Consider the following 55,189-nt stretch of genomic DNA (forward strand, 5'->3'; position numbering starts at 1 on the left):
CTACCTGGGGGAAATGATTGGTACTTTCTATTAATCCACCTGCCGTGTGACCACTGACCCTTCTTCTGTGGGGTAAGATTACTGTAAACCTTTGCGGCTGTATGTCAGAAATGGCCACTTGCCATATTACCTGTGCCCCCCCTTCCCACCTGGGGTATTTGTTGCAATAACACAATGATAAATCTTGAATCATGTGTTGTGAATTGTTTCTATAGACCAACAGGCCTGTATGCTTCTTTTTTGAAAAGGCAAGGGCACCAGAGCATTTTCTCCTGGTAAAATGCACCCTATGAGGAAATTGTAAATCTGTACTGGATCATTTCAAGGGCACCAAGGCAATGACCAGGGGCATCGAGGCTATCGCCTTCGTTGCCTCCGTGAAGTATCAGGCCTGGATTTATTCATGATTGTGCATATGACTGCATCTGTGATCCAACTTCACAAAAAGAAGAAGACAAATCATTACGTGAAACATTTCGCTTATCATTCTTTGTGTTGGCCACACACGCAAAATAAATTACTGTCAAAGCTATTCTTAATTTTGGCTTTAAACTTAATTTTGGGACAAGAAATACGACAATGCGAAAAGATTTGTGGTCACAACTGCAAAATATTTGTGTATTTTACATAAATTATCTTTATTGAGACATTCCCACGAAATGAGTTCACATTACTTTATATACAAAATGCGTACATTTTTCATATAGAATGCACAACTTTACTTCCCAAAATACAAAATTCTAAATTCTTATTTTTTTTTTTTACTCTCTTGGCAAATTTTTTTCCCGCTACTACTTTTAAAATTTTGCTCACTTTAAAAACTCTTCTGTTCTAGATTTTTCCCAGAGTTGGAATATCTTAGCAAATTTTACAGAAATTTTTGTTTTCTGTAAAATTTGCCAGCGACTCAAATTGTGGGAGTGTCTCTGGTCCTATATTGATACTTTGATGATTGTGAAGCCAAGTACAACTTGCACTCAATACAATTAATGCAAGCGGAACACATCCTAAAGTTGTATTCTTGGGACCAATCTTCATGACATACAAGTACGCCATCATTTTAACTAAATTTATTCCTTTTCTGCACGACATGTTTGGATAAGTGTGATGCACACCTGTCCAAACTCAAAATGAAATACGAGTACGTCATCAATTTAACCAAATTTATTCATTTTAGGCATGACATGTTTGGACGAGTGTGATTTACACCTGTCCAAATTCAAAATTAAAAAGTACAATATTTTTTACGAAACAGTCACAAACTTCATTTGAAAATGTATTTTTTTCTTCTTTGCATTGCTGCGACAGTAATAGTTAACAGTTCTAAATTTTATTGAGTTTTTTTTTGCATCAGCTGATACAAAAAAAAATCTAATCTCAGAGATAACTTTATTTCAACTCAAGGATTGTAAATGTTGTACTTGGCTGTTTTTATAATTTGAAAAATTATGTAGTAAATTAATTGGTTACCATTCATTAAATGCTGTAGAAAGCACCACTGAACTGTAGAAGCAGCAGAGTTGTGCAAACGTGTGTGCCGGTCGGTGTGGCTAACTACTATCTGGAAAGTGTGACGACCTAATGATCCAAGAGTTAATGGTTGGGTAAGCATTTTATTAAGTGAAATCTTGTTAATGTGGCGCTGGTAGTCTGTCTTACCGGTGTCCAACCTTACATGATTGACAAACTATTTCAACTTTCTCGATCTCCGACAAAAAAACGAAACCTAAGAAAGAAAGGATTTGGTTGCCTGTTGAAGTCTTTGGGGGCCTGTATCAAAAGTGTCAAGGACTGAGGACCATTGCACTTTTTTGCACATTTTTTACCTGATCATTTTGTTATCCTAAGTTGGTACCCGTCTCTCTATACTGTTCCTGTGTAAACGGGTCTACTTTTTGAGCAACTTCTCTACACTGGACATCCTCTTCTGATCTGAGGGAGCCTCTGAACTTGATGGATGACGGAGACTTCTACCCAGATGTTGGTGCGAGGGTCGGAGAAACGAGATTCTGAACATGGCTATTCACATTTCAATCAGGTACTCAGGCTTTTACATTGGTTTCACTTGTGTTAAGAAGTTTTGACTGTATCAAAAGGAGATATCAAAGATGACATTGGGATTGTGTAGGAAGTTAACAGGGTCCTTTATAGAAGAAACATCATCGCTTAGATAGATGCCGTTATGCATTAGGTAATTGTAACCGGTTCAATTCTCAGCCACAGTAGATTGTATGTACACTCCTTCGTCAGTTAGAATAGTGTTTAGATTTTAGATTTAGTTAAAACCCCTGTTGAACTGGTTGACAATATTCAGTCTATGACGTTAACTATTGGTCTATTTCAGTGACCAATTAACTAGGTTGTCCATTGTAGGTTTTGAGTGGTCAGCTTTATGACAGATTCTACAGTAGGTATGTTAACAACAATCAGTTGAGGAAATGATTTACAAAATGATGTTGACCAATAGACATTGCTTTTTTAACAAATACTGCCACTGTGGTGTGCATGATTTGTATACATTTTTCATAAACATAGTAATTTAGCTGCACTAGGTGTTTTTAATCCTTCAGGGTATTAATTATTGATAATTGTAAACAGTTTTTACAACTGGTTAACCCTTTTCCAGCTGAATATGGTGACGACACTCAGGCGGTTTACAAACACTCATAAAATTTGTTCAGCCGCAATGTTTGAATCTTGTTTCTCTAGTTATTTAGGATGTTAAAGTGACAAAGACACTTGGTCCTTAATATTTTGACAGGTTCTAAAAAGAGTTGGCAAGTTTAAGATATGTAACCCGTAGAACTGTTGGGAACAAATGCAACCTACTAGTTTTTTGTCAGTACAACAATTGTATTTTATTTTATTTTTAAGATCTCTTTGAAACGAGACAAATTTTGTGCGATGTCCATCAATAATTTTAATTCTTTTATGGTTAACATGAGAACGTCTCAACATGTACAACAGCGAAGTGTACAATGGATCAAACTAGGTGTTTATTAGCGTATTAGTGTAGACTTATTCAGTTAAACCTCGGAACAAACATAGTAGTTTGTCACATGGCTAGGTAGTTATACGAAGCATAAACACTAGTCCAGTATTAGTGTAGAATTATTAAACAAATGACTAAATTAGTTATTTCTCAATTTGCTTGTTAGATTGATTTTGTTATGAATATTATGCCAAAAAGACACAGCAGGAATAGGTATTCTAAATAAGACGTCACTTTGTTACTTTAGTCATGCACTGTTTGCAGAATCACAGGTGTCTTTCTAGATGGAAAATACACCAAGTTATCAGCGATCTTATCGTCACTGATAAAACCTTAATTTTCCGACATCGACGTCAGACTCATTTTTATGCAAAAACATTGTAGTTTATGATTGGTACGAAATCATTAGTATGCAGTGGTTGGTTTGCAGATTTACATGAAGTTAATCAGTAGGAGTAGTTGTTGATCCTAGATGTTTAATACTTTATTGGGACTTCATCAGCAATTTGTAGTTCCGTAGGATTTGAAACTTTGTTGTACTTAAGAGTTTAGAATTTGTTTAGAGATAGGTTAGTTGTTTTTTTCTCAGTCCATAAACCCAATGTCATCTACAATATCTCCTGTAATGATACTCAATGCAATGAAGATGCAAATCTGATGTTTGTGTATAACCTCGAAGTTTGACTTCATTTGAACGTGTAATCACACACACTGTTAAAATGTTGCAATGTTTTAACAAATCCAAAACTTATGATTGATTTGAAACAAATTTATGAAAAATTGTAGTACTTCTAATGCAAGTGAAACCAATACATTCCTGAGTATGCTGTTCTGTTTTTTTGTGCTTGTCACAAAATCAAGTTCAGCCGCCATGTTGGAATCTTGTTTCTCTGATCAGCGCATCATCATCTGGGTTGAAGTCTTCATTATTCTGATGGTACAGGACTCAATCGGTGACGGAGTGGGAGCGTCCTTTTACACTTCAACCAAAATTCAAACTTGAAACTTGACTCCAAGAACTTAGCGACGTGTTTGCCCGAACAGGGGGAGACGTCCGATGGTACACTTGATACAGATTCATCAAACATTTTAACGGGCAACAGAATCCTTTCCGACTTGTGTTTTGGACTTTGAAAAAAAAAAATCTTAAGTTTGTTTTTGGCTTCAGACTTTTAAAAAACAATCATGTAAGGCAGGACATTGGTAAAACAGACTATCAATGAAACATTAACTTGATTTAACTTAATAAAATGCTTTCCTTCCATTAATACTTAGATCATTAAGTCGCTTCACTTTCTAGATAGTAGTTGGCCACACCGACCAGCACACACGTTTGTGCAACTCTGCTGCTTCTACACAGTTCAGTGGTGCTTAAAAAAATCAAAAAAATCCCTTAAAAATTGCCTTTTTTATATAGACTAAGTCAGCCAAAAAAATTTCTCGTGCCGTTGTACGGTTCGAAATTAACTGCGTAAAAAGTTTGGCCCTACCCCCCCTATTATTAAAATATTGATCAACCAAGTGCACCCCCTATAGGGGTGCAGAAGAGACTGTATCCCAAAGTAATGTACACCAACAATGTAATCAACTAGAAATTTGCACATGACACTTATACAAGACGTCAAATTCAAATTACCATTAGATTATATAGCTAGGTACATCAAAATGGAATACAGCCCCTTATTAAAGGTATCGTCTTATAGCTTGTTGTGACTTTAAATAACAATAAAATGGAGTCCCATTGTGGACTTAGTCATTTTTTGACCAAATCACTAGCCATTGTTTGTACTTAGTCTTTTTTTGGACTTAGTAATTTTTTGACAAATACACTTGGTAATTATTGACTTTCTGTGTCCTATTGTGGACTTAGTAATTTTTTCGACCAAAAAACTAGCCATTGTTTGTACTTAGACATTCTTTGAACAGAAACTCATATTCAATGTTTGTACTTAGTCTTTTTTGGACGTAGTCATTTTTTTTACAAAAACACTTGGTAATTATTGACTTTCTGTGTCCTATTGTGGACTTAGTCATTTTTTCGACCAAAAAACTAGCCAATGTTTGTACTTAGACATTCTTTGAACAGAAACTCATATTCAATGTTTGTACTTAGTCTTTTTTTGGACTTAGTAATTTTTTGACAAATACACTTAGTAATTTTCGACTCTCTGTGTCCCTTTGTGGACTTCAAAAACTTTCCAAGATTGAGATTATAAAGTCACAGAACAAGCTATAAGATGCGACCTTTACAGAAGATACAACATTGGTAGTTATGCTATTGTGAATGGAACTTATAAATTTATTGCGGGAATTTAGTGAACATGCATTACCTTCAATTTTGGTAAGCATGCAAGTAAACATTCATCTAAATGTCCACTTGATGTAAAAACTGTATTGAGTTAAACAATAAATAAAGAAATGTGTTATGAAAACGCTGCAAGTTTGAGATAACGTTTTTTGTGTCAAAATGTGTGCACTCTATATGCAGTATATGAATACCAATGTTGTACCTTCTTTATAAGTAAGAAATGCAACCTGTAAACCATAAAGGAGTCAAATTAGATTTGTTTGAAAAGAAACAAAAAACGCTTTGATTCTGTAAATATTCTGAGTTCTTGTAAGGTGAAGAAAAAGCACAAAAAAAATATTTTGCAAGTTTGCAGAAACCAAAAAGTTAATTCATGAAACTAGTTTTTTTTGTTAGCCATGTAGACTCCTTTTGGATAAAACAGATTACATTTCTTCCTTGGTTGATCATTTATATTTCTTAGCTATGGTTGTCATTTGCCAGCTGATATTTCTTCTCGGATATTTTGGGGTTTAAGTTGAATTTTGAAACTACACATTTTCAATAATTTTAATAAAAAATAGTATGAATTGAAAGCTGTATTTGATTTTACAAATACAATTTTTGAATTGTGGCACTTGACAAGTGCATTACAAAAAAAAAAAACATTTTGAAATAATTTCAATGAGGTTTTCAAACAGTAATAATACATCAACTGGCATAATTTCCAACCATCAATTTAAGCAACTATCAAAATGAATAGTAAGGAAGCAATAGGAGTGCCAAAGCACCCACAAAAACAAAATTTGTTTTAATTAAAACAATAAGGAAACATAACATACAACACAGTCATAATCAAGTTCTTGAGGTTGGGGTGGGTGGGGGTAATGTCTAACAGTGTGGATGCACTAATTGAGTGTTATTGTTTTCTTTCTTTGGAAGACATTTAAAGTTTGTTCAAATAAAGTCTTGAAAATTCAAATAAACAATCTAGTCTGGTTTGCTTATTATTTTCTGATGAATCCTAATATTTCGACAATTATTGGTTCTATGAATAGCTTATAACTCTGATGCCTTCTTGGTGTTGATTTAATTTTAATTAAAAATAACTTTTAGAAAATAATTAAGGTTTAGGATGATTTTGGTATTATCAAACAACAGTCTCCTCACTTGGTGTGCCTCAATAAATGCATGAATAACAAACCAATGGAAGTTTTGGCTAAAATGGTCATCAGAGTTGAAAACAAATTATGAAAGAAAACCCAATATTCCATGCATGAAATTGTGTGCTTTTAGATGCATGAGAAAAGCTTTATGCCTGAAGCCTTCCTCAGATTCAAACTTTTGGGTGTGAAAAAAAAATTACCACTTTCCCTAAAACTACATTTTAGTTTAAAGGGTGTTTTTCCAACAACATTTTTGTAATATGACCAGTGCTCTAACGTTTTCATGGTAATTAGTTTTTGGAGTAACTACCATGTATCAGATAAACTGTACTGCTATTTAATAGAATGCTTTATTATCAAACTAATTTTTTTCTCTCAAAATCCTTGGGGGCTGACCTAAATGAAAGTTTGTAATAGAAATTTAACTGATTCTTTGGAGGCCCCACAAAAAAAGAAGTCCTAAATAATTTGGGTCTTAGGAGAAAAAAAAGTATGAGAGAAAGTTTGGCAAATTATTCTGGCACTACAGCTAGTAATAGAAAATGATACATTTTGGTTGCCTTACAGAATGGTTGAGGCTTTGTACCTCATTGACTGCTGTTGTGGCTGTAAAGACTGCTAAGATGCAGGGAGAGGCAGCATACACTTGATGAAAGGGAAACATCAGATTCCACGAACTCTGAAAAAGAACAAAATTATATTTAGAGTATGGATGTAAATTAGTGTTCATACAAATGAGGGGATATAGAAAGCATAAGGCATTGGGAAAATTACTTCAGGACAGCATGTTCAGGGGCCTTTAAATTGTCTCCACATACACATGACATGTACATAGCCCAGATTGGACTCCTCCGATGCAGGCAACGCGACGGAGTCCAGGGTATAAAGGTCCCGTACCAATGCGAAAGATTTTACAGTGGCACTGACTGACGTCCTACCAGGGCTAGACATGTACAGTACTTCATGTCGTCAAATCTAATTCCCAACACACAAGAAAACAATTTGAAGAAAAATATGTGCACCCAGTGATTTTACTCTTTTAGTCTTAAAACTTGCATTGAAGGAGTTGAAGAAACAAAAAACGTATAGTGTAAAGCGTCAGAATTCATCAGCAAAATCGATGTGGGTCTATCCGTCCCTAACAATATTTTCCTCACTTGTATTGAGCGAGAATTCAGTGGTTTAATAAACATTTTAACAAATCTTAGTAATCTATGTTTCTTCGAATTTGTCTTGGGTATCATAAGCTGACAATGATTTGACTGTTACATATTGCGAAGACAATCTTGTCTTAGAAAACCCCTCAAATTTCCTCTTTTGCATTAACACATGAATCATTTACCTGATTAAGAAGATTCTATGAACATCCGTGCAGTTCTCATCGTGGAGGTTGTTGAGTTTTGATGTCGGTTTTCGATGTAAATAGTTGCAGAAAATGTGTTTTTCTCCACACACACGTGGAACACACGATGCCCGCGCTCAGAAAGAAAATGGCCGCGGGGAGTAAAGGGGTTCATCAACCTCGTTCCCAGGGGTGATCGATCTCGTCGCACCATTTTGTCCTTCTCTCGGCCCCATACCCAGCGGTCAGTCTTAAAGCAAGGCGCTGGGGACGAGGCAAAACCAATTCCCAGCATGCCTTGCCCGATGTGCATGCGCGTGATGTAGTACGAACTGCATTATTTTATTGGCTGAAATTTGAAAGAATCATAGGGGGTGAGGCCAGCACTTTTCTCAATTTTTGCCTATTTTTTTTCAGGTGCAATGTTGTGCTCTTTATGATGCAGTAAGGCTTTTCTTGAGCCTTTGTTATGAAACAGAAACCAATAATAATATTTGAAGCAATAATTAGGAAGTTGTTATTTTTTATTTTTACTTGAAAGTTGGGGTGAAACTTTAAAAACTATAAGGGGTAAAGTCCAGCATTTTTATCATTAAGCCTTATGATTTTTTTCAAGGGAAAAGTTCACCAGGCTATTTTTTTGAGCAAAAAGTTCACAAGGCCTTACGATTTTCTTTGAGCGAAAAGTTCACAAGGCTATTTTTTTTTTCGAGCATAAAGTTAAAAGGCTAAAATAACCTTATGATTTTTTTTGAGCGGAAAATTCACAAGCCTTGTGATTTTTTTTGAGCAAAAAGTTAAAAGGCTATATGATTTTTTTTGAGCTAAGTTTACAAGGCCTTAGGATTTTTTGGAGCAAAAAGTTCACAAGGTGGAAGTTGTTGAGTTTTGATGTCGGTTATCGGTTGTCAGTTTACATGTGATTTTTTTAGAGCGAAAAGTTCACAAGGCCTAATGATATTTGTTGAGCAAAAAGTTAAAAGGCGATAGATATAGCCTTATGAATTTTTTTTCGAGCAAAAAGTTCACAAGGCCTTGTGATTTTTTTCGAGCGAAAAGTTCACAAGGCCTTATGAATTTTGTCGAGTGCTAAGATCACAAGGCCTTATGATTTTGTTTCGAGCGAAAAGTTCACAATGATTTTTTTCGAGCGAAAAGTACACATTGGAGCGAAAAGGCCTTATGATTTAAAGGCACTGGACACTATTGGTAATTGTCAAAGACTAGCGTTCACAGTTGGTGTGTCTCAACGTATACATAAAATAACAAACAAAAACACCCTTGTCACGAAGTTGTGTGCATTTAGATGGTTGATTTCGAGACCTCCAGTTTTAAACTTGAGGTCTCAAAATCAAATTCGTGGAAAATAACTTCTTTCTCGAAAACTATGGCACTTCATAAGGAGCCGTTTCTCACAATGTTTTTTACCATCAACCTCTCCCCATTACTTATCACCAAGAAAGGTTTTATGCTAATAATTATTTTGAGTGATTACCAATAGTGTCCACTGCCTTTAAAGCAAAAAGTTTAAAGACTCATGATTTTTTCGAGCAAAAAGTTCACTAGGCCTTATGATTTTTTTCGCGCAAAAAATTCACAAGGCCTTTTGATTTTTTTAGAGCGAAAAGTTCACAAGGCTATAGCTTATGATTTTTTAAGAACAAAAATATTAAAGGGCTATAATAGCCTTATGATTTTTTTCGAGCAAAAAGTTCACAAGGCCTTATGATTTTTTTTTTTCGAGCGAAAAGTTCACAAGGCCTTATGATTTCTTTCAAGCGAAAAGTTCACAAAGCCTTGTGATTTTTTTTCAAGCGAAAAGTTCACAAGGCCTTATGATTTTTTTAAAGCGAAAATTTCACAAGGCTACAATCGCTCACAATTCTTATGATTTTTTTCGAGCAAAAAGTTCACAAGCGAAAAGTTATGGATTTTTTGGAGCAAAAAGTTCACAAGGGTAAGTTTACAAGGCTTTAGCCTTGTGATTTTTTTAGAGCGAAAAGTTCACAAGGCCTTATGATTTTTTTTTCGAGCAAAAAGTTCACAAGGCCTGGTGATTTTTTTCGAGCGAAAAGCTCACAAGGCCTGGTGATTTTTTTTAGAGCGAAAAGTTCACAAGCGAAAAGTTCACAAGGCTATAGATTTATGATTTTGTTTCGAGCAAAAAGTTCACAATGATTTTTTTCGAGCGAAAAGTACACATTGGAGCGAAAAGGCCTTATGATTTTTTTAAAGGCACTGGACACTATTGGTAATTGTCAAAGACTAGCGTTCACAGTTGGTGTGTCTCAACGTATACATAAAATAACAAACAAAAACACCCTTGTCACGAAGTTGTGTGCATTTAGATGGTTGATTTCGAGACCTCCAGTTTTAAACTTGAGGTCTCAAAATCAAATTCGTGGAAAATAACTTCTTTCTCGAAAACTATGGCACTTCATAAGGAGCCGTTTCTCACAATGTTTTTTACCATCAACCTCTCCCCATTACTTATCACCAAGAAAGGTTTTATGCTAATAATTATTTTGAGTGATTACCAATAGTGTCCACTGTCTTTAAAGCAAAAAGTTTAAAGACTCATGATTTTTTCGAGCAAAAAGTTCACTAGGCCTTATGATTTTTTTCGCGCAAAAAATTCACAAGGCCTTATGATTTTTTTAGAGCGAAAAGTTCACAAGGCTATAGCTTATGATTTTTTAAGAGCAAAAATATTAAAGGGCTATAATAGCCTTATGATTTTTTTCGAGCAAAAAGTTCACAAGGCCTTATGATTTTTTTTTTTCGAGCGAAAAGTTCACAAGGCCTTATGATTTCTTTCAAGCGAAAAGTTCACAAGGCCTGGTGATTTTTTTTTCAAGCGAAAAGTTCACAAGGCCTTATGATTTTTTTAAAGCGAAAATTTCACAAGGCTACAATCGCTCACAATTCTTATGATTTTTTTCGAGCAAAAAGTTCACAAGCGAAAAGTTATGGATTTTTTGGAGCAAAAAGTTCACAAGGGTAAGTTTACAAGGCTTTAGCCTTGTGATTTTTTTAGAGCAAAAAGTTCACAAGGCCTTATGATTTTTTTTTCGAGCAAAAAGTTCACAAGGCCTTAAGATTTTTTTCGAGCGAAAAGCTCACAAGGCCTGGTGATTTTTTTTAGAGCGAAAAGTTCACAAGCGAAAAGTTCACAAGGCTATAGATTTATGATTTTTGTCCAGCGAAAAGTTTACAAGGCTATATATAACCTTATGATTTTATTTTGAGCGAAAAGTTCACAATGTTAATAATAGCCTGGTGATTTTGTTTAGAGCGAAAGGTTCACAAGCGAAAAGTTATGGATTTTTTGGAGCAAAAAGTTCACAAGGGTTAGTTTGTGACTTTTTTTAGAGCGAAAAGTTCACAAGGCCTTATGTTTTTTTTTCGAGCAAAAAGTTCACAAGGCCTGGTGATTTTTTTCGAGCGAAAAGCTCACAAGGCCTGGTGATTTTTTTTTCAAGCGAAGAGTTCACAAGGCCTTATGATTTTTTTAGAGCGAAAAGTTCACAAGGCCTTATGATTTAACAAGGTTAAAGTTAACAAGGTTAATAATAGCCCGGTGATTTCGTTTGGAGCGAAAGGTTCACAAGCGAAAAGTTATGGATTTTTTGGAGCAAAAAGTTCACAAGGGTAAGGTTACAAGGCTTTAGCCTTGTGATTTTTAAAGAGCGAAAAGTTCACAAGGCCTTATGATTTTTTTGTTTGCATAAAGTTTAAAGGCTATATATAGCCTTATGATATTTTTCGAGCAAAAAGTTCACAAGGCCTTATGATTTTTTTCAAACGAAAAGTTAACAAAGCTATAGCCTTATGATTTTTTTAGAGTCCCGTTGGACTGGTCGACACGAGAGCTAAGAATTATACCACAACGACGAAGACTGGTGGGCAACGGACTGCCGCATGGCCAGGCCGCAGGATGCTGCCCAGCCACCGGTCACGCCCGACTGGTTTATTGCGTAACAATAATAGACAAATAACAACAATCACAACATTCTTCCACGTTATGTTTTTTTTACTTATTTTTTTTAGTTGGCCGAATTATAGTAATTTAGCCTTCGAGAAAGACTCTTCTTCCACGTTATGTTTTTTTTACTTATTTTTTTTAGTTGGTCGAATTATAGTAATTAGCCTTCGAGAAATACTCTGCTCTTTTTTGCAAGGCTATATATATATAGCTTTGTTATTTTTTTTTGAGCGAAAAGATTACAAGGCCTTAGGCCTATGATTTTTTTCGAGCAAAAAGTTTACAAGGCTAAGTTATCAAGATAAAACAACAGGACTTTACCCCTTGTCGTTTTTTTAATGTTGGGCTAAAATTTGATAAAACAACTGGACTTATGACCCCTTGTGATTTGTTTTCCTTCAATTTTTAGCCCAAAAATGATAAATATGCTTGAGATTTTGTCAATTTTTGCCCTCAATAAACATAGACTTACACTTTGGAAAAGAATCTGCCATGGGGGAACCCTTTGTAAATTTCTGAGGTTTTAATAATACCTGAAAATTCAGTGCTACTTTTCGACAAGTGTTTTCCTTTATCAAATATTGTCAAATTGTGGCCTCTATTGAGTCCTACTTCTTTGCCTTACTACGGAAGAAAAACAAAGCTTGTGCTATAGAGTCCGCACTAACTACCTTAGCTCCGATCCCTCCATGGTAGACTGGGCCCCTGTCTTTATCCGCAAGGATAAAGACAGGTCGCTGCCGCTAGATCCAGTGATTCCCATTGGATACAATTCACATGCAGTGACATAATGTCCAAATAGTCACTGCTCTCAAGTCCGCAATGTAATTTGACTGTGTATCTATATGTGAAACGACAGAGGTCAGAGGTCAACTACACGCCGGTTTTTGGCCGCTCTCTGGTGTTATTCACGAGCCTTGAAGAATGACATCAGATGATCAGGCTACCTCCATGGCAGAAATCTTCTCCAGTTCTTTGCGGTTCTTGGTTCAATTCCCCAGCCTGCTGCCTTGATCCTGAGATTTCTTGTCCTCTAACGAAGTACTTGCAGACAAACCCTGTCTCATGTTCCACTTTGCAGAATTACTAGGAGGAGCGAACTCCTGCGGCTGTTTTGACGTGTTAAGCGTGTCGTCGCAACTTTTTGTGGACGCAAACTTGCTCTTCTTCTTTGGAGTTTGTCTCATCGATGGCATCATCCAGTTGTACTGCTGTGGAGGAGCAAACTCTTGAGGGCGCTCTTCATGTACTTGCTTCTTCACCCTGTCCCATTGCGACTCTTCTGTTTATAAATAAGAATTGTAAACAAATTGTTAGTTTTAAATGACAGCTACCTGATTATAAAAGTTAAACAAAGTCTTCAATATCTTCAGTTGACATCAGGGGTGCGTTTTGGCGATTGCAACTGATACCTGATTTGTCGTGCCAGTACTTATGAAGCCACTTTGCTAAAAACAAAAACATGTGCGCACACACGGTGCCAGATTGAACTGAGAAGTCTCCTGATCAATCTACTCCACGGAAGTAGAATTAAGCAAGACAGTTCTCTAAGAACAAACTCTAACCGGCAAGCAGATACACACATGGTGTTACCGCAAACCTATATGTACTAGTAATTTGCAGCCATTTTAAAGACACTGGACACTATTGATAACTGTCAAAGACTAGTCTTCACAGTTGGTGTATCTCAACATTATAATGCATAAAATAACAAACCTGTGAAAATTTCAGCTCAATCTATCGTCAAAGTTGCGAGATATTAATGAGAGAAAAACACACCCTTGTCGCACCATGGTCACACGAAGTTGTGTGCTTTCAGATGCTTGATTTCGAGACCGCAAATTCTAAATCTGAGGTCCCGAAATCAAATTCGCGGAAAATTACTTCTTTTTCAAAAACTACGTCACTTCAGAGGGAGCTGTTTCTCACAATGTTTTATACTATCAACCTCTCCCCATTACTCGTAATCAAGTAAGGTTTTATGATAGTAATTATTTTGAGTAATTGTCAATAGTGTCCACTGCCTTTAAAAACAAAAACATGTGCGCACACGCGGTGCCAGATTGAACTGCGCATTGATATGTGCTACATTTGGACTAACAATTTGGTTCAGCATGCAACGTGACCAAGAAGACGAGACGTCCCTCCATGCAACGTTCTCAAAACACAGCCCTGGTACAATATTGTTATTGCGGTGTAAAGTCCTTCTGAATCGTTTATTTCAGCAAAGAGGATAGAGAAGGTTTTAGGAAGGTTAGGTTCCAAGGGGCTGTGTTATACTCAACAGGCCTGTAGCTTTAAACGGATTCATGAATTACTGTACATATATGTGACCTGTCACAACGAAATGAGCTATAAGTCGCATTGTGCCATTTCCCATTACAGACGGTCAAAGTCAAATCTTTCTCATTAGATAAGTGAGAACTCTCATGTTTCCACAAGCTCTGTCGACTTGGAGGATTATTGTCACCCCAAGTGTTGTATACCATTGGAAAGCTCTTGATCTGCAGAATTCAGAAATGTGAATAGCTAATTTATTTTAAATTCCGACTTTTAGCTCATTTTGGTTGTGACAGGTCACACATGTGCCCTCCCTCGGTATCATATCTAAGGCGAGTACACACAAACATGCAGGTGAGAGTTCATGATACTATGTACAGCCACAGATCTGCTTTGATCATGAAAAAACCCCTTTAATCACAACAAGACTCTGAAATCCTAACTCTCCACAAGGTTTAGTGCATGTTCTTCTTTTACCATGTTTACTAGGTTTATTAACATACAATACATAATAATAATATCGAAGTCTTATATAGCGCACGTATCTACCTAACGAGGTACTCAAGGCGCTGAGTATATACAAACTTTCAGAAAGATAGGCTATTGCAGTGATGAATGTTGAGACCCAATTAGTTAGCACCTTATAAGGGTTTACAAGGTGCTACGGCGCATTAAGCATCCACAGCCAGGAACATCGGGGCGAACCCCTTCTCTTTTTGATAAGTGCACTAGGTTCTTTTACATGCGTTACACAACACATGGGACCAACGGCTTTACGTCCCATCCGAAGGACGAAGCAATGGTTAAGTGTCTTGCTTAAGGACACAAGTGTCACGGCTGGGGATTCGAACCCACACTCTGCTGATCAGAAACACCAGATTTTGAATTCATTGAATTCGATGACATGGTTTCATCGGAAGAGAGGGGACAGTAGAACAAAGGAACTCAAAACGAGCAATGCTGTCCTCGCACTGGACTCCTTTGTATTTTTACATCTTCACATTTTCTCATGCTCTTATGGAGAGTGTTTAGTTAGAGGGACAAAGGAAAGTCCTCACAAAGATAGCGAAAAATTGATGTATGTTTACAAAAACGTGTTCCCAAATGGACTGTTTTTGGTTTAAGTACCGCAACTTCTCTGTAGAATGACAATACAATCCTGGACGCATGGTAAACTGACCCTGTCAATTTACCGTGTTTTGTTGAAAGAAATCTTTTAAAAATTAAAATTTTTGCATTTATTTTACTTTTTGACAAAAAAGTGATGATGTTTTTGACCGAAAAGGTATTTATGAATGGGAATCAAAGTGTGTTGAATAGTTTTCAACTAGTGGTTTAAACCCGCCGAGGCCTGGTTCTCTATAATTTACCTCGACTTCGTCTCGGTAAAATTATCAAGAACCAAGCCTCGTTGGGATTAAACCACTAGTTGGAAACCTCTTCACCACACATTGATTCCCTTATTTAAACATGGTGCTATCGCAAAACTAACCATGGTACTGGACACTATTGGTAATTGTCAAAGACCCGTCTTCTCACTTGGTGTATCCCAACATAACAAGTCTGTGAATGTTTGGACTTAATTACTCATCGAAGTTGCAAGAGAAGGGTTGTGGGTTCTGAGGTGTTGGTAGTGAGTTGTACTTTGGTATTTTGTTGCTGTAGGTTGTTGGGTTGTCGAGGTGGGTTATGGGTTGTGATATACATGTATGGGTGTCATGGCCGAGCGGATAAGAGCTCTGATGCTTCTGTTCAGCAGAGTGTGGGTCGAATCCCGGTCGTGACACTTGTGTTCCTGAGCAAGACACTTAACTAAAATTTCTTCTCTCCACCCAAGGGTAAATGGGTACCTGTGGGGGCAGAGATGGTTCTTGTGATTGATTTACCGAGTAGCGCATATTGATGTTGCACCAGCTGCATACTCCCCACCAGGGAGCTGAGATGGTTTAAGGAGTGATTTAAGGCCCAGTGACCATGGTAATAATGTGAAGCGCTTTTGGACGCCCTCCGGGTGTGAGAAGCGATATATAAAAACGGGTTATTATTATTAATTTTTATTATTATTATGCGGGTTGTGGGTTGAGGGCTGGTTGTGATGCCTATCCTAGACTGGGGGTCTGTCTTTCAGGTCCATGCCGCTAGATCCAGTGATTCCATTGGATACAATGATATTGGATAAACGTGCACCCATTATGCCCAAACAGTACACTACTGTCAAGTCCGCAATGGAATTTGACTGCGTATCTCTATGTGAAATTAATGAGTACAAAAGTCAAAACACACGCCAGTTTTTGATGCCGGTCTCTGGTGTTATTTGCGAGCCACGAAGTGTGGCGTCAGATGTTCAGGCTATGCTTATCCAAGTGCTAAACTACAAGTACCGTAAAAACTAGTAAGGTTGCAGAGAAAACATCTCCTTAACTGTTTTCCCATAGTTTTCCTCTGAAGTAACGTAGTTTTTGAGAAAGAGGTTATGCAACTGAAAGCACACAAAGTTGTGCAACAAGAGTGTTTTTTCTTTCATTATTTTCTTGTAACTTCGAAGACCAATTTTCACAGGTTTGTTATTGTATGCAAATGTTGGGATACACCAAGTGAGAATGCTGGTCTTTAAAGGCAACTGTGAAGGCTAGTCTTTGACAATTACCAATAGTGTCCACTGCCCTTAATCAACACAAAACTCATGTTATCTTCTTACCTCGTCTCTAAGATGACTCAACATCTCCATCTGACTCTGTCTCTCTCCCTCATCTTTTGAGAAGTCAAAGCAGCCGACACCCATCTCTCTCACCTCTGAACAGAAACAAAACTGGCATTAAAGACTCTGGACACTTTTGGTGTTTGTCAAAGACCAGTCTTCTCACTGAGTGTATCTCAACATATGCATGAAATAACAAACATGTTAAAATTTGAGCTCAATTGGTCATCGAAGTTGCAAGATAATAATGACAGAAAACACCCTTGTCACACAATATTGGGTGCTTTCAGATGCTTGATTTTGAGACCTCAAAATCTAATATGAGGTCTCGAAATCAAACTCATGGAAAACAAAATTCTCAAAAACTACGTTACTTCAGAGGGAGCCGTTTCTCATAATGTTTTATACAATCAACAATTCCAACAGTGTCCACTGCCTTTAAAGGGAAGGTACACATTTGGTAATTGTCAAAGAACAGTCTTCTCACTTGGTGTATCCCAACAAAAGCATAAAATAACAAGCTTGTGAAAATTTGGGCTCAATCGGTCAACGAAGTTGCGAGAAAATGATGAAAGAAACAACACCCTTGTTGGACGAATTTGTGTGCTTTCAGATGGGAATAATTTCCATTGTTGCATATTTCTTGTTACTGGTATTCAGCTGTTGTTTGCTTATCCGGAAAATCATGTGGAAATTTGGTTGGTAATCCTGTTTTTATAAAGGAAGAAATTTCATGCTAAGCAAATTTTTGTGCTTAGCAGCTCTATGAAATTAGGCCCCGTACACCACAGCACCAAGAGTCCCCATAAAGTAATGTAAGTGCTGAATTGAATTGTCCTCTCTAACAGATAAGAGTCGCTATGTGGCACTCATTATACACACATTCTGGTGATGGTTAAAGGCAGTGGACACTATTGGTAATTGTCAAAGACTAGCCTTCACAGATTGTGAACCTCAACATATGATGGTTGAGACCTCAAGTTCTAAACCTAAGGTCTCAAAATCAAATTCGTGGAAAATTACTTCTTTCTCGAAAACTATGGCTCTTCAGAGGGAGACGTTTCTCACAATGATTTATACCATCAACCTCTCCCTATTACTCGTCACCAAGAAAGGTTTGATGCCAATAATTATTTTGAGTAATTACCAATAGTGTACACTGCCTTTGAAGCCATTGGACCCTTTTGGTAAACAGTATTGTCCAAGGCCCACACTTCCTGTATCACAACTTCGATATCAAATAACAAACCCTGTGAAAATTTAGGCTCAATAGGTCATCGGAGTCGGGAGAAAATAACGAGAAAACCCACCCTTGTATCCGCCTGTTTCGCCGTGTCACGACATGTGTTTAAAATAAATCAGTAATTCTCGTTATCGAGAATTGATACTGTTTTACTGTTTTCTCAAGTGAAAAAGTAAAGCATTTCATGGAATAATATTTCAAGAGTAGTCTTTCACCACTACCTTCTGTAAACCCTGTCAGTTATTTGAAAATCTGTGAACTTTAATTTTTTTATCTGTACCGAAAGGGTCCAATGGCTTTAACCTACTGCCTCATCCAGGAGTGAGTCCTAAAAATATAAATGAGAGAGGGAGTGCATGCAGTGAGTACACAGGTGTGAGTGGAGTCAGAGAAACCGCCTGGTGTTGCGTAACAAAAGGAAGGCATGAGGGCCGCCTGGGGCATTTAAAGGATAATTACTCAAAATAATTATTAGCATAAAACCTCACTTGGTAAAGAGAAATGGGTAAAGGTTGATAGTATACAACATTGTGAGAAACGGCTCCCTCTGAAGTTGAGTAGTTTTCGAGAAATTTCATTTCGAGACCTAAGATTTAGAATTTGAGGTCTCGAAATCAAGCATCTGAAAGGACACAACTTATGCGACAAAGGCGTTTTTTCTTTCATTCTTATCTGGCAACTTCGACGACCTATTGAGCTCCAATTTTGTTATTTTATGCATATGTTGAGATACAACAAGTGAGAAGACTGGTCTTTAACAATTACCAAAGGTGTCCAGTGCCTTTAAGAACCCTATCTTACACCTTACCATCAAACTTGAGGTTCTGGTAGTGAAGAGGCCCAGGACCTCGGCTCCTCATTTCTTCCTCCTCAGCCTCCCATTTCTTCCTCATCATCTTCCGATGCATGTCACCAAAGAGAAGATCTGGCAGTGTTTCTTGCTTCATAGCTTTCTCTTTGTCGTCCTTCTCCCTAAGATATGCAAAACAAAAACAGGTATTAAAGTGAAGCTTATTATCTCATCCCCATCCGCCACCAGAGGGCAGTATTCTTCCCATCAAGGCTGATTTAACAGTCTCCTCTTTCCCAATCCTTTAAAGGGTCTATGTACTTTTTGTAGGATAAAAACACAATGTCTACAGATTTACACCAAATTTACAGTTTGAAGATAATGATAGTAGAAAGCTACCCTGAAAATATTACTTGCTGAGGTGCTGCAGTTTTGAGAAATGAGTAACACAATGTCATGAAAATAATTTTTGTCTCAGTGATCATGAGACGAAAATTATTTTAGAATGTAAAAACGTTTTTTCATGACATTGTTTTACTTATTTCTCAAAAACTATAGCACCTCAGTAAGTAATATTTTATTAAAGGGAAGCTTGCTACTGTCATTAGCTTCAAACAGTGTCAGTTTGATGTAAATCTGTGAACATTGTGTTTTGTGTTTGATACAAAAAGTACCCAAATCCTTTAAGGCCACATGCCAACAGATATTATTATCACAAGAGCGAAAATCTGGAAGTGATTCTTGCTTCATAGATTTCTCTTTGTCTTCCTTCTCCCTAAGTTATGCAAACAAAGACAGGTCAAGTTAAAGGAACACGTTGCCTTGGATCGGTCGAGTTGGTCTTTGAAAAGCGTTTATAACCATTTGTTATAAAATGCGTATGGTTAGAAAGATGTTTTAAAAGTAGAATACAACGATCCACACAAATTTGCCTCGAAATTGCGTGGTTTTCCTTTTACTTTGCGGGCCATTTATGGGAGTCAAAAATTTGACTCCCATAAATGACCGACCGTGTTTGACGACGAGGTAAAGGAAAACCACGCAATTTCGAGTGATACTTGTGTGGATCATTATATTCTACTTTTAAAACATCTTTCTAACCATATGCATTTTATAACAAACGGTTATAAACGCTTTTCAAAGACCAACTCGACCGATCCAAGGCAACGTGTTCCTTTAAAGGGTAGTGTGAGTGCTGATGATGACTAGAGCAGGCTAGATGAAATGTTGAGACTAGCAATACTCATCCCACAAGAAGATTGAGACAAAGAACTCCTCTCCAAGATTGATACAAAGACAGATACCTTTTCTGTGAGACCAAGACCAAAACCTAACCTCCAAGATCGAAACCAAGGCCAAGATCTTCCGTCTGAGATCAAGACCAAGACCTCAAGACCAAGTCAAAGACTTCCCCTCCAAGATCGAGACAAAAAACAAGACCTTCCCTTGTAGCTTAAAATCAAGACCAAGACCTCCGCAATGAGATCGTGACCAAGACCAAGAAATTGAGATCAAGTCCAAGAACTCATGTTCAAGTTCGAGACCAAGAGACCTCCCTCCTAACATTTAAACCAAGGCCATCTCTTTAAAACCGAGACCTTCCCTCCAAGACTGAGACAAGACAAAGACCTAACCTCCTAGGGGGAGACCAAGACCAAGACCTCCTCTGTGAGGCCAAGACGAAGACTGTCCCTCCAGAACCAAGACCATGACCCCAATGTCTGACACCAAGACCCAGACCATGAACTTGGATAAATCTGAACTGTACACATAAACTGTTTGGGTTTTCCTCCAACATCTAAAACTGAAATTTCTTCATCATCTTCTCTACACAGCTACCTTCAGGGTCACAGTGCTAGTCACTTTTTAAGGGTAACTTTTTTAGCGCCATGAGGATGGATTTGTGCGCTTTACAAGTTTTCACTATTACTATTACTACTTATTTCATTACCAGAATGTAGAATAGTTGACCAAGTTCACTCTGTATGAGTGACTTCTTTGGAGTTGTATTTTTTTCGGCCTCCTAAACCAAAATGTTGCACAAATTGTGTGCTTTTACAAACTATGAATCAAATAGCGAGCGCGGAGACCAATCATTTATATCCGGTGATAATCTGGACTTACCTAAATGCCTGAGGATTAAGACGTTTATCAATGTTGATGAGCTCAGGAAGATCTTTCTTCATACAGCGTCTGGATCGTCCTAAGGTGTCCACAAAATCCATTCTGAGAAGAAGAGAAAAACAAGGAAAGTACAGACTTTAAATGTAGATTCATAAATACTCCGGACAGTTTCTCTACTCCTATTGGTGGAGAGCGCGTCAAGTGCGGGGTGTTTAAATAAGGGAATAAAAGTGTAGCGACGAGTTCTTAAACGGCCGTTTAAAACCGGCAGGGTCGTTGCCGTGTGAAGGCCCGAGCCTTATCGCACGGCAACGACCCTGCAAGGTTTTTAACGGATGTTTAAGAACGAGTCACTATTCTTTTATTCCCATTCATAAATGCCCTTTTGTTAAAAAACTTTAAACAAAATACAATTATAGACACTTTGACAATTGAAAATTTGAGGTTTGAAATATTTTTTTCAAAAACTTTGTGAAGAATCTGTTTGATGCGCGTGGGTTGTGTGTACGCGCGCGCGCTTATAAAGGATTATGCGCGCACTTACATATATTACGCGCTGTATAGCTATGATTTGAGTTCCGCGTGATAATCTTGCGCGCGCGCGCCCGACTTGCGGAAGCCAGCCAGTCTTAAACAGCTTCAGCTGTGTCTTTATCAACCGTTTAAACACCCCACGTGACGCACTCTCCACCAATAGGAGTAGAAAAACTGTCTGGGGGATTTACGAATGGTTGATAATGACCAGTGTTTATGACCAGCTGGCTTCCACGTGTCACAAAGTTTTTCAAACAAATGTTTCCAACCTTGAATGTTCAACTGTCAAAGAAGAAGAGAAAACAAGGAAAGTATGACTTTAAAATCCACTGAACACCATGGTAATTACTCAAAGCAATTGTTAGCATAAACACTTACTTAATAACTAGCAATGGAGAGCTGTTGATTTGATAGTATAAAACATTGCGAGAAACAGCTCCCTTTGAAGTAACATAGTTTTTGAGAAAGGGGCAACTTTTCACCCAAGTAATTAAAGACATTCAGGCCTGAAGCCTTTCTCAGGCTTCTAAAAGCACACAAATTTGGGCAACGATGGTGTTTTTTCTTCAATTACTCTCTCGCTACTTCGATTGTTTTAAAAGTTTTCACAGATTTGTATTTGATTCATATGTTGGGATACACCAACTGAGAATACTTGTCTTTGACAATTTAATTACCCAATGTAGACAATGTGCTGTCACCATCCACACTAAACACTAAACGTGGACGGATTTGACATTGGTCTTAAAAACATGGTTATAAATACTTACTTAGAGATATACATGTACCAAGTGAGGATTGCCGAAAGTACTAATACTGCCTTTAAGTGGACAAAGCACCTAAACATTTTCTACAAAGCAAAAATAAGCAGCAAATGAGATGGGATTTTTAGCTCGATTTTCCCCTCGAATGATTTCCTCACCATTGGTCTAGAGGATTGACAGGGCCAGGTACATCTGAGGCCCCCATCTAATACTCCAGCCCCGCCCTTACTGCCTCCTGTTTTCCCCCTCCCCCCTCCCTGGATGACTTCCTTACCATTGGTCTAGAGGGTCGACAGGGCCAGGTACATCTGAGGCCCCCATCTCGTACTCCAGCCCCGCCCTTGCTGCCTCCTGTTTTCCCCCTTCCCCTCCCTGGATGATTTCCTTACCATTGGTCTAGAGGGTCGACAGGGCCAGGTACATCTGAGGCCCCCATCTCATACTCCGGCCACGCCCTTGCTGCCTCCTGTTTTCCCCCTTCCCCTCCCTGGATGACTTCCTTACCATTGGTCTAGAGGGTCGACAGGGCCAGGTACATCTGAGGCCCCCATCTCATACTCCGGCCCCGCCCTTGCTGCATCCTGTTTTCCCCCTTCCCCTCCCTGGATGACTTCCTTACCATTGGTCTAGAGGGTCGACAGGGCCAGGTACATCTGAGGCCCCCATCTCATACTCCCGCCACGCCCTTGCTGCCTCCTGTTTTCCCCCTTCCCCTCCCTGGATGACTTCCTTACCATTGGTCTAGAGGGTCGACAGGGCCAGGTACATCTGAGGCCCCCATCTCATACTCCGGCCCCGCCCTTGCTGCATCCTGTTTTCCCCCTTCCCCTCCCTGGATGACTTCCTTACCATTGGTCTAGAGGGTCGACAGGGCCAGGTACATCCGTGGCCCCCATCTCATACTCTGGCCCCGCCCTTGCTGCCTCCTCTTCCCCCCCCCCCCTCTAGATGAATTTCCTTACCATTGGTCTTGAGGGTCGACTGGGCCAGGTACATCCGTAGCCCCCATCTCATACTCTGGCCCCGCCCTTGCTGCCTCCTCTTCCTCCTCCTCGGGTCTTCTCTTCTCCTTCATGTCACTGATGGCCTTCTTCTCATAGTCCACCAGGAAGTGATCTGCAACATCGTCCCCTGGGTAAGACGGAATGTGACAAGATGACTTCAGTATTAGTGATCAGCCATTTGAAAGTTAGATTTGAACAATGTCTGGTACAATGACATGCTTAGCCACAAGGTGTTTTCTTAAATTGAAAGTTCTATGACAATTGAGACAGTTGCTACATCAAATGTTTCAGGGCAAGTGTTTGCATAGTTAGTAAGAGATGCAGGGTTCGGGTCGATACTCCCAAATACAACTGATTTGAAAAAAGAAAAAAAATCATGATACTTAGTTTTGTATAATTTACTAATTTTACAAAAATCCTCTGGATAAAACAATTGTTAATGCTCCTGACACCAAGATAAACACCAAGTAAAAAAAACCCCATTCCGACGACCTTGTTTCCATTTTTAGTGTCCTTTGGCAAAAATTTCAGTCCCGAATGGCCCAACATTCAATGAGAGTGCATGGCACAATGGTACGGAAGTTTGCTCAACTGGAGGTTGCTATACAAAAGCTTGCCCTGAACCAAGACGGGAAGTTAATTCAGAGGTAACAGGTTCAAGTCCTGCTGGTGTAAACCAAAATAAGTAAAGACTGGGTTACAGTGTTCTGTTTTTAATCCTTTAAAGGGTCTATTAGTCTAGACCAGATTTCCAAAAAGTGCTCTAGTTAAGGAAGTGAGCGTCATTTTTGAGTAAAAGTTGGTAACATACCTGATTTAACTAATTTGGGGGTGCTGAATCCGAAAAAGATGGATACCAAGGCTGATGTTTAGTCCTTCACCCTGAAAAATCAAATTTAAAACAATACAGAAAACCTAGCAGACAATGGACTTCTCACGTGAAAAATAGTCAGGTTCTGCTGTGGTTCCACATTGATGTTGTCAGGATACTATACAGGGCAGGTACCCGGGTGCAGGTCAGGTATCCGTAACAAGCTTTTGGGTGTACATGTACTGGATAGATCTACAACCAAATTGCACATTCAGAGGGACCAAAAGGTGCTTTTAATGTCATCTTCGACGTCCCACTAGCAAGAAAAATTGTTGGGATGGTTTCATGTTTCAGAATACCTTTTCTTTTCATGTCAAATGTGTGGTGTATTGTTTTCCGAAGTGTTCGCTGCACAGCGCTGAAAAAAGACAATGGACCGACCACTTTGCAAACTGACCCCATCTAAAGTTGTTTTACTGCATTTAGCAGCAATACACCTGGTCGGCATTGCCGGAAAAATGCAACAAACTCACGACTAGGACTTGCATGTACTTCCACATGTGTTCGATGTTCGATCAAGGCAAGGTCTGCTTTTAGTGTTCACACTCATGGCTTGAAATTATCTTACCAGTCAAAAAATTTGATTTTAGAGGATTTTAAAGTAACTCATTTTTCGATTACAATTCTCCACAGTTGACGAACCAATCTAACTGTTGTAGGCTAACAATTGAAAAAAAAATTCTAGTTTGTTTGTTTGTTGGCAGTATAACGCATTGTTAGTCGCGTTTGTACACACACGGACAAATTGCACACAAGAAGACGATAGTAAGATTCTGAAACAAAGGACAACAACATATGTATCCCCTCCATTGATAAAACATTCCACCCCTCTCTTTTCAGCTGGCTGTGAAGAACAAGGAAAAAACAAATATCTCTTTATTCATTATTACCGCTCAATCCACAAGTATAGACTCCTACTTTATTCATGAAAGGTGTGCGTATCGTCGATATTAGCAATCATAGTTTGGAGTACCCCCTTCACAGTCCCTAAGGATGTAGGCATGGGTACCATCCACTAGAAGCCACCTACTCCTAGGGCTGAAACAGGGTTACCCCCTTCACAGTCCCTAAGGATGTAGGCATGGGTATTATCCACTAGAAGCCACCTACTCCTGGGATTGAAACAGGGTTACCCCTTCACAGTCCCTAAGGATGTAGGCATAGGTATCATCCACTAGGAGCCACCTACTCCTAGGGCTGAAACATGGTTACCCCCTTCCTGGGATTGAAACAGGGTTACCCCTTCACAGTCCCTAAGGATGTAGGCATGGCTGTCATCCACTAGGAGCCACCTACTCCTAGGGCTGAAACAGGGTTACCCCCTTCACAGTCCCTAAGGATGTAGGCATGGCTGTCATCCACTAGAAGCCACCTACTCCTGGGATTGAAACAGGGTTACCCCTTCACAGTCCCTAAGGATGTAGGCATGTGTATCATCCACTAGGAGCCACCTACTCCTAGGGTTGAAACAGGGTTACCCCTTCACAGTCCCTAAGGATGTAGGCATGGTGTCATCCACTAGGAGCCACCTACTCCTAGGGCTGAAACAGGGCTACCCCCTTCAAAGTCTGTAAGGATCATCCACTAGGAGCATGGCTGGTGGAGCAAAATGCACTACCTTCAAAACTTTTTTAGGGAATGAAACATGCATCTTACATTATTTACCTTGATTTATCCAATGCATTTTCTTCTTCTGCTGTAAGGACTTTATCCTTCTCAGCTCGGGACTGAACTCCGTCATTCTTCTTGGTCCAGATACTTGCTTTCTGTAAAAAAAAAAATTTAAAAAAAATTTAAAAAAGACCAATAACCATAAGGAAACTGACAGGGTAAAGTTTTGAATAATTTTGATTGGAACTTGAAATGTTAAAGACAGTGGACACAAAAACTAGCCTTCACAGTTGGTGTATCTCAACATGCATAAAATAACAAACCTGTGAAAATTTGATATCAATCAGTCGTCGACGTTGTGAGATAATAATGAAAGAAAAAACACCCTTGTCACACGAAGTTGTGTGCGTTTAGATAGTTGATTTTGAGACCTCAAGTTCTAAACTTGAGGTCTCGAAATCAAATTCGTGGAAAATTACTTCTTTCTCGAAAACTATGGCATTTCAGAGGGAGCCATTTCTCACAATGTTTTATACCATTAACCTCTCCCCATTACTCGTCACCAAGAGAGGTTTTACGCTAATAGTTATTTTGAGTAATTACCAATAGTGTCCACTGCCTTTAACTTGAGTTTGATTGCTTAAAGGGTCTGGGTACTTTTTGTAACACAAAACACGAAGTCCACAGATTTAGATTAACTTACATACACTGTTTGAAGATAATGATAGTAGAAAGATTTCCTTAAAATAATTACTAACTTGCTGAGGTTCTGCAGTTTTAGAGAAATGAGTAAAACAATGCCACAAAAAAATAATGTTTGTCTCAGTTTTTGCCGTAAAAAGTATTTTAATACTTTTTACAGCAAAATTGCATTTTTATCATTTATAACTGGTTTTTACATGCTGAAATAATTTTTGTCTCACTGAGACGAAGATTATTTTTGTCACTCAGGTTTTACTCATATTATTTGCGATAAAAAAGTGTGACAAGTGCAATTGGTTCTTTTATATGCGTTACACAACACATGGGACCAACAGCTTTACGCCCCTTTCGAAGGACGAAGCAATGGTGAAGTGTCTTGCTTAAGAACACAAGTGTCACGGCTAGGGATTCAAACCCACACTCTGCTGATCAGAAACAACAAAGTTTGAATTCAGTGCTCTGTACCGCTTGGCCACGACACTTCCGTGGGGGTGTCAAACATAGGTGAACGTGGTAAATAACCACCTTTTCAGACAGAGTCTCATTTCAGTTCATCCCAGGTCCAGCCTACCTTAGGAACAGGTTTAGCCTTGACTGTAGTAGAGTTCTCTTGAAGTCGTTCTTTGCCGAGTGCCTCTTGTTTCCGGAATAACTCTGCTTTCAAACACACAAGCTGCAAAAGAAGAAAGTGATCACATTGATTAATGTCAAATTATTAACTCCAGTCTCCTGACGATGACTAGAGCAAGGTAGTCCAAATGTTGAGACCGATTTAAGAACTGACTCCGCGGTAGCGCAGTTAACAACGCTCGTGTAAGCTAAAGTTCACGTAGTCCCTGCCAATTTCCTATCTTCCGCCCGGGTATAGTTAAAAAGCAGGACAGAGAAACGAGAACTCTCCTGAACAATCCAATTTGGATAGACAGGCCTTCGGGTCACAGTGTTTTGGTACACTTTTGTCTATCCTGGCCGGCTTAAGTTGGTTATGTTGTTTATTGGTTCCTGTTTTTGTCTGATCATATTGTTTTATCATATTTTTTGTCTTTTAATAATATGTCTGGAGATGTTCTTTGTTTTTTGTGTTGTTGTGTTGTTCTTCTTTTGGTTTTTTGTGTTGTTGATTTGTTGTTGTTGTTGTTTTTTTTCTTTCTTTTTTTTCTTTGGGTTGTTGTTGTTGCTGTTGTTGTCCCTGTTGCTGTTGTTGTCCCTTTTGTTGTTGTCTCTGTTTTGTTTTTCTCCCCGTTGTCTTACTTGGTTGCCCAACCACCCCCTCTCTTCCCCACTCTTTTCTTCCAACTGCGTTTTGTAATAATAATTTCTTGTCAATATTTTATTTATTTTATTTGACATTTTTTGATTTATTCATGTTCTTGTATTTGTTAGTTTTCCTGATTCTGTTTACTTGTTTTGTAGTAGTATACTGTACCTTTGTGAACGTTATTGTCTTGTATCTTGGTCGAATAAATACTAATTATAATAATGATAATAATAGTTCTACTCCGCGATAGTAGTATGTATACAGAAAGACAGTTCTCTAAGAACAAACTCTACCTGGCAAGTAGATACCCACACATGGTGTTACAGCAAACCAAACATAAATTGATACCTCGGCTTGCCATGCAATGCCTAGAATATATTCATTTCTATTTTAGTGTGAACTTTTTGGGGGGTGTTTCAAAATAACTTGGGTAGCATCTCGTTCTCAGCATAAAAAGTTGGTTTTCCATTAAAAAATTATTTCACCTCCTGAAACTGAAAAGCTGAAGGTTCCTACTTGGATATATCCATGGTCTACATATTTTACAGTTACACAAAACGTTCAGCGATTGAGTCACTCGATCGTATTGGTAACTTTTTCAATGTTCCTTAATTTTGTTTTTAATTCTTTATTTAAAAGCCAGAATAAACTTTAGGTTTTTTGTATCTCAATTTGATCAGTGAAAAACTTCATGATGGACCGTGTTCTGAGTCTGTGTTCAGTAGAAAGGGTAGAAGAGTTGACTTGTAGGCCTAGATGATTGTATAGGGAAAAGTTTCTGTATCACACGCCACCACTTTTTCATTCAATATGAAATAATATCAAGTCTCATTAGGCCTACCTCAATGAGATAATGTAGGCCTACTTCTAGAAACTATAAGGCTCCCCTGTGAGCCTTATGTAGGGGTCACATTATTTAGGGCCTTCTTAATGCTATACGTTTTTCAAATCAGCGTTGATGAGTGAAAGTTTTATGACCGTTAGCCAGCCAGAACTGAAGTTTCCTGTGTACTGTACAACTAAAGCTTTCCCCAACATACTCAATATACATTCATAATGCTTGTATTTCCTTTTTGTTGAGTGAAATTAAAAAACATCGTAAAAAATTACAATTTTCTGCATGAAAAGTGGTGGCAGGGAAACGGATGTGTTAACTGGGGCACTGATTCCTTTTTCGAAATTTTAACATTAATTTCGAAAAAGGCGGAAAAATAGGCGGAAAGGTTTCCGTATGGCGCCACCACTTTTTCATTCGATATGAAATAATAGGGATAACTTTCCGTATGGCGCCACCACTGTTTCACTCGTTTTTACAAAAAGGGATATCTCATTGAGGTAAATTAGATACTATATTATTTCATATCGAGTGAAAAAGTGGTGGTGCCATACGGAAACTTTTCCAATAATAATAGTAGGGAGGCCAGTGAAACGACTGTTTTCAGATTTATATCTGTAAGCGTGTAAAAAACAAAATTTATAATCAGCGTTTGTTGACCTTTTCATTCATCAAAAGTAGGAATTTAAACAATATTTCAGTAGATGAAAGATTGATCTTTTCATTTGTGTTATTTTTTGTCCCAATGGGTATGGTTTTTGAGATGAATTATTTCAAGAAAATCCCGCTTAATCAGCGCTGACTTACCGACGCATCAACTCTTGGGCGCGGCCATCTTGATTTCTGGTCCTAATGCCAACTCGCGTTTTAGGCTAGATCTCGCGAGATTTAGGGGGGTTTGCATAGATGATGTCATCATTTTGTAGAAGAAAGCAAGCTCTTTCGTTTGATGTGTGACATGCCAACTTTCGCGAATGTGGTGACTCCTTAACAAGACTGTTTGCAAGAGGCCAAAAAAGGTACAGTTTTCTACCATGTTTTTTACTTAAAAAACTCCAAAATACACACATCAGGAGTCGATGAAACTTATATGAAACTATGTTTTTCTGAACACTTATACATTCACCAATAAAGGATACATTTTTTTATTTTCTTTAACGAAGGCGCAAAATGGGCGCATGGGCGATTTTAATGGGGAGGTCTAAAGGCCGGTTTATAGTCGGTCGCGCGACGGAAATCTTGCGCGCAATCCTAAGACTGAGGCCTAAAAACCGTGTCTTTTTATGATCGCGCGTCCAGATTTCCGACGCCCGACCATCGCGCGACCGACTATAACTCGGCCTTAATGGCAAACGCCAAAAACATCGTTGCAGTTGTGAGTGGAATTTTATTCAGGCTTTGTTGACAACAGTCAACACAGTGCATGTGTTGTAAGGCCTATACTTTTTGTTTACATTGTTTATACCACAATTTCTTTACCATTTAATGACATTGTTGATGATAAACATTTAAATTTAATTCAATAATAAATAAAACAAACTTAAATTTTTCTTATTTATAATTTGTTTTATTTATTTTCTCTAGACTAGAAGAGGATGAATTTGCTTCCCATCTATGGTTTATGATGAACTTTTTCAAGGGCCCTGACAAATCAAGTACAATTAATATGCAGATATACAGATATTTCGGAGTCAGATATATCAGATGAGGAGCAAGACTCCATGTGGCTAGCATATATTGACGAAAATAAAGGCTGGTACAATGTAAGCACACATTCTTGTTTAACAAAATTGTTAAAATAACAATTTTGTTAATAGGTCCCTGGATATCCATCTTGGTTCAACATCAAATATGACGAAGATGAGCAGCTGTACACATACCAATTAATGGAAGATTACAGAAAAGGAGACCTCCAAATTATTTTTTAAGGTAACTTAGTTCATGTATGATGAATTTGAAGTTATTTTTGTTATGGCCACCCAACATACAATTTTGTGATTTTGGATTTGCGTCAGTAAAATCTTACAGACAGAAAACGCCTATTTTTGAACTTTAAATTACCATAACTTCTCTATACTTTCAGCTATGAAGCTGATTTTTACACCATTGAATTTCTCTTTAAATTCTCTTTACAATGGTACCAAACTTGTGGGGTTCGTAAAAAAAAACATGAAAAGTGCCGGCCTCCCTAATAATAGTATCTAATTTACCTCAATATACATGTAAGATATATTATTATATATCCCTTTTTGTAAAAATGAGTGAAAAAGTGGTGGCGCCATACGGAAAGTTATCCGAATAGGCTTAGGCCTACAAACAATAGTACAAATACACGTACAATGACCGATAATGTCAAAATTTCTATAAAGGAATACAGCGCCCTAGTTACACTTGGTCTGTGCATGGTCTGTGATATATTGATTGATTGATGACTTTAGAAAGAAATTAATTTATTTTGATCTGGTGGATGGAAGTGTGAACTTGAAGTGGAGGAAAAATAAGGATAACTTTCCGTATGGCGCCACCACTTTTTCACTCATTTTTACAAAAAGGGATATATCAATCAGGTAAATTAGATACTATATTATTTTATTTCGAATGAAAAAGTGGTGGCGCCATACGGAAACTTTTCCAAAAATAAAGTAAATTCCATTCAACAGTGTTCAAATTTCAATTCAACAACCATCATCAATCATGCCATTATCATCATATTTATGTCATGACCACATGATAACAATCGATCGTGACAATTAATTCAAACTTTCAAAGAGTTCTTACGAGGAATAATTCACTTCTAATCTATTTACTTGCCTGAGTTCATGTTTCCACTGAGGTGTGGTCTACAGGGGAACGTATCTGTAGATAAACCACAATTTCAGATAATGTGGCTATTGCTGCAGTCCAATGTGAATGTACAGTAGGTTGTTGTTGGCAATCAAATTTGGTTTAAGGACGCCGCCATCTTTTAAGCTAAACCACGGTTTTCTGTTACCGACAATAGAGGGCGCTATACTCCAAGAGCCGTCGTGTAATTGGCTCTTTATTATGCGCCCTGCTGATCCCAAATTTCATCGATCTGCTCCAGCAGAAAAAAAATAATAGTTAAGCAGCTTACAAGAATAAGGTTACCCGCCAAATTAAAAAGTACAATTGGTGACTGGTATTTCTTCTTACAGCAGTGAACTTCAAAGTATTAAAGGCAGTGGACACTATTGGTAATTACTCAAAATAATTATTATCATAAAACCTTACTTGTTAATGAGTAATGGGAAGAGGTTGATAGTATAAAACATTGTGAGAAACGGCTCCCTCTGAAGTGACATAGTTTTCGAGAAAGAAGTAATAATTGTCCACGAATAGACCTTATGCACATGACGTCATTTCAGTACGGCGCCCCCGCATTGAGGTCAAAAGGAGGTTGTTCATTGGCCAATCTATGTGCGTTTCGATTATTTCGTCACCGTTTGACCTCAAAGATGGCGGCTGGATGACGTCAATGCATAAGGTCTATTTGATTTCGAGACCTCAGTTTTAGAATTGAGGTCTCGAAATCAAGCACCTGGAAGCACCGTACAACTTGTGCAACACGGGCGTTTTCTTCCATTATTCTCTCGTAACTTGGACGGCCAATGTGAGAGGGCTGGTCTTTGACAATACCAAAGGTGTCCACTGCCTTTAATCAATAATTAAGTTATGCCTAAGCAGCTCTATGAAATTTTTGCCCCGATGGCATTTAATTTGGGTTAACAGCCGATCATTACAATTATAGCCCCCTGAAGTAGCCATTCTACAATAATCTCAAAAAAGCAATTATGGCGCAGTTATTAACTGGGGATTAATTAAACAATGGTGATTACGGTATTACATTAAAAAGTCAAATCATAATATTCTGAGGTTAATTAGAAAACCCTATAATTATATAACACAAGATCGTACAACTTGATTCTTTTGAAGACGAGCAGTGTGTAGTATCGAAACGTCGTGACCAAACCGGCTCTTTTCAGAGATAAACACGTGGTTGTATCCCGCCAGTTTACTATTTATTTATTAAAAAGTAAGTCTTGTGGAGTAAACTTGCATTAGAAAAAATTGTAATAAAAGGATGGTAGACACTAGAAACTACGAGCTGGGTCTGCCGGAACTACAATGTACAAACAATTTCAACAAAATGCTTGATATCCCAATATTATTGTATTCAATGGTTCATTGTCCTATTAAAAATAAGTATTACTGTCACCAATTTTAGTCATTAATTGTCCTTTCTTGTATTGTGGTGATTTCTTGAATAAATTTCAGTTTTGAAGCTCATCGGTTATACATTTTTATATCAGCGTAATCCTCCGGATAAATACATATTATTTCAAACTCTTGGATAAAGTCAAGGATATAGGAATTGCAGGCGTTGTGCCTAAATATAAAGCGTTTGCAAAGCGATGCGACAAGTTCAAAATATATAAACCTGGGAAATCGCTCCGGAGTCTGGTAAGTTTTTGTCCTTTTTCTTCAAAAATATTTTCTCAAAGGTGTTTTGACTTGAGTGTTCGTTAGACATTGATTGAGGATTAAGTGTCATGATTTTTGAAAGTGGTAAAAATGGGGCAAATCTGGTGACTATGCTGTCAAAATTATACGTGTTGAACCAGATTGTCATTTGCCGATCAAAATAATCTCGTAACCCTCCGGCCTGGCGGCCGTCGGGAGGAGGGTTACGTTATCGCAACTAGTGCAGACATGGTTTCCCTGGAGATGACCCCCGACCCTGACAAGTTGCGTCATGCTCTATTTTTAACCGTGGGTGATACCTGACCTAAGATTTTTAATAAGATACGTTTTTTTGTAGGCCGTAGATGCTCTCTGTGGCAATCTAGGGAGTCTGGGGGTGATGTCACCCTCCATCATGGGAGGCCCGGGAAAGTTTTGCATTGTAGATGCTCTGCGATGCTAGCGAATGTGCTTACGAACGGAAATATTGAACAGTCGCTCAAACTTCGCCACATTCGCCACTAATTCACTACGTTCACAAGTCATTCTCCACCTCCTTACGAAGATCGGTCACTAAATGCTGCTCTGCGAATGTTGCGAAGACGGTCATTCGGCGTGATTTTCGTAAGCATTGGTAACGTTGGTAAGGCGTGCGTAAGCGTTTGCAACGTTCGCAAAGGCATTGGCAAGCGTTGCATGGTAAGCATTCGTAATATATTCGTAAGATATTGGTAAGAAGAGGGCCGACCGAGGACGATCGAGCTGGTGAGACCAAGATGCAAATAGTCACTTTTCAACCGCCATTTTGGACGAATTCAACGCGAAATTCAAATATTCAAATATTCAAATATTCACACTTCGCCACTCTGTGAGAAGGGGCAATACGAAGCGCTTCCGTACATTCAGCGAATGTTGTGAAGACGGTAATTCGCCATCGATTTGCGTAAGTATTTGGTAAGCCATTGGTACTGTTGGTAAAGCGTGCGTATTATGCGTAAGATATTGGTAAGGAGGGGTTTAGGGACGACCGAGAACATATTCACTATAAAATCGCAACATTTGGGCGAATTCATCGCGAATTTCAAACATTCATATTCGCCCAAGTGTGAGAGTAGCATTAAGACACACGAGTTATCAAAACTGGGGAACATTGTGTCTTACACAGTGCAAAACATGAGTTTCATGATAAAGGTGGACCAGAGACACGGCACACGGGGGACATTTGATATTGTGTCCCCACCCCTCGAAAATGTAGTGGGGTGGGGGTAGGGAGACACGGCCCTTCCATTCTTTCAAGGGGGAGGTGCAAATCTGTCAACGATGGAGCATGCGTGTGAGAAGCCTTTATGGCATGAGTGCGGGCCCGATCAAGGGCCCGGGAAAATTTTGCATTTTAGATGCTCTGAGGTGCAATATAGGGACAATTTTGAGGGGAAATTTGATAAGTGTCCACCACCCTTCAAAAAGTTGTGTCATCCTTTGCCCCCAGGATTAATGCACATGGTGCGACACAGGGTTTGGTCTTACACAGTGCAAAACTAAGGCTTCATGATAAAGGTGGTCAAAAACATGGCAAGGGCAGGGAGGGATGGCAACAACTTGATATTGTGCCCCCCCCTTCAAAAGTGTGTGTGTGTGTGGGGGGGGGGGGGGGGCTTGTCCCCCTGTCCCTCCCCTGATTGACGCCCATGGTGTTAAGCACACTTCTCGGGGGTGGCTGTCTTTTGTTGTCTAAGAAAACTCATTGATTGGAATTTAAATGGTACAAACACAGAAACATTATGTTGGTCCACAGTTGTTGATGTAAAAATTCTACAATTTGGGGGAAGTCTTTTCAGAGATAATACCGCTTGTCAAGAGGAAACACACTAACAAACATGAAGTTGCTTTCTAGCGTGGGAATTTATTCATATTATCAACACATTCAGCAACGAATTGTGTATTCTGTACAACATTTCATTAATAAATTTACAAATACTCTATAGAGGTTAGACAGGTAGAGATTACCTTATTGGGTATTGGGTGCAAAACAGATAGAGTATCAATGCAATAGTGCAAGGGATCAGCACAGTATATTCTCCACCATTCAGTAAAATAAATATTAACTGAAATAAAATACCTATTAAAAATGAAGAACATCAAACTGATTTTTACATTAGAGTCCAACAAAATCAAATCCATTGAGCAAATCTACGGATGAAGATGGATTGTGTGAACAATGGATCGGAGAAGCTATAAATGACTCAAACCAAAAATCGTTTTATCCAGACTGTACCTTGCCAGGATTGTACCAAATTGTAGGGTGGGGGGGGGGGGGGGCTACATCACTGCATACAAAACTTTAAAATATAAAGTAAGCTAATAATTCAAAGTAAATATACTTGACATTGGAATATCAGTTAGGATTGACGCCAGAATGGAATAAGTTAAAAGAAACTGAACAATTACCTATTTACATAAAGCCCCAATACCGGGCACTATGTTTTCTTTCCATGGTACTTACATTTTTGAATACTTATTTTGTTAAAGGGCTTGTGTACGCTTAGTAATGACTCTGAGAATTAACACCAATTAAAACTTACTTGGTTAGAAGCAGCTTTGGATACTATAAAGCATTTTGAAAACACCATTTTGGTGTCCATTGTCTTTAAAGGCAGTGGACACTATTGGTAGTTACTCAAAATAATTATCAGCATAAAACCTCACTTGGTAACGAGTAATGGGGAGAGGTTGACAGTATAAAACATTGTGAGAAACGGCTCTCTCTGAAGTGGAGTAGTTTTCGAGAAAGAAGTAATTTTCCACGAATTTGATTATGAGACCTCAAGTTTAGAATGTGAGGTCTCGAAATCAAGCACACAACTTCGTGTGACAGGGGTGTTTTTTATTTCATTCATATCTCGCAACTTCGACAACCAATTGAGCTCAAATTTTCACAGGTTTGTTATTTTATGCATGTGTTTAGATATGTTTAGTGAGAAGACTGGTCTTAGACAAATACCAATAGTGTCCACTGTCTTTAAAGAGACGTACTTGAACAATGTTGGAGGAAAATACTGAAGTTATTAATTTTGGTTTTTACCCATACACCGATGTGTGTTAATTCTCAGTACATGTACTTTCCCGAGTCCTGTGAAAAACTATCACAGGCATGTTACTCAGGTGTGATTCGAACCTATGACCCTTGCAATTCTAGAGCAGTGTCTTACCAACTAGACTTACGAGGTTGCCCGGTATCTAGAGGCAGTTCGAATCCTATGTTTTGGCAGCGTTAAAGTTGTGATTGACTTAATAAAGAGCTTTGTTATTTCAAAAGGTGGTTGCGTTTTAGAGACTGCTGTAAATCTGCTGCAATAGACCGATCCAGTAGGCTCCGCCCACGACGCACGTGTGAGCAAGAACACGTTGGGCTCTCCAATGCCTTTCTGCACAACTCTGCTGCACGCGCCATAATACGCGCACGCATGTCGGACCTTATTTGCGTTGTGATTGGTCAATACGCAATGGGGCGGAGCTTAGTGGATCGATCTATTATGACCACGCAGGAAGAATAATCTGTAGTTGGGATCCACAATAAATTTTTTGGGGAATAAAAACTGACTTGATGATCCTCAAAATGCTTTTATATACTATAGAAAGCTGCTGTACTTCTAACCGAGTAAATTTTGTTGCCATTAAATTTAGGAGCGATTACAAAAACTGACACCTTCCGTTTAAACACACACACAAAGGATCTGTTCACAAAGATATACAAATTTACAAAATATACAATTAGATTGTAGATACTTAATCCCAAGGAAATCATGTGATCTAAAAAGGTACAGTAATAAGGTGATTGTGTCTGTTCCTGCATTTGGTAGACTTGTGGCAAGTCTCCCCGATTTTCGCAACACTGGCAGTATTCTCATCAGACTGCTGGCCCCACAAGGCTACTGCTCTCACGACTACGAAGAAGTAGTCGGCAGCCGACAGCTTCGTGCGAGAGCAGTGATCTCACACGAGCAGTATTCGATCGCAGAAACCTGAATCATTACGCCACCACAACGACTCGACTATCTCGCCGCAACAGACAGACCAAGGGTTTAAGTAATTGGGCCCTGTGTCTATTGGATCAACACAAATGAATCAAAGTGAGTCGACAGTTAGTTAAAGACTCTGGACACTATTGGTAATTGTCAAAGACCAGCCTTCTCACTTGCCGTATCTCAATATATGCATGAAATAACTAACCTGTGAAAATTGAGCTTGATTGGTCGTCGAACTTGCGAGATAACTACGAGACCTCAAATTCTAAACTTAAGTAAGCTTGGGCGATATCACGATATTATCGAATATCGCGATATTAATTTGGAAACGATTTCCATATCGGATGGATTTGGTTTTAATCGAAATATAGAAATATCGCGATATATCACGATAATCGCGATAGCTGAGACATCTTGCACCCCATAGGTTTGGAGTAAAACCAGAAGAATAGGTCATTAGAACACCTCTCTTAAGCTATGACTGTCTCTTCTACAACTTTCACTTGAAGTTTGAAGACTGATGATGTCAAATTTCATTAATCGCGATTATATCGAACATCGCGATATATTGTCGGCGATATATTGGAATAAAATAATCGATATCGCCCAAGCTTAAACTTAAGGTCTCAAAATCAAATTTGTGAAAAATGACTTCCGTCTCGAAAACAACGTCACTTAGAGGGAGCCAAGTCTCACAATGTTTTATACTACCAACCTCTCCCCATTACTCGTTACCAAGTAAGGTTTTATGATAATAATTATTTTGAGTAATTACCAACATGTGTCCACTGCCTTTAAATCAAATCTCTTTCAGGGATGAGAGTCATTGCTCACAAAAAGCTCTGAAACTACACATGTTGGATACAAATTCTGCTGATGTATGTTGAATTTGTGGCTTTTCCACCTGTACGGTAACACCTGGAGTTATAGATTCCACTGAGCTTTTAGGAACAGTGTTCTCAGCACTAGAGAAGTAGATCAAAAAGCAGGTTTTTGTTATATTATAGAAAAAGTAACAGCAGAATTTCTTCACCAGGCTGACTTAAAAAGTCTGAATTCAGATAAAAGTCTGACAAATCTCATCCCTGCTCTTTTCGGCAAATTCTACAAATAACATAAATTGGGGTTGAACAAAAAAACGAGCAAGACTTAAACCACCGACCTCTGGATTAATTCCCGGTGCTCTACAAACTGAGCTAAAGTGATCTCGCTATTTGGTCAATATCTTTGTCTGGGGGTGTCAGTCAGAGGTTGTTTAACCTGACGAAGGACATCCTGAATCTGTGAACACACCAGATTCCTTTTGGTAAAAGCCCTCGGTGGTGTTTATAGTCAAGACATGCTCACACACCTGGGCCCAATTTCATAGAGCAGCTAAGCACGAAAAATTGCTATGCATAACATTTTTTCCTTGATAAAAACAGGATTACCAACCCAATTTCCATTTGTTGCAAATTGCTTGTTACTGGTATTTAGCTGTTGTTTGCTTACCTGAAAATCACATGGTAATTTGTTGGTAAAAATCTTGTTTTTATCAAGGTAAATATTTCATGCTAAGCAATTTTTGTGCTTAGCAGCTGTATGAAATTGGGCCCTGACTAGCTCAATGGTTACCGTTCCATTTACACCACAACCTCCCACACCAGTATCTGATTGTATGCTACAGTGAAGACCTGTTTGCCAGAGGGTGTAAAGCGGACAAGCTGAACGGCATCATTGTGTCCGACAAAGTCTTGGAAACTACTCTCATGATAGTCAACCACCTTGAGAAGCCGCTCTGGAAAAAAAAGATATCAAACAAGTGTTTCAGTGTAATAGATGTTAAATCTGTACATGTATATAGGATTTGAGGCATTAAATGGTGAGGTATCAATATTTATTTGGTTTACGGTAACACCATGTGTGTATCTACTTGCCAGGTAGAGTATTTTTGTTCTTAGACAACTGTCTTTCTTTATTCTACTACTGTGGAGTAGATTTATCGGATGTTCGAGAGACTTCTCAGTTCTGAAAAGAACTGTCCTGTTAAAACTACTACCCAGGCGGAAGGTATACGAAATTGGCTGGGACTACTACTTTAGCTTATAGGATCGTAATTAACTGTACTACCGCGGAGTCAGTTCTTGAATTGTTCTCAACTTTCGACTAGCTTGATCTAGTCATCGTCAGGAGACTAAAGAGATAAGAGAGAAGTGGGCTTATTTAAAGGGATTCGGAGGATCCAGTGCAGACAGTTATCTAAGAACAAACTCTACCTGGCTAGTAGATACACACACATGGTGTTACAGCAAACCAAACATAAATTGATACCTCGGCTTGCCATGCAAAGCCTAGAATTATATTCATTTCTGTTTTAGTGTGAACTTTTTTGGGGGTGTTTCAAAATAACTTGGGTAGCATCTCGTTCTCAGCATAAAAAGTTGGTTTTCCATTAAAAAATTATTTCACCTCCTGAAACTGAAAAGCTGAAGGTTCCTACTTGGATATATCCATGGTCTACATATTTTACAGTTACACAAAACGTTGAGCGATTGAGTCACTCGATCGTATTGGTAACTTTTTCAAATCACCCGGATTCCGGGTCAATGCAAATGACCCGGATTCCGGGTCAATTGAAATGACCCGGATTCCGGGTCAATTGAAATGACCCGGATTCCGGGTCAATGCAAATGACCCGGATTCCGGGTCAATGCAAATGACCCGGATTCCGGGTCAATGCAAATGACCCGGATTCCGGGTCAAAGCAAATGACCCGGATTCCGGGTCAATTCAAATGACCCGGATTCCGGGTCAATGCAAATGACCCGGATTCCGGGTCAATGCAAATGACTCGGATTCCGGGTCAATTCAAATGACCCGGATTCCGGGTCAATTCAAATGACCCGGATTCCGGGTCAATGCAAATGACCCGGATTCTGGGTCAAAACATTTTGACCCGGAATCCGGGTCAAAATATTTGAACATTCAAAAGGACCCAGCTTGTACCCAGCTAGATTCTGGGTGAACAAAATATCATGACCAGGACTTGCCCACACCTTGCTAACCAGAAACACCAGAGCTTGAGTCCGGTGCACTTGACCACTCAGCCACGATCGCCTCAAAAGTGACACTAGCGTCCATTAGTTGTCTTATTAATTGTGTAAGTTATTTTTTGATTTTCCTATTTACTTTCCTACAAAAATCAGAATGCTAACACACCTCCAATCAAATAGTAAACTACACAATTAATAAGACAACTAATGGACACCGGTGTCACTATTGCGGTGATCGTGGTCGAGCGTTCAAGTGCGATGGACTCAAGCTCTGGTGTTTCTGGTCAGCCGGGTGTGGGTACAAGTCCTAATCATGACATTTGTATCTTTAAGTAAGACACTTAACCAGTATTGATTCTTCCTTCGGGATTGGACTTCGAGTCGTTGCTCCCGTGTGTTGTGTAGTAATGCATGCAAAAAGAACCCAGTACACATATCGTTAAGAGAAGGTTATTGGCAATGGTGCCAAGTTTGCCGCAGCAACTTGTAAACTCTTACTAAATGCACTGGACACTATTGGTAATTACTCAAAATGATTGTTAGCATATCTGATTAATACTCTGATAGTTTTTTTTATTGTTAGCCAAAGTCTGCAGAAAAAAAAGGAAACAAAAGTCCAGTAAAAAAATCAAGGAATGTCTTGAACAAACTTTGTTTGTAAATATTTATGCTAAGAAAAATGAACATATTAAATGTTGCTTGTTTCACAATGAAGTTTCACAATGAAGTTTAAAGGAGCTACACAAATCAGCCTCATAAAATCACAAATCACTTCGGGCCCGGACCCTTAGGCGGGCTCGGACTCTAAGGCAGGCCCAGACCACAGGCCATTAAAGGCTTCGCGTCCCCCTGAAGAGCGGGCTTCATCTTTAGTAGATGTGCCACACCCACCAACCATCCCCCACCCTCCCCTAAAACTTTTTTTCTTGATCCACCCTTGATGAAGCTGGTGATGATGGGGATAAAATGCCGTCTGAGCATTATAATGCAGAAACAATATGGATATTACGAAGCTACAGTTTTTTTCTTTTTTTAGGTACATTAACCATGAGAGCAAAAATAGGTGCATCAAAGCTCGAAATAGGCATTAAATTCAAACATCTGAGAGGGGGGCACACCACCCCTCAGACTCCCTAGATTACACCTGAGCATCTACGGCCTAAACATTTCCTAGGGCATAATGCGGGCCCTGGACCCCTAGCCGTAAATGTTATGTCCCCCCATCTTTCAAGACGAATTGATCTCCTGGCCACCCAAAAAAGTTCGCCATTTCTTTTAACAAGCTAACTGCATGTCATGGATGACACGCTTGCTTACGCACGCACATACATGTACAGTAGACAGTTCCATCAAGTTGATTTCACGTGTACCAACACACACACACGCACACGCACAGCCCCGAAAAAAAAGAACGAAATCTATTAAATTATAACTCACATTTTGTACAACTCACAACTATGACACTTTACAGAAGGCAGGAGCATTCTCTCCTCTTGCTATAGTAGATAAACTTCTACTGTGAAAAGTTTCAAATCCTACTTAATACCTACCTCATACAGCCAGATCTTTCCATACCAGCTTGAACAGTTTCTGATGAATACTCTGATAGTTTTTTTGATTGTTGGCCGAAGTCTGCACGAAAAAAGGAAACAAAAGCCAAGTAGTCAGGAACTCTTGAACAAACTTTGTTTGTAAATATTTATTCCGGGTCAATTCAAATGACCCGGATTCCGGGTCAATTCAAATGACCCAGATTCAGGGTAAATTCAAATCACCCGGATTCCGGGTCAATGCAAATGACCCAGATTCCGGGTCAATTCAAATGACCCGGATTCCGGGTCAATTGAAATGACCCGGATTCCGGGTCAATTGAAATGACCCGGATTCCGGGTCAATGCAAATGACCCGGATTCCGGGTCAATGCAAATGACCTGGATTCCGGGTCGATTCAAATGACCCGGATTCCGGTTCAATGCAAATGACCCGGATTCCGGGTCAATGCAAATGACCCGGATTCCGGGTCATTGCAAATGACCCGGATTCCGGGTCAATGCAAATGACCCGGATTCCGGGTCAATGCAAATGACCCGGATTCCGGGTCAATTGCAAATGACCCGGATTCCGGGTCAATGCAAATGACCCGGATTCCGGGTCAATGCAAATGACCCGGATTCCGGGTCAAAACATTTGAACATTCAAAAGGACCCAGCTTGTACCCAGCTAGATTCTGGGTGAACAAAATATCATGACCAGGACTTGCCCACACCTTGCTAACCAGAAACACCAGAGCTTGAGTCCGGTGCACTTGACCACTCGGCCACGATCGCCTCAAAAGTGACACTTGCGTCCATTAGTTGTCTTATTAATTGTGTAAGTTATTTTTTGATTTTCCTATTTTACTTTCCTACAAAAATCAGAATGCTAACACACCTCCAATCAAATAGTAAACTACACAATTAATAAGACAACTAATGGACACCGGTGTCACTATTGCGGTGATCGTGGTCGAGCGTTCAAGTGCGATGGACTCAAGCTCTGGTGTTTCTGGTCAGCCGGGTGTGGGTACAAGTCCTAATCATGACATTTGTATCTTTAAGTAAGACACTTAACCAGTATTGATTCTTCCTTCGGGATTGGACTTCGAGTCGTTGCTCCCGTGTGTTGTGTAGTAATGCATGCAAAAAGAACCCAGTACACATATCGTTAAGAGAAGGTTATTGGCAATGGTGCCAAGTTTGCCGCAGCAACTTGTAAACTCTTACTAAATGCACTGGACACTATTGGTAATTACTCAAAATGATTGTTAGCATATCTGATTAATACTCTGATAGTTTTTTTTATTGTTAGCCAAAGTCTTCAGAAAAAAAGGAAACAAAAGTCCAGTAAAAAAATCAAGGAATGTCTTGAACAAACTTTGTTTGTAAATATTTATGCTAAGAAAAATGAACATATTAAATGTTGCTTGTTTCACAATGAAGTTTCACAATGAAGTTTAAAGGAGCTACACAAATCAGCCTCATAAAATCACAAATCACTTCGGGCCCGGACCCTTAGGCGGGCCCGGACTCTAAGGCAGGCCCAGACCACAGGCCATTAAAGGCTTCGCGTCCCCCTGAAGAGCAGGCTTCATCTTTAGTAGATGTGCCACACCCACCAACCATCCCCCACCCTCCCCTAAAACTTTTTTTCTTGATCCACCCTTGATGAAGCTGGTGATGATGGGGATAAAATGCCGTCTGAGCATTATAATGCAGAAACAATATGGATATTACGAAGCTACAGTTTTTTTCTTTTTTTAGGTACATTAACCATGAGAGCAAAAATAGGTGCATCAAAGCTCGAAATAGGCATTAAATTCAAACATCTGAGAGGGGGGCACACCACCCCTCAGACTCCCTAGATTACACCAGAGCATCTACGGCCTAAACATTTTCCTAGGGCATAATGCGGGCCCTGGACCCCTAGCCGTAAATGTTATGTCCCCCCATCTTTCAAGACGAATTGATCTCCTGGCCACCCAAAAAAGTTCGCCATTTCTTTTAACAAGCTAACTGCATGTCATGGATGACACGCTTGCTTACGCACGCACATACATGTACAGTAGACAGTTCCATCAAGTTGATTTCACGTGTACCAACACACACACACGCACACACACAGCCCCGAAAAAAAAGAACGAAATCTATTAAATTATAACTCACATTTTGTACAACTCACAACTATGACACTTTACAGAAGGCAGGAGCATTCTCTCCTCTTGCTATAGTAGATAAACTTCTACTGTGAAAAGTTTCAAATCCTACTTAATACCTACCTCATACAGCCAGATCTTTCCATACCAGCTTGAACAGTTTCTGATGAATACTCTGATAGTTTTTTTGATTGTTGGCCGAAGTCTGCACGAAAAAAGGAAACAAAAGCCAAGTAGTCAAGGAACTCTTGAACAAACTTTGTTTGTAAATATTTATGCAAGAAAAACGAACATACATGTATTTGAAGGTCAATATTTAACCTGGGCATTAGTAAATGTTAACTGTGATACCAAAAAAGTAAAAATATCAAACTCTCAAGATCGATAACACTAGGACACAAACCGACTCTCTGCCGATCAGAGACATCAAAATGGTGTCTTTTTACACGGTCGGAGCCTTGCTATAAAAGAACGTGTCGATTTTATCACACAGCCAGTACGACCCTGCATGTTTCAAAATGAAGTTTAAGACCTCTTCCCCACTCTTTTATTTTCCTAAAAAATCATTTTGCTGCCACAGCTTCCAATCAAATAATTAATTACACAATTAATCAGACAACTAATGGACGCAGGTGTCACTTTTGAGGCGATAGTGGCCGAGTGGTCAAGTGCACTGGACTCAAGCTATGGTGTTTCTGGTTAGCAAGGTGTGGGTACAAGTCCTGGTCATGACATTTTGTTGACCCGGAATCCAGGTGGGTACATGGCAGGTCCTTTTGAATATTCAAATGTTTTGACCCGGATTCGTGTCAAAATGTTCTGACCCAGATTCCGGGTCAAGTAAAATGACCCGGAATCCGGGTCATTTGAAATGAACCGGATTCCGGGTCAAGTTAAATGACCCGGAATCCGGGTAAATTGAAATGAACCGGATTCCGGGTCAATGCAAATGACCCGGATTCTGAGTCAATTGAAATGAACCGGATTAAAGAACCCAGTACACATATCGTTAAGAGAAGGTTATTGGCAATGGTGCCAAGTTTGCCGCAGCAACTTGTAAACTCTTACTAAATGCACTGGACACTATTGGTAATTACTCAAAATAATTGTTAGCATATCTGATGAATACTCTGATAGTTTTTTTTTATTGTTAGCCGAAGTCTGCAGAAAAAAGGAAACAAAAGTCCAGTAAAAAAATCAAGGAACGTCTTGAACAAACTTTGTTTGTAAATATTTATGCTAAGAAAAATGAACATATTAAATGTTGCTTGTTTCACAATGAAGTTTCACAATGAAGTTTAAAGGAGCTACACAAATCAGCCTCATAAAATCACAAATCACTTCAAACACTTTAAAAATGGTCTCTCTTTGTTGAAGAACCTTGAGCAACTTTTTGGTTGATAGATAACTCCATAAGACTCTAGTGTTATTGTTATGATTACATTATTTAACCTTATTCTTAATCAAAACACGGAAAGTTGATGTTGGATTGTCTTACCATCTGGGAATGTTCCGCAAAGTCCTCCTTGTTTTCATCATCAGTGTCATCTAAAGCTTCACATTCTCCATCATTCTGACAAGATCCACTGCAACCAAAAAATAAACAACATTGAACTATCAACTACCACAAGTGCATAACAATGACCTTGGTAGGTATATTGAAATGACCCTTGTTGAGCACCCTGCCTTGGTTGGATACTGTCACTGGACCTCGGGTTGTTCCAATAATAGTTTCCAGCCACAACCCGATGTCGCAGTCTCCGATGTCCGGCATGCTAAAAGCTCCGGATGACCAAATACAGCAGTATTACGTCATTCCATGACTGCGCACAGCAAGCGAAAGTGGTAGATTTTAGTAGATTTTAGCTGTCATGGCGGTGTCAACAAGTAAATCGTATGATGAAAGAGTAGAGCGTCTACAACAGTATTGTTCAAAAGCATGCAACAACATAATCGAGTATCAAGCATGAATTACAAAGAAGAAAGCCAAAGAGGGTTGTGCGTTGCCAGGTGAAAAAGGACTCATATCATAAAAAAAAGGATCTCGGATATTATTTGCAGCGGCAGTATATGAAGCACGGGAGACCAACACCCACAACGACAGGATGCTGAAATGTCCGGTGACGTCATCCGGAACTTTGAGCACAACAGACATCTACCATGACACCGGTCATTACCATGCAGTAAAGGCTTGCTCCTTACACTTTTTCTGCCATGACCATGGCCCTTTCCATGGGCGCCAATCAGGGGGTTGGGGGGGGGGAGACACAGGGGGACATTGTCCCTGTCATCATTTGGAGGGTGGAGGACACAATATCAAATGTCCCCACCCCCCATCTTTTTGACCACCTTTATCATGAAGCCCAAGTTTTTACTAATGTAAGACCAAACCCTGTGTGCCCACCATGTGCATTAATCCAAGGGACAAAGGATGACACAACTTTTTAAAGGGTGGGGGACACTATAGTCAAATGTCCCCCCTCATAATTGGCCCTAGATTGCATCACAGAGCAGCTAAAAAAAATGCAAAATTTCCTGGGCCCTTAATCTGGCCTGCACCCAGCGCCGTAAATGCTTCTCACACGCATACTCCATCGTTGACACCTCCCCCTTGAAAGAGTGGAAGGGACGTGTACCCCCACCCCATTTTCGAAGGGTGGGGGATACAATACCAAATGTTCCCCCTGTCTTTTGACCCCCATTATCATGATAGTCAGGTTTTGCACTATATGTAAAAAGGCCAAACCCTGTGCCCAAAACGCTGTGTCCCGTCAAATTGCCATCAATCCTGGGGGGGGGGGGGACACCACAATGTTCCCCAGTTTTGTTAACCCGTGTGTCGTATAAGAGCACGTAAGTTCGTGTCATCTCCATACCTTTTAGTTTTCTTGTAGTTACTGTATGTTTACTTTACGGTAACACGCTGTCTCTGTCTGTCATTGCCGTTCTGCGGCCTCTGTGGCTAGTGTGAGTGATATTGGTATAGTTTTACCCAGATAACTCCGCACGCAAGGCTGTTATTAACTCTGTTCCATTTGACACCACATTCAATTGAAACGTTTCTGAGTTCATTGTTTTCTTTTCCCGCAAACCTTGCGTACAACATTGCAACAATCCACTACACATTTTTATACCCATCTTTTTTATTTTGTTAATAATGAAAGTTCAAGTATTTCTAAAATCCAAAACTGGGCCTAAATTCTACTGCTCATGTTTTGAAGGCTTATTGTTCTGATTCTTTGGCATTGGGTCTCTAAATGGCCTAAGATTGTACCACAGAGCATCTAGAATGCCGTAAAGGCTTCACACTCGCGTGCTCATCACTCTTTGACAGATTTGCACCTGATGCTCAAAAGGTTCCATGTAATAATAATAATATGTGTGGGTACAAGTCCTGTTCATGACATTTCGTTGACCCGGAATCCAGGTGGGTACATGGCGGGTCCTTTTGATTGTTCAAATTTTTGACCCGGATTCCGGGTCAAAATGTTTTGACCCGGATTCCAGGTCAATTCAAATGACCCGGATTCCGGGTCATTTGAAATGACCCGGATTCCGGGTCAAGTAAAATGACCCGGAATCCGGGAATCCGGGTCATTTGAAATGACCCGGATCCCGGGTCAAGTAAAATGACCCGGATTCCGGGTCAATTCAAATGACCCGGATTCCGGGTCAATTCAAATGACCCGGATTCCGGGTCATTTTACTTGACCCGGATTCATGGTCAAAACACTTTGACCCAGAATCTGGTCATTACATTTCATTGACCCGGAATCCGGGTCAAATCATTTTGACCCAGAATCCGGGTCAAAACATTTGATCATTGAAAAGGACCCAGCTTGTACCCACCTGGATTCTGGGTCAACGAAATGCCATGACCAGGACTTGTACCCACACCTTGCTTGCCAGCCTATATAGACATTACCACATAAGTTCCTGTGGTATTTAATATTCCTGTGGTATTTTGTGCGGTAAATCAAGGTACCACAGGAAATATCATTTTACAACAGCCACTGGATGGGGCCCCATCCAGCTAGAGGCAACAGTGATTGCAGCGATATTAGTGATAGTGACAACATCAGGGAGGAGGTGGAGAACAAGATCACCCACTCGAAGTTCAACCTGGCTATATCAGTCTCATTATCGGACACGCTAGAGGCGTGAGTGCAAGACAAGTGTCAAGCGCATAACCAGCCCAGGCACACAACATAAGGGGCCACTTCTGGGACAAGATGCTAGGAAGACATGCACGCTACTGCAGAAAAAAAACAGATTGAAGCACAAGACTACCAGACGAGTGGTCAGACAATGTTTGTTCAAACTATGCCAAAAAGCAAGCTTTGAAGAGGTCAGTAAAAAAAAAAATATTATCAATATCTCAGGTACTCAGGGCTCAATTTAAGGACTCATTTAAAAAAGGAAATTAACCAAAATAGTAAAAAATAAATAAATTAAAGTTATGTTCAGTTTAAAGGGATATATGCACTTTTTCCTAACAAAAAACACAATGTCAACAGATTTACATTAAATTTACACAGATTGAAGATAATGATAGTAGAAAGCTTCCCTTGAAATTTTACTTACTGAGGTGCTGTAGTTTTTGAGAAATGAGTAAAAGTAATAATTTTCGTCTCAGTTTTAGCATGTAAAAACGTATAAACCAGAAATGCTATGGTTTTGGTATAATATCATTTATAACTGGTTAAAGCCATTAATACACTTTCGGTAAACAGTATTGTCCAAGTCCCACACTTCGTGTATCACAACTTATATATAAAATAACAATCCTGTGGAAATTTAGGCTCAATCGGACATCGGAGTCGGGAGAAAATAACGGGAAAACCCACTCCTGTTTTCGCGCGTTTCGCCGTGTCATGACATGTGTTTATAACAAATCCGTAATTCTCGTTAACGAGAATTTATATTGTTTTACCGTTTTCTCAAAAAGTAAAGCATTTCATGGACTAATATTTCAAGAGAAGTCTTTCACCATTACCTTCTGTAAACCCTGTAAATTATTTGTAAATCTGTGAACTTTTTTTTTTTTCCTGTACCGAAAGGGTCCAATGGCTTTAAGGGGATTTTACATGCTAAAATAGTTTTGGTCTCATGAGACCAAAACTATTGTGTGACTTGTTTTACTCATTTCTCAAAAACTACACAACCTTAGTTATATTTGAAGGGAAGCTTTCCACTATCATATATCTTCAAACCCTGTAAGTTTAATGTAAATCCGTGGACATTTTGAAAAAGTACCCGAATCCTTTAACCAGGCTTGAAAAGTTCAGTTAAAAAAACAAAAAAGTTCAGTTCACATGGCCTGGTCAGGCAAAAAAGTTCATAAATCATTGCCAATTTAAGCACTAATTTAAAAAAAAAAGGAAATAAAAAAAATAGTAAAAATAAATAAATGAAATGAAGTTCAGTTCAGTTCACATATCCTTGGTTCATATATCAAGATTTGAAAAGTTAAGTTATAAAAGTTTAAAATAATTTAAATTTACATTTCCGTGGTTAGGCACTAGAGTTCTAATGCTAAGGTTTTAAGAGTTCAGCTGGTCAGGCACTACAATATAATAGGCTTATAAAATCTACCCCCCCCCCCAAATTTAAAACAAAAAGAAGTTCAGTTCACATTCCCTTTTTATGCATTCTCGACCAATGTTTAACCTTGGAAGTGCCCCCTACATTGATGGCTGCTTGGTCACTGCAGCTCCCATTATAATTGCATATTATAATTATCATAATTGAGTTCAGAGTGTGGGACTTTCTTTGTGCTTTTTCTGAATTTCTACGAGTGCTGTATCCTGAGGAGATGCAGATAGTATTTGGTCAGCCATGTTTGTTTTCTGATACCATCATCAAGTGAGTGAATGACTTCTAAATTCACAACCCTATTGTACAATGTACACTAACATTGATACTGTGCACTGTGGATATCGGTCCCATTGAGACAAGCCACAACCCACATAAGGCCCTTGCTACATCTGGGAGGTCTTCTGAAGTATTTAGCCACAGCTAGAGTTAGATTCACATTAAATCTAGTTCTAATCTTGGTAATGGTAGGGTTTAAAGTGAAGTCCAGTTCACTAGGCCTGCAATTTTTGAAGTTCAGTTCACACAAATAATAAAAAGAAGTTGTACATTTTCCTTGACAAGGTACTAAAGTTCATAGCAGGTTTTAAGATTCATTTATTTAAACAAAAGTTCAGTTCACATATCCTGGTCAGGGACAAAAGTTCCGACATGTATCCGGGCTCAATTTAAACACCCACTTAAAAAAAAGGAAATAAAAAAAAAATAAAAAAAAATAAGCAAGTAAAATTAAGTTCAGTTCAGTTCACATATCCTTGGTTCATATAATTATTTATAAATTTACATTTCCTTGGTTCTAATGCTAAGGTTTTAAGAGTTCAGCTGGTCAGGCAAGACTTTTGGGCAAAGCTATTGGGCAAGACTAAAAAAAAAAATTAAACAAAAATAGCACAATGAAGATTTCTAGCTTGAACAATAGAGTATCTTGACAATCGCTTACTAAACAAAATACCTGTGTATTTGAAGATTTCTTGCTTGAACATTGCTTTCTTGAACACTTGTCAATTGACATATCGCTCATTAGACAAATTATGAACTTGAAGATTTCTCGATTGAAGTTTAAAACTTCCTTCTTGACAGACATATTGCTGATCATCATGAGACAAAATATCACACATATTTCTCCAAAAGATCATGTCTTAAGTATTTGAAGTTCATGTTCATTTCTAGCTTTCATGGGCCATGATCCAAGAATAAAATCGGCTTGATTTGAAGAAACACTATTCGCCATTGCTGAACGCACGCACGCACCCGGGCCCCTGTAGGCGCGTGGCTGAATGCATGCCGTGTGGTTGGCTCTCTCTCCCCGTCATGCTCGATCGTGTCGGCCTCCCCGGTCATGTCGTCCGTCCCTGTGCTCCCCTACCGTACCTGGCCATGTATTCGAATGGCTCCATTAGCTACACTTTTCATCAGGCCATGACAGGCTAACTCGGTGGAATTCGCACAGACAAGAGTTCCACAACGACGATGTAGAACTCTCAAAGCTCAACACAGTTGTCGCCCAACTTAGAACAATAAATTCCTTCCAATAAGTAGAATAACAGATGGCTCGAATACCTCCTGCGGTTACATAAAACATAGGTCCATCAAATTAGTCCAGCTGTCAGCTATAAAAGTTAATACAAACTCCGTGGAATTCGCACAGCCGTGAGTACGGTTCCACATTGAAGTTGGTCAGTTTTGTCCCTCTCTGGCCTCGTGTAAAACTCTCAAAGCCGGTTTGCCAATTAACACAGAATTTCGCCCAAATAATTATGAGCAACAGCATAATTCCATAAAGTATGAACATGTCTCCTGGAAGGGTGGTACAACCATGGTACAACACGTGCGTTTAGAGCACAGCTGTAGCACATCCTCTTGTGTGGAGGACTTTTCTGAAAAATGGAAACCTCCAAAAAGTGAGCAATTCGACAAACCGCATAATTGCATAACAAAGGGGAATCTCTTCCGATACGCTGTGCATAGAGCTATATAGCTCTATGGCTGTATGTCAAATTTCGATCTCAAGTGGAAAATATAAGCCCCGCCCAGCTTCTCACTATTGCTGTCACGTATTATATCTCATTCACACAGCAAAACTTTGGCTTGGGGTCAAGTTTTCCTAATTTGCATACCAGAAAAACAAAATGTAAAGAAATGTGCAGGAATGTGCAGGCTTTGCAAAAGTCGTCCGTGATGTTGAATAGGGATTTGAGATATTAAATGGTGGACATCACTTGGTAACGAGTAATGGATAGCTAGTTGTTGATGTATTAAACATTGTTAGACTCCCTCTAACATAACATAGTTTTCGAGACAGAAGTAATTTTCCACGAATTTGATTTCGAGACTTCAGAATTAGATTTTGAGGTCTCGAATTGAAAGCAAACAACTTTGTATGACCATGGTGTGATCACAAGGATATTTCCCCATTATTATCTCGCAACGTGTGCATAGCCTCTGTTAGTTGAGATACACCAAGTGAGAAAACTGGTCTTTGACAATTACCAATAGTGCTACCAGTAAAAAAATAAACTATTTGCATACCGGTACCGAATATTATTCATCAGCTCGTGTAATTTCGGCTGGCCCCAGAAATAAAATCTGATTATTTTATATGTTTTGTTTTTTAAACCCTGCTGATGACACTCGCTCTGCAGTCTGGTTGTAACAATCAATCAACAGAGGGCGCTATGCATAGTTAGCGGTCTCCAAATTCTTGGAAATTTCGACGATGCAATGGGGGTGTCATCATCGCGCAAATTTGTGTGTGTGTACACCTATCCCAGGTCAAAATTCTTGGGTTTAACTGGTTTAACAGGATAGTGACCAAACTCGTCCTTTTTCAATATTAACCAACTGGTTTGGACTAGGTTTAACTGTGTTCAACTAGGTTTAAATTATAAACCAGTTGGTTTCTGTCCATTTTCGCAACTTCAACGACTAAGTTTAATGCATGATACACACGGCACGCGTTGAACATAGGATAAAAACAATTTTATTCATTCAAAAAAAAGCCCGGACTTATAAAACCTTCAGCTATACTCTTGATTCATTCTGAAACTAAAAATGCTAGGAAGACGGAGTTTGTACCTGAATCATCCTGGCATGTCCCTGCATACGAATTTCAAAGTTTTAGGGCGGCTTCCAAAGTTCTTGATACCGAAAAAGACAAGTACGCAGCTCTGCTCAGAGACAAACTCAATAAGCCTTCCTACGGGATTGTTGTGCACAGAGAACATCAAAAGTTAGACGGATAAATTTGACCCAAAATCATTGCTAAATCTAATCAAGTTTAGCACCATTAGAAGGACATTTTTAAGGGCTTTTATCTCGTACTGACTTAGTGCTATGGTGATTTTCAAAGCGAGGCTAGATGCAAGGGAGTTGAACCGACACACCCCCAAATTTTAGGGCATTTAATGCATGATACACACGGCACGCATTGAACATTGGAGAAATACAATTTATTCATTGAAAAAAAAGCCCGGACTTATAAAAACCTTCAGCTATACTCTTGATTCATTCTGGAACTAAAAATGCTAGGAAGACGGAATTTGTACCTGAATCATCCTGGCATGTCCCTGAATACGAATTTCAAAGTTTTAGGGCGGCTTCCAGAGTTCTTGATACCGAAAATTAAAAGTAGGCGGCTGTGCTCCGAAACGAACTCAACCAGCCTCCCTACGGGATTTTTGTGCACAGAGAACATCAAAAGTACAACGGGTCAATTTCACCCAAAATCATTGCCCAATCTAAACAAGTTTAGCACCAATGGATGGACAATTTCAAGGGCTTTCCTCTCGTACAAAAATTAGGGCTATGGGGATTTTCAAAGCGACGCTAGAGGCCAGGGAGTAGACCCGACACACCCCCATAAATTTGGGACATTTAATGCATGAAACACACGGCATGTGGTGATTATTGGAGAAAACAAATATATGCCTTGAAAAAAAAAGCCCGGACTTATAACAACTTTCAGCTATGCTTTTGAATCATTCTGGAACTAAAAACGATAGAGAGACGCAGTTTGTACTTGCGTCATCCTGGCATGTCCCTGAATTCAAATTTCAAAGTTTTAGAGCGGCTTCCAGACTTCTTGATACCGAAAATTAAAAGTAGGCGGCTGTGCTCCGAAACGAACTCAACCAGCCTCCCTACGGGATTTTTGTGCACAGAGAATATCAAAAGTACAACGGGTCAATTTCACCCAAAATCATTGCCCAATCTAAACAAGTTTAGCACCAATGGATGGACAATTTCAAGGGCTTTCCTCTCGTACAAAAATAAGTGCTATGGGGATTTTCAAAGCGACGCTAGAGGCCAGGGGGAAAATAACAGGAAAACCCACCCTTGTTTCCTCACGTTTCGCCGTGTCATGACATGTGTTTAAAATAAATCCGTAATTCTCGCTATCGAGAATTGATAGTGTTTTAATGTTTTCTCAAAAAGTAAAGCATTTCATGGAATAATATTTCAAGATAAGTCTTTCACCATTACCTTCTGTAAACCCTGTAAATTATTTGTAAATCTGTGAACTTAATTTGTTTTGTCTGTACCGAAAGTGTATAATAAATTAAATATAGTTTTGGTTAGTGGACACTATTGGTAATTACTCAAAATAATTATTAGCATAAAACCTTTCTTGGTGACAAGTAATGGGGAGAGGTTGGTGGTATAAAACATTGTGAGAAACAGCTCCCTCTGAAGTGCCATAGTTTTGGAGAAAGAAGTAATTTTCCACGAATTTGATTTCGAGACCTCAAGTTTAGAACTTGAGGTCTCGAAATCAACCATCTAAACGCACACAACTTCGTGTGACAAGGGTGTTTTTTTCTTTCATTATTATCTTGCAACTTTGATGGTCGATTGAGCTCAAATTTTCACAGGTTTGTTATTTTATGCATAACTTGAGATACACCAATTGTCTTTTACAATTACCAATAGTGTCCACTGCCTTTAAACAGAACAATGTGGTGAAAAATACATTTCCGAATATTTTTACATACAAATGTGCGGTAAGACATGTTGATCATGAATCAAGATGGTGTATAAAATGTTTACCAGACGAAAGTACATTATTTGGGTCGAAAAACACAATGGCTGCCGTTTTCCCCCAAAACCATTAAAAAAAACCTCCAATTGTCATTACCTACAAAATTAAGGGACCGATTCATCCCAAATTTGGCTGAAAGTATTTCGTTTGAACAATTAACTTTTTAAATATTTCAAAATTCAATATAGCCGCCATTTTGCATAAACAATTTTTAAGGCAAATTTGATTAGGAACAAACTTGGTTAAACAAAATTGTGGTGAAAAATATACACCCAAACATTTTGACATAAAAATGTGCAGTAAGACATGTTGTTCATGAATCAAGATGCTGTAGTGATTGTCACATTTTTATGTACAACTATTCGGATGTGTATTTTCCACCACGTAGTCTGTTCAACCAAGTTTATTCTTAATTTTTTTCCTTCACAAATTTGGAAAAAAAAAAGATTTTTCCAAAGATTGTGTTTTTCAAATCTTTTATGCAAAATTGCGGCCATATTGAAAGTTGAAATAATGTAAAATGCTTAATATACAAACCTTATACTTTGAGCTGAATCGTTCTCTGATTATGTCTATGGAAGTTGTTTATGGTTTCAGGGGGGAAACGGCGGCCATTTTCTTGTTTGACCCCAAAATGCACTTTCGCCGGGTAAAAATTGTATACACCATCTTGACTAATGATCAACATGTCTTACCGCACGTTTTTATGTGTATTTTTCACCACATATTCTGTTCATCTAAGTTGGTTCCTTACCAAGTTTGCCTAAAGATTTCCCCAAATTGTGTGTTTTTTCCGAATTTTTTTTTGTAAAATGGCGGCCATATTGAATTTTGAAATAT

General features: G+C 39.0%; 2 protein-coding genes across 3 annotated transcripts; both read right to left on the reverse strand.

The window, feature by feature from the left end:
* Window positions 1-12,969: 12,969 nt before the first annotated feature.
* Window positions 12,970-28,181, reverse strand: LOC117288969 (coiled-coil domain-containing protein 174-like). The gene is given in 10 exon segments (XM_033769886.1): window positions 12,970-13,054; window positions 16,751-16,845; window positions 18,802-18,965; window positions 20,908-21,009; window positions 23,168-23,336; window positions 24,021-24,076; window positions 25,746-25,846; window positions 26,965-27,066; window positions 27,820-27,844; window positions 28,168-28,181. Coding segments are annotated over 10 exon segments (852 nt in total). The 3' UTR covers window positions 12,970-13,030.
* Window positions 28,182-38,528: 10,347 nt separating this feature from the next.
* LOC117290222 lies at window positions 38,529-51,441 on the reverse strand. 2 transcript variants are annotated; one of them, XR_004519117.1, is made up of 5 exons: window positions 50,264-51,441; window positions 45,215-45,302; window positions 43,840-43,921; window positions 41,576-41,657; window positions 38,529-38,770 (listed from the first exon to the last, which is right to left on the reverse strand). XR_004519117.1 is itself a non-coding variant. In XM_033771895.1 (4 exons), exons 1-4 carry the CDS (start codon window positions 50,292-50,294, stop codon window positions 38,654-38,656), a joined length of 312 nt encoding a protein of 103 aa, XP_033627786.1. In that variant the 5' UTR covers window positions 50,295-51,208; the 3' UTR covers window positions 38,529-38,653. The 2 variants fall into 2 exon arrangements, 1 of the variants encoding a protein (XP_033627786.1); XM_033771895.1 differs by lacking the exon at window positions 45,215-45,302 and having other exon boundaries at window positions 50,264-51,208.
* Between the last annotated feature and the right edge of the window lie 3,748 nt (window positions 51,442-55,189).

This window comes from Asterias rubens, chromosome 1 (genome assembly GCF_902459465.1).
Source record: "Asterias rubens chromosome 1, eAstRub1.3, whole genome shotgun sequence".
NCBI lineage: Eukaryota > Metazoa > Echinodermata > Asteroidea > Forcipulatida > Asteriidae > Asterias > Asterias rubens.

Excerpts from the sequence above, each read along its gene's own strand:
- LOC117290222 (XM_033771895.1), bottom strand. The coding sequence starts at position 50,294 with ATGTTCAAGCAAGAAATCTTCAAATACACAG. Across the intron at positions 43,922-50,263 it reads AGAAATCTTCAAATACACAG|ACTTCGGCCAACAATCAAAA; the intron begins GTATTTTGTTTA and ends TTTTTCGTGCAG. Across the intron at positions 38,771-41,575 it reads GAAAGATCTGGCTGTATGAG|AGCGGCTTCTCAAGGTGGTT; the intron begins GTAGGTATTAAG and ends TTTTTTTTCCAG.